The 60,029-nt window shown below is 41.4% G+C and overlaps 1 protein-coding gene across 2 annotated transcripts; it reads left to right on the top strand.

Moving 5' to 3' along the window:
- Positions 1–5,137: 5,137 nt before the first annotated feature.
- PKNOX1 (PBX/knotted 1 homeobox 1) lies at positions 5,138–47,146 on the top strand. 2 transcript variants are annotated; one of them, XM_065741638.1, is made up of 12 exons: positions 5,138–5,217; positions 14,231–14,314; positions 22,726–22,827; positions 25,945–26,072; positions 27,228–27,399; positions 37,215–37,385; positions 38,517–38,616; positions 39,430–39,527; positions 41,208–41,336; positions 42,314–42,390; positions 43,664–43,836; positions 44,797–47,146. In XM_065741638.1, the coding sequence occupies exons 3-12, from the start codon at positions 22,777–22,779 to the stop codon at positions 45,006–45,008; spliced, it is 1,311 nt and encodes a 436-aa protein (XP_065597710.1). In that variant the 5' UTR covers positions 5,138–5,217; positions 14,231–14,314; positions 22,726–22,776; the 3' UTR covers positions 45,009–47,146. The 2 variants fall into 2 exon arrangements, with proteins under 2 accessions (XP_065597710.1, XP_065597711.1); XM_065741639.1 differs by lacking the exons at positions 5,138–5,217; positions 14,231–14,314; positions 22,726–22,827; positions 25,945–26,072 and adding an exon at positions 34,114–34,158 and having other exon boundaries at positions 27,317–27,399.
- The last annotated feature ends 12,883 nt before the right edge of the window (positions 47,147–60,029 follow it).

The following is a 60,029-nucleotide window of genomic DNA, read 5'->3' as shown; positions in this document are numbered from 1 at the left end:
ATGATCACCTCTCTATTCCTGCTGGCAACACTATTTTTGATACAAGGCAGGACGGCATTAGTCTTCTATTGGGTTAAAAAAAGGGAACTAAGTAATCAGTGCTAAAGAAGACTGCCTGTGACCGTTGAATATGGTGGTCTGATTGCAATTTGTGGTTCAGAAAGGTTGTGGGGTATCCTTCTCTGGAGATGTTCAAGACCCACCTGGACGCCTACCTGTGCAACCTGGGCTAGGGAGCTGCTTTGGCAGGGGGTTGGACTCAGTGATCTCTAGAGGTCACTTCCAACCCCTACAATTCTGTCATTCTGTGATAAGCTACAGATCCCCAGGAGCAACTAAGATTCACAAGAGGAAGACTGAGCCAATTGTCTCTCACCAAGCACTGACAGCTGACCACAGTTGGATTCAATGCATTTTCACCCATAAGATTGTTAGTTATGACGTGAATGTGGAAAGAAATATTGCTCTGCAGTTGAAAATTAGATTCCAGCTAGGTCCCTTCTGTCTGCCATGCATGCACACATTGGCCAACTGAGATGACAACAGCCCTCTATGTAGAGAAAGAGCCTGCCAGCATTAAGTGCAAGTGCTTGCTGACTCAAGTATCCACCTGGACCAGACACAGGACTACTCCAAAGAGGCTCCATGTGGCAGTAGAAGCGTGTGCCCCTCCTGGCACAGCCACAAGGCCTGCTGTAAGTACCACGGTGTGGACTAGCAGAGGCAGGCCTGTCTGCTTGCAGCCCAGGGGCAGGTGTGTGCGGCAGCTTCCAAAAATCCAGCCTTGGCAGAGCAGGGAAGGGAATGTTTGTGGAACACTTCTGTCCTTGGCATTTCCTATTTGCTTTTCGGTCAGTGCAGACTTTTGTGTGAAGCTCAGCTTTTCTCCTGCTTTGTGCTAGGAGATCAGGTATCTGGCTAGACAGTGGTATTAGGCAACAAGACATCTAATCCTTGCTGAAGGACAACTAACTCTCTCAACTGAATGGCCTTCTGCTTCTTCAGATACTCTGTCTTTATTTTTTTCCTCTTTTATTTGCTAAGCAATAGATTTCTTTCCCTTCCACTTGCAAAGCAGTGTCAGGAGCAGGCTGGCTGGCCAGCCATTGCCATTCCCCACTACTAACACTTCTTGGTTCTCCTAGGCTCCAAAATGCAGAAACCCATAAAAGCAGCTGGAAGTAAGTGAGTAATGGAGAGGAAAGACAGGTCTCCATGGACTGAAGAATGTGCTCTGTAGACCACTGTTTGAAAACCTCTCATTAATGCTTCCTGGTTATTTTTTTCTGCATTTCACTTTTCTGAATCCAAATCCTGCTCAAGCCAGTGGGAATTGTTCCACTGACTTCTGTCAGAGTTGGATCTAGCCCCTGGTCTGGAAGGTAAAACTAGTCTCACTGGTTTTCTTTTATTTCAGTTGGTTTCACTCTGCTTCTCAACTCCCAGAGTAACGTGAATGCATTCATTGCCCTCTGTGGTGGGATTCATACCAAATGTTCTCACATTTTTCTTAAGGAGGTGTATCATCAATTCCATCTCAGTCCTTCAGATTTTGCTTTTCTGCTCTTCTGTCTTTTTTTTTTTTTTTTCTGTTCCACAGTGACATAAATGAAAAAGTCATTTTAAGTGTAACACGTTTTGGAAGAAACTTTGCAGTCCAGCAATGAGATGCTGTCAACTTTTGGCATCGTTAAATGTAGTCACTTTGCCCTCACAAGGTAATCTGTTCACAGCATCTCAAGTGGAAAGAAGATATGTTTGTTCCATCACCATGGAACCCCTGGTGCAACTCCCAGGGCAAAGCATTGCTTGAGGGGTGGCGATAGTGTTTTTTCTACATCACAGTTCATTCTTCAGCTTTTAAGCATATGCTGTACTTCAGTGATAAGCTCTTTTTCTTAAAATAGCATTTTGTTCAAGTTGATATCCCTGATAGCAGAAAGTGAGCGTTGTAGAGCATGGCACTACAGAATGTACAGAAGGGAGCATTATCTTTGAGAGCTTTGGGGTTTTATCCTCCAGATCGCCTAAAATTCTTTCCAAGCAACGTGTTAGATATTGGTAATGCAGTGACTCAACCGTATAAACAGATGGAGTGAGTAGTATGCAGCCAGAGATTCAGTTAATGTAAAGATCTGGAAATTCAGATTAGATTTAAGAAGAGGAAAAATGTTGAATAAGATTTAAATAAGATATAGGATTTATTATGTTTTCCTTTTTGAGGGTAGCAGGGAGGAAACATCACACAATGATGCGTCCTAAAAGGACAGCATCGTCATCCTGACATAGAAACTCCTTGGAGTAGTGCTGCACTGCAGTGCCAGCTCTTGGTCTGAGCCCAAATCCTGTTATGGGACGTGAGCTCTTAATTTCTCCTGAGGGAGTGTTCCCAGCTGAGTTACACAGATCTCCATGATCTAGTTCAAGCAAAGCCTGACGTTTATTTAGACTGAGTTAACTCATTAATTTCAGCTTTAAAATCTTAAAAGCCATATCCACCATAAATTAAGTTACACTTTTTTCCCAGGTTCCTCCTATACCATGTAAAGTTGTGGCTGCTGATGTGAATGTGCTGTGCAAGCAAACAGGGCACATAAAGTTTGCTTTTTGGAGTGCTCTCCAAACAGCCAGAGGACATCTAAGTAGCTGACATGTCTTATTACATACATTTTCCCTAAGGGTGATGAAAGAAGACACTGGTTTGCTGTAGAGACCTCCTATTGTTAAAAGATCATCGTCTAAAAAGACATGATTTTTATGGAAATCTGGTCAAAACTCTGCTCTGCTTAGATTATTCCAACCTTATCACTGCAACTATGGTCTTTATTCAATAAATTATGAGTGCAGGTTGCTGCCACCTGCATAATAGCCGATCCCTTCTCCTCTATGTGAATGTTTCCCTTGAAAGCATAATTATGAGAGAGTCATAAAGGGCACAATCAAGAGTAATGCTATGTTTCTGAAATGAGAAATTTCTTTTTTCTGAAGAAGGTTAATGCATATAAATACTGTTTTGTGCACACAGTTGTAATATTTAGGACATGGAAATGACCAAAGGATGTCACAGTAATCCTCACCTGCCAGGCAGCAGTATGTGGGATCCAGTTTTGCCCTCTGATACATTTATGCAGTCCTGCTATTAGTAAATTGCAACTGAAAGGGTCCTTCACAGAAGAGATTTGGAGGGTGCTTTTCTTAGTCCGTGAGACAGGACATTAACAGCTTTAGTGCCTGCAAATATTTGGTCTGAGAGTGGGGATCTGGTACTGTTCTCAGTAACCAAGTAAGGCTACAACCCTACAGACATATCTGTACTTGCTTTAAGCAATGAGCTGTACTTAGAGAGCATATTTAATATGTCCAATAAGAAGAAAGTAAGTGCAGTTTGAGAAGTTGAGTATTCTGTTACTTGCAGCTTCCACCCTGAATAACAATGAACCTAATTTTTATGTACTTGTAATTTGTAATTACAAAGGATTAAAATGACATTTTATCCAATCTTACATATAAATTTTGCACTTATAGATAAAAAAAAAGGTAGCAGTGGCAGCATTGTGCATGTGAGTACACCTGTACCAGAGGACTTCCAGAGCATGAAACAACTTCGGTTGTGCTAAATGCACAGTATGGAGAATTTCTTAGCTTCCAAGCCTTCAAAGGCAGTACCAGAGAGACCTGAAGGTGAGATGGAAAACAAGGGACCTCTTCACAGCAGCTGTGAACAGGGAGCTTAGAGGTGGCCAATGGGGAAGCATGAGTAAGATCAAGAGGGACACTTAGGTTATTTTTGTGTGGAAATGAAGATTATACAGCCATGTCATGACCCTACAGCGAGCTGTCCAAAAGGCACACACGTGTAGGCAATGAGGCTGGTGCTTGAGAAATGCCATGTCTTTGGGATTGAGGGAGTTAGAATGTATATTTATACTGCAGAAAACATTAGGGATTGAGGAGAATTCAGCACTGAATAAACTAAAGGAGACTGTGAGATGGGATTGCTGGGGCTCTGGGCAATCTGATGTAGTTCTTGATTCAGCAGCTGGCAACCATGTCTGCTGCAGGGGGTTGGAATTGGATGGTCCTTATAGCCCCTTCCAACCCAAGCCATTCTATGATTCTGCGATTGCTGAGGAGAGGGGAAAATGGTAAATGAGGAATTTCTACACCGGTTCGTGTGAGAGGGGTGAGCTGGGGCAGAGAAAGCAGCAGAAGAAATAGAAGGGCAAACAAAGAGAAGGGGGAGGAAGGGAAATTCAATTTGGAAAAGGCACCCAAAAAGGCTTTGAAGACAGCTGGGAGAAGGAATTAGAAACTGGTCTGAATTCAATCTGTTCTTTCTCAGCTGAAGTTGGTGAACTGCTGTCCAAAGAAACTGAGGCGAGGTGGATGGAGAACAAAGGGTTTGTGGGTGAATTAAATGTGAAGAAAAGGCAGGTCTGGGCACGGGAATCGTTAGTTTGAAGCACCGCGTAATGAATGTGACACCCATGAATGTGTCAGGGATGATGAGAAAAGAAAGCTGTGGTAGAAGTCAGTTCAGCCACGGGAATTCTATTGGAGACATGGCACAGCGCGAGGGCAGAAACGGACAATGAGGCTCTTGTAAGAGAAACCGAGAGTTGGATTTCTTTTAAAATCTTGTTTATTTAAGTCATTCCCACGAACGCTGAGACCCGATTCACAAATGCGAGCACCCTAGGTGAGCACAGCTCATTTCCCTTCGCCGCTCTCCCCACTGGACGCACAGGTTCCCTGTGTGCTCACCAGCCTGACGGTTGCGTGGGTCAGGCCGTGCTGGGAGAATCCTCTCCCGCCTTTACACCACTGCAGGGCAACGGCGCGCAGCGGGAGAGGCTCGGACAGAGGAGGCTGAGCAGCCCCGCCCCCACCGCTTGGTATCTCCCTCCTCCCCCCGCCCCCGAGGTGGTTTCGCCACCCCCTCGCCTCGCCTTTTCCCCGCCTCCTCATTGCATATTCATGAACACTCGAGCGCCCCGCCCCCCTCCCCATCGGCCGCCGCGGTGGGCGTGCCCCGCACCTCCCCCTGCCCCGCCCCCTTCGGTGCATATTGATGAGGCGTGATGCGCGGCGTGCTGTCGTGTCGGGCGGCGCGGGCTCTGATTGGCCGAGCGTGGGTGTGCGCGGTGACGCGCGTCGCGGCGGTGCGGGTCCCGATTGCTGCAGCCGCTTGTCAGTGTGACGAAGATTGGCACCCAGGTAAGCGCTGTCACTCAAACCCGCTCCCAGCCAGCCAGCCCGCCAGCCATCCATCACGGCGCACCCGCCGCCGCCGCCCGCCGGGCCCAGCCATTCCGCCGCCGCTCCGCGGGGCGGGTGGTCGGGGGGGGGTTGGGTAGCGGGCCCGGCGGGCGGCACGGCGGGGAGGGGGCGCCCGCACCGCCGCTCGCCCCGAGGGGGGTCAGGGGCGGCGGCGGCGGGCTGGCGCGGGCGGGAGGGAGGGGGGAGTGAGGAAGTTTCTGGAAACGCAGCCGCTGCCGCCTCGGCCGTTTGTGCGGCTGCGGCGGGCGCGCGCCGGCGGGGGCGCGCGAGGGCCGGGCGCGCGCGGGGAGGGGAGAGGCGGGGGCGGGAGGGGGGGGTGGGGGCGCGCGGCGGGGGGCGGAGGAGGAGGGGGAGGAGGGAATAGGGAATAGAGAGGCGGCGGCGGCGGGGTCCTTAAAGGGGCAGCGCCACGAGGGCGCGCAGGGGGAGGTGGCGGCAGTGACAGCTGCAGCGCTCGGCACCTACCGTGCGTGAGCCAGGCGGGAGAGGCCTCGTGTTATCCGTCGGACCCTCGACACACGGGTGCCTCCGTGGAGCTCGCCGCTTCTTCTTCGGCTTCTGACGCGGGGATGTGCCGCGTGGCTTTAGAGATGCGGCGGAGGTGCTGCGTTTGCGCCTGCCGCGGTGAGCCGGGCCTCGGTGATGCGGCCCCTGGCTGCGTCCCGCCCTGCACGTGGTGTGCGGGTTATGCCGCCCGGAAAACCGGTGGCGACCGTACCGCAAATGGTACGGCTAGGCCTTGCCAGTGCTGGAGTGTAGAGTGGCGAGAAATGCAGTGGGTGCGTTTTCTGAATGAGTGTCAAAATCACACGGTTATCCATTTCTGGGTCTGCGTGTAACCATACGTAGTCATTAAGTTTCATTCACGAATATTCAGGCTGAAGACTCCGTCTTGCCCCCAGTTACCCTAAACCTAACCTAACCCTAACTGTTTTTATTCTCAGGGTTATTCTGTATTTCTTCAAATGTGCCCTATTGGTTTGTTCCATGCAGTGTATGGTGCATTTTCTCAGCAGACTGATTACTCTGCATCTTTCTGGCGCATCCTATGATTAAAATAACCCCATGAAAGCTTCCGTGTAGGTTTCACTCCGCTTTCCTCACGTAAGCTTCAGTTCATTAAATGGTGGAAGATGGTTCTGTCATAGCCTACAGCTCCTGGCAGGGAGCGGAGGGGCAGCACTGAGCTCTCTGATGACAGTGACAGGGCCTGGGGAACAGCATGGAGCTGCCTCATGGGAGGGTCAGATTGGTATCAGGAAAAGGTTCACCAGAGGGCGGTGGGCATGGAAGAGGCTGCCCAGAGCAGTGGGCACAGCCCCGAGTGCCAGAGCTCAAGAACCGTATGCACTCTCATTCCTGGTCTGATTTGTGAGGGGTTTTGTGTGGAACCAGGAGGTGGACTTGTTGATCCTTGTGAGTCCCTTCCAGCTTGAGATATTCCATGATTTTCTTTGTTTACAGGGTGAAGGTAGGCTGTAGTAGGGGATGGTGCAGTGCGCTGAGTCTTGAAAGTCTCTTTGTGTTCATTCTCACTGATCTGAGTGATTTGAGGCAATGTAGCCTTGTTTGAGTTAAGTTTCCATACCCCTTCCTCATCCAAGGTGGATCTGTCATAGAGTGCTGTGCTGGACAGCCACTTGTCTTGTTACTGTTTCCTGTGTGCTAACAGTGAAACAGAACTTCTTACATTTTGTATTACTGTTACATCTGCTTTATTTGTGTGTGTATATGTATATATTTGTGTGTTCATATTCACACACACGTATACACATATATATATAAACTTCACTTTGCCTTACTACGGTTGCTGCTGCAGCAAACATTGAAGTGTTTGAGACACAGTTCAGTTCTTGGAGAGGCTGGGGTGCTGGTGGCTCCATTATGTCCCAAATGTAGAGGGGTGCGGCCCAAGCTGTATTTCAGAATGTTGTGTAATGCTGTGAGAGCTGTATGCCGCCTCTGCAATACCAGCTCACCTGGAAGTTTGCAATAAAGCAGCTGAATGTTTCGGTGTAAGACTGAGTTGTTTTTTGGTGTGTGAAATTTAAAATTCCATGAATGTGATTTTTTTTCCTCTCTCACAGCAGCTGGTTGCTTCAGCCATGCTTGTTACAAGGCTGTAGGCTAACAAATGCGAGGTCTCACGGGAGGTTGTTTTACCACAGCTCAGTGCTGTACAAAATGTAAAACAATGTATTGCTCTTCTAAGCAAGGGAATCCAGGAGCAAGAAGAAAGCTGCGAATGGAGTGCTTTCCTTGGCTTACTTGCTGCCAGATGTTACCCAAGTATTTTATCCTGCCCATTACAGCTCTCCATCAGATAATCTAATGCTAATGCCCATTTATTAGCAGATTCTTTGCTAAGGCTGTTTTGTATCATAGCTTTGTATTGTTGCAGTCACAAATAGAGCTGGAGGTAGGGTAGAAAACAAAGAGAGCAGGAGTCTGGAAATATTAGTCTTTTTGGTACTGGAGCATTATTATTCTTTTATCAAGGTATAAAGGGAGATAACTTGGTTTCTTTCCTTGTCGTCACCTAAGTTCTTACAATCTATGATGTGAATGTGCCTGCTTGTTCTTAATGAAGCAACTACTCCAGGCTACAATCTCATTTTTTTTTCCCTGCACATATGTGTATAAAAGACTATTTGCTATTAAACAGGGAGGCCATTTCAATGCTTGCACACTAAAAGATTTTTGAAAACGAGAGGCAAAAAAACAAGATAATCATATCCTTAGCTGGGTACTGAGATGAAAAAAGTCCGTATGATTCACTGAGAATATGACTTTCTGCTGATGTACTGAAAGGAATACTTTTTTTTTCAACTTTAATTTATATTGTACTTGGGAGCCCTTTGAATTCCATGCATTTTGTTTTGAGTACAGAGGGAATACAGAAATCTGGCTGTATTTCATATCCTGCTTAGCTTTTTTTTTTAAGCAGCATAACAAACAGAACAATGGAAAGGGGTATTAAAATACTTAGTACTGAAAAAAAGTAAATTTTGAGTCTTTTATATTCAAAAGAAACAAGTTTGTAAGACATAAATTGGAGCTTCATACATATGTAGCACACCTAGAGAATGGAGAGATGAAATTGTATGTGCTATTGTAGTTTCATAGAATCACTAAGGTTGGAAAATACCCTTAGGATCACTTAGTCAGAACACTGGCCCATCCCCATCGTGCCCCACTGACCACATCCTTCAGTGCCACATCCACACGGTTCTTGAACACCTCCAGGGATGACAACTCCACCACCTCCCTGAGCAGCCTGCACCACTGCCTCACGGCTCTGAGAATATTTTTTTTCAGAATGTGCAACTTGAGGCTGTTCCCTCTCATCCTATCACTATTACCTGTGAGAAAAAGCCTAGCCCCAGCTCTCTACAGCCTCCTTTTGGGTGGTTGTAGGGAGCAGTAAGGTCTCCCCTGGGTCTCCTGCTCTCTGACCTGAAGAACTCAGATCACATAGTTATGCACTGTGGCCCTTTTGGGTGTCTGTGGGTCATGACATCAGCAATGTCAGCAGTAGAGCTACCCTGTTATTTTAATTTTCAATTTTCTTTTGTTTTTAGTAGTTTATTAGTCATACTAAAATTTACCATTATGAGTATGTTTGAACAGAGGTATTCTGGAAAGTTTAGGCTAAAATGACTCGGCATTTTGAAAATGACATTCAGAGAAAATAAATATGTTAATGAAAACAGGAGGGAAAGTGCTTTTTTGGCTAATTTAACTGCAACTCAGCATTTTGGCTCTGGAACTTAGCATAGCAGAGCTGGGAGGGAAAGGGAGCATACGCATTGACATAGCACATATGGCTGTACCTAGAGAAGCTTTCAACAAATTACATGTTCTTGAAAAACTGGATCAAGCATATTACTTGGCAATTATTTATTGAATTGCTTTAATATTCCACATAACTTGAGTATTGCCCTGTCTGTTGGTCACTGTGTGTCACCTGTCCATGCAGTCATAATCTGGACTAAGCAATTAAGCAGCAGCAGGCAATAGGTAGGTTTAATCTTGTGTAACCTTTCTCATCTGTGCTTCTTCCCTAACACCAGATTGTGCAGGTGCAGTGGTAGTGATGGAGAGGTGAAGACTGGTCTTCGGGGAGGGTGGGGAGCAGAGGCTGAAGCCTGGAGGGAACGCAGTAAGCCCAGGAGCCTGAAGAAATTACAAATGGTCATGACTGGAGGGGTTGAGAAGTCAAGGGGTGAGGAAGAGAAGTGAAGAAGAGTGGTAGGATGTGAATAGGAGAGCCAGACTGCTCATGTTCAACCAGATGTTGGAGTTAGTAGATGGTGAAAAGCTTGCTGGTCAATTGTGGCTGGATTTGGCAGTTAAAGGACTGGGAATTTGTGTCTCTTTAGTTTACTCAACTGGCCCAAGTCAGTGTTTGTTTCCTTGAAGGGCTTCAAAATCTATTGAAAATCATTATTTACTGAGTGAGTGGTGAGGGGCTGGAACAGGCTGCTCAAAGAAGCTTTGGATGCTCTGTCCCTAGAGGTGTTTGAGGCCAGGTTAATTGGGGCCCTGGGCAATCTGATCTACTACCAGATCTGGAGGTTGGTGTCCCTGGCTGTAGCAGTGGTTTGGAACTTGATGATCCCTTCCAGTCCAAGCCATTCTATCATTTCTGAAATCATCGAGGGCGTAAAAATAAAACTACTGATACTGGAACATTTTTATCTTGAAGCATTTAAATGCTCAAAAAATGTATGGAGTGGTTTTGGCTTACATATTCAACATCTTAAGTCCATTTTAATTTCAGTTATTAGTTAAACAGAACTCATCCTGTGCCTTCAATTGTATGTCAGTGTCATTAAGATTTGTCTGTCGTAGTATCATTAGAAACTGGGACAGTTTTGTGATAAGAATGCTAGAAAACTTCATGCTTATGAGATGACATCCTACAGAAATGTCTTGCTAACGTTGTAAAAATATTTGATAGAAATAAAGGCATAGTATGATTGGTGCTTATTTTGTCTCTTCTTTATTAAAATAACTATAAACACAAAACATGATTAATTTCAGTCACTGGCTGCTAATAGAAATCATGATTAAAATAGAGCTTGCCAATGCTTTGGTTTAATTTAAAAGAGATGTTGAAATGAGCTTCTTCAGAAGTAAGAGAGCTATGATGAGCTTGTGGGGATATTCCAGAAACTGCAGTGGCAGAGATGCAGAGTTGGGGGTAGTGCGTGGGCAAAGGTGGTAGGTGTCCACGCAGGAAGTGTTGGGAAGTGGGGTGGGTGGGCTTCTGCTTTTTTAATGAAATTGTTTGAAAAAGTAATGAGGTATCATAAGGTGGGAAAGTTTTATCAGAATCGGTTTCAGCTATCTTAACTGCTGATAAACAGCTTCTGGTTTTCAAGGGTTTTTTGGTAGTCCCTTTTAATGTGGTCCTCTTAACACTACAGCAGCAAGTCAGATACTACGTTATCTTTTTATAGTGGGAAATCTAAAATGTTAGGCTGATAGCATATTGGATGAATCTTGACAGGAAAAATAATTCTTCTCTGTCCCATGATAAGTGGACGTGCTAGGATACACAAGCAAGAAACATAGAAGTCCTTCAATATGCCATGTTAAGGAAAAATAGTGCCAGATTCATCCTTTACTGTGTGAACACTGGGAATGAATGAGAGAGCGGTGGGAAATATTCTTGCTTCCTTATGCTCTAATCCCCCAGGAGTCTTGAAGCAATTAGAGAAGGAAGGCTTCCTTTCCCTCACATGTTTTCCTTTTATCACAATTTCTTTCTAGTCCCCATAATTCCTTTCTTCTATTTTATGGAGCTAATAAAGCAGCATCAAATTACAGTGTGAAATGGTGAGGAGAAACTGAGATGCTGCAGGAAGTTTCTTGGAGAACAGTTGGAAGAATGAGGTTTTAATGCCCATGAGGATTACAGGCACATACAGCGTTGAATATGTCTTGCTGATTGAAGACCATATTATGTAGAATTGTCAAGACACAGAATCACAGAATTGTAGGGTTTTGAAAGGGACCACTGGAGATCATCGAGTTCAACCCCCAGATCATTGAGGTTGGAAGAGACCACTGAGCTCATCTAGTCCAAATGTTGACCCGTCGCCACCAGTATATACATCCAGTATCCAACATGCAAAGAAAGATTAATGATGGGTTGAAGCCTGGATTTCTGAAAAAAATCCCCCTTAGCAATAGGTTTTAATTTGTCAGTTTCTTAAAGTATAAGGTGCACTCTTTTTTAAATTTCTTCTCGTCTTCATCCAGATTAATATATAAATAACTTTATTGCATCACCAAACAATAAAGGGAAAAAAAGTGACACAAAGTAAATCTCATTTTACTGCAGCAGAAAATTGGTTTTGTGGCTTTTTTTTTTAGGGCTCTTCTGCCAACGAAATTGACAGCGTAGCTGTTGTGTAATAACTGTTGAGCTGTATTTGTGTAGTGTAACTCCCTGAGGCAGGTATTATACTCCTGAACAGGAACATAATCTTTCTAAGAGTATAATATTTCTAAATAATGACTATACTTTGTAAGTACAAAAGATTGACGAAATGAAAGTCGCCTCACTGCTGAGTAAGGACTGCATTTTCATTGAGTGCATTTTTAATAAACTTGTGTGCATCAACTTCACACTGATTTGTTTGTCTTAATTTTACTAAACATCTCTTTGTGGGCAGGTCGATGGAGATAAATAGCCACTGCAGCAAAGGTAGAATGGACCCCTGCTGGCAACCTGTCATATGTACTCTATGTTTTACTTTGTTATTTTTATTTGAATCCATAATAAAATAAATGTATCTTGCCCTTAATGTATGCTAATATTTGTAGATATGAGTGTACACACATGTCTTTGTTTCTTACTGGCTGGCATGCAAAGTGAGAGTAGTTGAACACAGAGTTCATTTATGCTTGAATAAACAAGGTTGTATTTTACTTCATAATAAAAACCTAAGCCTTTAAGTGACAAAGCAAGTGGCCATTTGTTCTGGTTTCATAGTTAACTGTCTTCTTTATGTTGATAACATGATTGTAAAGCTTGTCTGCAAGAAGAATAAAAAGGAAAAAACAAATGTACAACAGTAATTTATAGTGTAGGGTCCGTGATGCCTTGGTGTTGTCTCCATCCTTTACCAGGTATAACTGCTCTCTGTTCTTGCCTCCTCTGTGGTATGTGGGAGGACAAAACATGCAAGCTCAGATCTCTGTTGTCTTCTTCTCTGATATTTTTTATGCTAGGCTCTGTAGTCATAATTGCTCTCTCTTGAAGGAAAGCAATGTGACTGCAATGTCCTCTGGCTCCTGTGCCCAATCTCTTCTGTGGCATCCTTCACCTGCGCCTGTATTCCTTCAGTACTTCCTTTGTTCTGCCCTCGATATCTTGTACACTAGGTCTTGCAGCTTGCCTGTTTCTGAAGCTTCAGGGAAGGCTTTGAAAGCAAGGACTACTTTCTTCTTCATGCATCATATTTTTTGAGTGATCAGATTTGTCGGCCTTGATGCTATAGGTTCTTTGCTGCAGCTGTTTCTGAATGGAAGGAACAGGCTCTTCAGATTTGTGATGGTGAAGTAGACCTTGTAGACAGAAAACAAAAATTTGATAGTCCCCATTTATTTGACAGTGACCTATGTTCAGAAGATTCTGCAGAGAGTGGGAAATGATTTTTTGAAAGTAGTTCAGTAAGATGAGCAAAGTGTAAAACGGAATACCAGAATTATAGGAGGTGAAAATTGTGTGAAGAAGGGAATAAGAAAAAAAATGAAGGAAGGTTGTTCTTGGGATACACACGTCTTGTACAGCTGAGGATGAAGAGATGAGAACTAATGTCATCTGCTCTTTAGGGCTTCTAGCTCAATATTTCATCTCTTACCAATGGCTAAATCATATAGTACCTCGCAGCTCCCCAGAGTGTCTTCCCAGCTCTTTCAGAGCTAGTTTTTGTGAACCATGGATGGTGTCTGTATTGACTAGCCCTTAGCATTATGTGTGTCTGTAAGCTGACCTGGAAAACAGTACATGTACACTACACACAGATAAATGTTGGTTCACAAACGTAGATACCAACTTCATCTCACTTTCAGAAACGTTGGTGTTACATTCATTTCAGCTCTTACGCTCTCAGCAAAACTGTGAACATGAGAACTTTTTCTGTGTGGGAAACTAAGACAATCTGGTTCAAGAACTGAGCTGTGTTGTAGTCATGGTGACCTTTGCACAATGTTAGCATCAGTAACCTCCCATGAGAGTTTTCTATGCATTCTCTAGTACTTTTTAGCTAAATATTTTCTTTGCTACTTTGCTTTTGCAGTCATTACTAGTCCTTTAAAGTAGCTTTAATGTATCAAACAAGTGCTGTGAAATTAAATAAAATTAATCTTAAGTGATAATTTGTGTGAAGCTTTTTTAAAATTGCTGAAAATATCTGTAGCAGAACCACCTGCCTTCTCTAAACATTCAATAGCAATGATGGCACATGCTCCTTTGTATGCTGTTAGTGTTTATCATGTGGAGGATTACTTGATTATAGCCGACATTAGAATACATTCCACAATCAAATGAAAGTGTGATTATGAAGAAGATTTAAATTGCCCTTTCTTGGCTTCATGCTGAATTTTGATGCGGAAGGGCTTCCTATAAAACACTGAGCTGAGTTGTTCCTATTAGTTTTATTTGGGGATGTGTCATGTCTTGTCTAAGCAGGCAGAGAGTAAAGTATAAAGGCTCAACAGCAAGCGAGTCAACTGATGGAGTGTATCCTTCTGCTATGGGTGTCAGCAGAGACAAATGAGAACAAATGTAGGAACGTGAGGGACTGCTATCCTCACTGGTGTGGGATAGTAAGGTAGAAAATATAAACCCAAATCTTCTCTTGAATCATCTTCAGTCTCAGAAAACGTGTTGTGTGTTGTTGTCTCCTCTGAACCTTTTTCTGTTGGTTCCCAGGTTTCTGTTGTGCACCTGATACATCAGTGGGACTTACTCCGCTGGAATGAGATAATGATGTCCTCAATCCACTGAAGGAGAAGGGTGAGCAGCTTTCTCCCATTTGACTTAGAAAGCCATGCACCATGGGAGCTGTATCGTTGCGTATTTTGATGAGAAGTGAAGCAGGTTCTAGATGTTTTTCATACATCAAGCAAGCTCTGTGTTTTATTTCTGTAAGAATGTCTGTTACACTGCACGTGGTGACTGAAGTTAAGAACGAACCAACAAATAGCCATAAGGGATCTGCCAGTCCGCCGTTTCTCTCTGAAGTACTTCAAAAGAACGTATGTAGTGGAAAATTAAAAGGAACAATTATGTGTTAACAAGTTGCTTGGGTAGTTTCTTCACAACCCTAAAGACAGTTAGTGGTTGGCTTATACCCTGAAGCATAACTATTTATATCTCTTAGAAACATCTGTTGTAGCTTGTATATGTTAAAAATGATATTACTGAGCTCCAACAGCTAACTTGCACCTTATGTTAACATTACTGGGTGGTCCCTGCGCTCTTAATTACAAAGGAATAAGTAGAGCAAGTGAGCAGTGATGGACACAAAGTAATCGCTTTGTCTCAAGTGTTTCAGCTCACCTTTAAGGTTTTTTCTTAGATATGCTCCCTAACCTGCAAGAAGTCTGCACACTTCTAATTATGACCACCCCTCTTAACTTCCTTTCTAGCCTATGGTTTACCTCCGTAGTCATTTCTGTTAAAGACTTGAATTTTTCTTTCACTTTTGTAGAATGCAGTGGTTTTACAAATTCCCTTTCACTGCAGATGTCAGTGATGCTTCTGATTGCAGTTCACGTGTCAGCCTCCAGTTTACATGACCTTAAGTGCTTCCTTGGGTTTCTGTCACACTTTGTTCTCAAAAATAAATGACATGGGAGTTAATTCTGTTCTGCATGAAGCAGTCTGGCAGACCCCTCTCAGCCACTAATTGTTTTTTTTGTTTGTAACTCTTTGAATATAACACAACTGCACTGTTTTCCTTCTACTCTCTATTTCTTCAACGAAGGATAATGGAATTTTTAAAGCTAATTTGTCCAGAAGTCACGTGTGCTTAGGCCCAATTCAGATACCTTAGGCCATATAGCGTTAGGTATCGCTGTGCTGGTTAAAGATGGTCCTGCTGTGAGCTGATAATCACCACACATGAACCTGAAATTACCACACATGAGCCAGAAACTACCACACTAATAGGTCAGCCAAGAGCAGGGATTGTGTGAGTGCGCATTTATGTGCCTCAGACAAAATCAGCTGGTTTGCATCATAGTCACCTTCAACAGAGAGTTGAATTAGCCTGGCTACTTTATGTAGAAGGGATCAGAAGTCATTCATGTGTTGGTGAACTCAGGGGTAGGGCTGTGGAAATAATTAGCTCTGGCAGGGTGGCAGTGATAAACATCTGGGAGTGATACTAGCTTCATCTAGCATCACTATTTGCAGAATGAACATCTGCTTAGGCTGTGTATCTGCTAACTGGGACTGATGTTGTATCCTAAATTAGCTTATAAAAGCCAAATGTGTAAATACCTTTAAAGTTATTTTTCTTGAAGTCTAATGTAGTTTGTTTCTAACCACTACTGGATAATGAGGAGATGTTTCTCTTTACTGAACTCAAGTAATTCCCTCAGTTAATTGCCTCAATTTAAGTGTGTCATTAGCTCAATTTGTTCTTCTTGATTTGCAGTAGTTTTCTTCACTAAATCTCATCAGTTGCTATCTTGCCTAATAGTTTAATCTTCCTCTACTGTAATTATAAGTCAGAGGGGAAGCTCTTATGGGAAATAACAAATCTATCCATGTAGAATCCTTCCTAGCTATTCCACAGGGAAAGAATGGGGCTAAAGCCCTTTTTAAGTGAGATTATCTATGGATCTAGCTCAAGGCTGTGCACCTCTTTTTTTTTTTCTTTTCTTCATTTGGCCTAAGGGATTTCTCAGAGTGGAATCTTTTCCTTATGGAAATGTGGGAGGAAGAGTCAGTCTAGAAATTCTTATCATATCCTATTGTCTTCACCAGTTTGAATGTGTTATTTTGGTTGCTTCCCTCTTCATGTTGTTATTTGTGTCACTAATACTATCACACATCTTTGCTAGCACTAAACCATTCTAGAAGTACTTATCTTAAGCTGTTTTACCTTATTTCCTCATTTCTAAGAGCTTATCTGTCTCCTACAGCCAAACAATTTCTTTAGTGACATTTTGCATGGAATTCTTCAACTTGTGAAATAATCTTGAAATAGTGTTTACTATTTGTGGATTGATGGGTATGATCTGTTCAAATGTTTTGATTTTGAGGGTAGTTTGGTCTCTGCTTCTGGTATCACGGTCAGAAATGAAATGTGTGCCTTTTGGGAAAGAAAAGCAGGACTTTGTATGTGCCTTTTGACTCTATCAATACAGTCAGTCATCAGTGTCATGAACGTAAACTATTCTGAAGAAGTGTTTAAACATAAGGTAAATGCTTACAGGACTTATGTTTTTGAATACATTCCCTTGAACTTCTTTTGGAAAGGCATCTACATTCAGGTATCTAATTCAACTTTAATGTTGAATGATTCATAGCTATAAGAATGCAATTCTGAAGCGTTTCTATCAGTGAGTGTGTTCATGTCTTTCCAATTTTTTTTTTCTTTTGATGAGAAATTAGTAATTTTTTTAAGAGTTTCAAAGTAATAGATACTGTTCACAGAATCACAGAATTGTAGGGGTTGGAAGGGACCTCCAGAGATCATGGAGTCCAACCCCCTGCCAAAGCAGCTCCCTAGCCCAGGTTGCACAGGTAGGCGTCCAGGCGGGTCTGGAACGTCTCCAGAGAAGGAGACTCCACCACCTCTCTGTGCAGCTGTGCCACTGCTCTGTCACTGCACTGGGAAGAAGTTCCCACACACGCTTGTGCAGAACTTCCTGTGCATCAGTTTGTGGCCGTTTCCCCTCATCCTATCACCATGCACTGCTGAGAAGAGTCTGGCCTCATCCCTTTGTTGTCCTATAAAAACTGGAAGCTCAGGTGGGATTTAAGTTATAAAATTAAGTAAAGTGTAACAGAAGTTAGAAGTGTTTCTTGTTCTGTTTTGTTCTACAGTGTAATAGTAAAGGGCTAACTAACATTTGTGTTATTTGATGTTACTTAATGTTTGGGTTAGAAATATTAAAATAACTCAAGGGTTTATTTTGTTGGTTTCTTTGGTTGGTTGGTTTGTTTATTTGGTGGTGATAATTTGCTGTGGTTTTGGGTTTTTTAATCTACATCTCTAAATAATAAGCAATGACTCATTTAAGAAAGTCTCTGTTCTTCACAATTCTGTTTTATTTCCTTTTCTTGGATATACATATATTTTTTTTTCAGTGCTTACATAAAGTAAGAATATTTTTTCTGCATTCTGTTTTGAAAAGAAGTAATATACAAGAGGAAGCATTGATTTAATTTTCCTTTTTTTGGATCAAGCCTTCTTTGCAATTGGCCTTCTAATTATTTAGTCATTAGTATTAATGGCAGCTATGTGAAAGCTGATAGTTGTGTGTGAGTATTTATCATCTGATTTTGCAGTAGCAGAAGTTCAGATTTTAGCAATGCATATGAAGCATTATTTATGAACATGAAATACTACTATTAAGAATTCATGTGCTGTTGAATCAGGGCCTGAACCACTGATTGATCACCTGAGGCAAGCACAGAGTCACCGCAGGAGCACAGGTGAAGGCAATGCACTGTGTGACCGGAAGGGGTGCAGTCTGGCTCCACCTCTCCCAGACCCCATTTAAGGGCTGACCACCACTGGGGAAGGATCTCTTGTTGGAGATCCCTCCCCTGTGGAGTTCTAGATAAGCCTTGACCATCAGTGACAGGCGAGCCTTTTCTTATTTACCAATTGTCTTTATACCATCTGGAAAAGCTATAGAAAAATATACTGTCCACCTTCATTATTTTGTGTGGGTACTGTTCTTTTGGGGTATTCACCCTACAATTGGTATGACAGGCAGGCTTGGGAAAAAAAATCATCAACTGATATGTTTTTCATTTGGAATTAAGTGTCCAAGCTAGCATCTATAACTGTAACCCAGCCCTAAGGCAAAGATTATACGCTGCCATCCAGTATAATGAAAACCACTCTATTATAGACTGGTTGATGGCGGCATGCTGTCTAACAAGGCCCAATAAAAAAGGCGTACCACTTCATACTGGTTTATGGTTGTGTATGGAGGACCTCCAAATGTACATTCAAGAACTGGGTACGAGGGAGGCCATGTATTCTGACACGTTTGAAAGTCCAGTCATGGAAAAGTTTACGGCAGGTATGAGAGACCTGATACTGCAGCAAGCCCCTTCTCATCTTTATGGGACATTGGTCTCCATACTAAATCCTTTAGTAGCTTCAGAGGCCATTGTCCAACAGCAGCCCAACTGGTAGCAGACCTTGGAAAAATAGAGTGCATAAGAACTAGGTGCAATGTCTGCATGGTCGAGGAAGCTGAGGCCTTCCCAATTAGAACCCAGAAGACTGCCCCACGGACACCCCGATCAGGCCCCACATGGAGGTCTCAGAAAACTGCGTTCAGTAATCTTATACAAGCTAGGGTTGCTTTTGCTGAAATTGATGGGCAGCCCAACCATATTTTATTACAGCTATGGAAACAACTAAGAACCAATCAAAAATTTCAGAGTACTCCCAGAAAATTGGGAGTATGAATAATACAAGAAGCCCCTACTACAACCTGGAATTTAGCTGATTTTTATAGTACCAAAAAGGAAGAACAAACCTCTACAGGTGCCTTGGGTTACAGTGCCTGAGCCACCTATGGTAAAAGTTCTCGATCTGGCAGAAATCATGGAGTGATGAGGGACATTGGTTCTCTTAGGGCCTCCAGTCCCATCTGTATGTCAGTTCTATATAGAACTGACAATATTTTGGACAAAATGGATGTGCAAAGTGTAATGGCTTTAGTAGACAGTGGTGCAGAAGCATTGATTATATATGGGAATCCATCTAAATTTAAGGGTAATAGAACAATGATTGGTGGGTTTGGGGGACAGACCATTCCGGTCACCCAAACATGGTTGAAACTGGGGATTAGGTGTCTCCCTGTAGGGTGAATAACCCAATAGAATAGTATTCAGAGAAAATAGTGAGGAAGAGGGTATATTTTGCTAGGCTTATCTGGATGGTAAAACCATTTCCAGATGGTTGAGGTTCACCAATAATTCCACAGGGGAGGGATCTCCAACAAGAAACTCTTCCCCAGTGGTGGTCAGCCCTTAAATGGGGTCTGGGAGAGGTGGAGCCAGATTCCACTTCTTCTGGTCACACAGTGCATTGCCTTCACCTGTGCTCCTGCAGCTGACTCAGTGCTCACCTCAGGTGATCAATCAGGCTGTGATTCAACAGTTCCCATACACTCCCATCCTGGGAGTATAAAGTGTCTGTTGCCCCAGTCCCAGGATACATCTTGGGCATAGACATTTTATGGGGTCTGACTCTCTAGATAGACTGTGGGAGAGTTCAGACTTCAGCAAAGGCACATTAGTATTCATGTGGTACAGACAATATAGAGGGGCTGTGCAAAACATAGCCTATTTGTTTGCTGAAACCACGCTGGATTACTAATGTAAGATAGTATAGACTCTTGGGGGGACAAGATGAAATATCAAGGACAGTGCAGGAACTAGAAAAAGTAGGCATTATAAGACATGCACGCAGCCCATACAATTCCCCCATATGGCCAGTGTGAAAGTCAGATGGAACATGGAGAATGACAGTGGATTATAGGGAATTGAATAAGGTCATGCTGCCCATCCATGAGGCTGTACCCAGTATTGCTTCCTTAGAGAAGGATTTTCCCTACTACCCAGTAGGGAAATCAAAACCTACCGTTGTGTCCTGGATTTGGCAAATGCATTCTTCAGTATTCTGATTGCTGAGGAATCGTGAGATCAATTTGCATTTACATGGGGAGGCAGGCAGTGGACCTTTCAGGTCCTGCCACAGGGGTACGTGCACTCACCAATGTGTTGTCATAACTTGGTGATGTTGGAGGCAGTAGAAGCAGTGGCAGATTCATTAACTGCCTACCTGGGTGAAAGAGGATGGGCTATCAATCCTCAAAAGCTGCAAGATCCAGGCCTATCTGTAAAATTTCTGGGAGTAGTCTGGTCAGGAAAGACCAAAGTGCTACCCAGTGCCATTGTAGATAAGGCTCAGGCATTCCCAGTCCTTGTAACACCAAAGCAACTGCAAGAATTTCTAGGTATATTGGGATATTGATGTTCCTTTATATCTCATTTAGTGCAGCTGCTGAGACCTTTGTATAGACTCACAAAAAAGGGCCAATCATGGGACTGGGGGAGAGCAGAGCAGGATGCTTTTCAACAGGCAAAACAGGCAGTTGAACAAGCCCAGGCATTGGGTGTATTCGATCCTACCCTCCCAGCTGAATTGGATGTTCATGTTGCTCAGGATGGCTTTGGCTGGGGCCTGTGGTAATGTCAGAGTTCTGTTCAGACCCTCATTGGTTTTTGGTCTCAGGTCTGGCATGGAGCAGAAGAAAGATATAGTATGATTGAAAAAACAGCTATTGGCTGCTTATTCTGCATTATAAGCAGTAGAGCCAATAACCCAGACAGCTGAAGTCATAGTTAAGACCACCCCAATTGAGGGGTGGGTAAGAGATCTGACCCACCTTCCTAAGACAGGGGTGGCCCAGGCACAAACAGTGGCACGATGGGTTGCCTATCTCAGTCAGAGGAGTAGTCTGTCTTCATTGCCACTGAAAGAAGAGCTTCAAAAGATTCTAGCCCCAGTGACATTACAGTGATACACCAAAAGAAATCTTGGTTGTTCAGCCACATAAGAGTCCCATCCAGGAAGGAAAATATCCCATTCCCGAAGATGCCTGGTACACGGATGGGTCCTGCAAGGGCAACCCAAGCAAGTGGATAGCAATAACATACCATCTTGCTGCAGATACAATTTGGTTTGAAGAGGGGGATGGTCAGAGTACCCAGTTGGCAGAGCTGTGGGTCATGTGGATGGTTATAACCAAAGAACCTGGTGACAGTGTCCTGAATGTTTGTACAGATAGTTGAGCTGTGTGCTGGGGGCTCACTCTTTGGATCACACAGTGGGCTACTCCAGACTGGACTATCCATGCCAAACCAATCTGAGGTAAAGATATGTGGTTAGACATGGAATACAGTTAAACACAGGACTGTACATGTCTACCATGTTTCTGATCACCGACCCCTACAGTCACCAGGAAATGATGAAGCTAACACACTGGCCTGAGTTAGATGGGTCGAGAATTCACCATCTGAGAATGTTGCCTGCTGGTTACACCAAAAGCTGTGTCATGCTGGACAGAAGACCATGTGGGCAGCTGCTAAAGCATGGGGACTGCCCGTACAACTATCTGACATTGCTCAGGCATGCCGAGACTGCTACACTTGCTCCAAGATGAGACCGAGGTCATTGCCTGAAACAACAGCCCATCTTGCTAGAGGACACAGTCCTCAACAGAGATGGCAGGTTGATTATACTGGGCTCCTCCCTTGATCTCAGGGGGCGAGATATGGCCTAACCTGCATTGACACCACAGTGGGCTAATGCAGGCCTATCCAGTACCAAAAGCCAACCAGGCATATACCTTAAAAGCACTCACAAGACTGATGGCTGCGTATGGGACACCACAAGTCATTGAGAGTGACCAGGGACTCACTTTACGGATGCAATGATACAATGCTGGGCAGAAGAGAACAACATGGAATGGCGATTCCACCTGCCATACAATCCAATGGGGGCAGGCCTTATTGAGCATTATAATGGTATTCTCAAGGCTGCCCTGAAGACGGACTCTCAGTCTCTGCAGGGGTGGACAAAAAAATAAAAATAGTTAAATGTTGCTTTAGTTTTTGCTGAGCCTCGCTTAGCTTTAATAGGAGACTGCTTCAGAAGTGATTTCAGACATAGGTTTCTAAAAGGAATTTCAGACTCTAATTTTAGAATACAAGATTTATACTCGTATTGGTGTTGCTTAACACTTGATCAATCAGTTGTGGTCTCTTTGTGTTTTTGATTGCAGGAATGTTCAGTGTGTCATTAGTCTTCTCAAAACAAAGAAACAAATCTTTGTTCTTTCTGATATTTTATGTATAACCTTTGAATTTATGAAGTACTGCAGAAATAAATGCTAGTTTTTACCTGAAGTTTATGAATGTAACAGGATTTAATCCTCTTAGAATATGATGTTAAATCATGAGATGATGCAGTGAATGTTACTGAAGCCTGTTCTGATTTTCCACATATAACTTTGTTGAGAAAATGGACATACGATTTGGACAATAAAAGCTCTTGCTGATTATTTTGGTGTTATAGTTCAATTGATTTTTATCGTTTGCAGTTGAGTTCTAAATGGTCACTTCTGTAACGCTATTTTTTTCTTCTTTTTCTTTTTTAGAATATTTGTTTGTACTGATGATGATTTGATGCAATTAACATTTTCTTAACCATGATGGCAACACAGACATTAAGTATAGACAACTATCAAGATGGACAGCCGGTAAAATTGATTTTCTTTCTCTATGAACTGACGCAGTTGGTAAGAGAAAGAAGTTGTGACTTTAATGCCTGTATTGGCATTAATTGAGTATCTATTTTTGTTTGTAAAACAGGATATTTGAAGTTTGGTTAGATGAGGATTTTATACCGATTCTGCTCTAGGTGATCTCTGTGCTCTAATTTTCTTACTTTTAGGAAAGGCAAGTTGAGTATCCTTAATATTTTGTGTTCATGATCCCTCAAGTGTTCTTACATGTCGGCAATTACAATAGCCAGTTGACGTTTAGGCAGTTATTGACAACTGGGTTACAAGGAATTAGATTTGTTTATCTAGAATGATATGCTAGTTTGAGTTGAAGCAGTTATGGTGAAGACTGGTAAAATACTTGAATTGCTGTAAGGAGGTTATTGATAAGAATGGATGATTTGAAAGCTGATCAACGATACTCTAGTTTTTTAATTTCTGTAAACAGGCAGATGAAGTCATGAACCATAGTGGTTTGTTTAGTCATGATGCTTCCTTTTGTACAACAGGCTATACATTGCAACAGTTTGAATTTCTAAATTAATATACTGCTGGCTAGAAACAAGTGATGCCAGTGGCCTGTACCCTGAAGACCCGTTTTTATGTTTCTCAGCCCAAAACAGTAAATACAAGTATTCCTGTCAGAAGATAGCAACAGAAGGAAAAAATAGCAACTTTTCCATCTTTTATAAAAGAAAAAAATGTTTATCTGAATGCTGTCTTATATTATTACTTTTGTTGTTGTTGTTTTCTGCTGCTTTTTTTGCATTTCTAATTGCTCTCTTCTCACTGCCTTACCTCTTTCACTGTATTCCCTCAGCAAATCTATCCCACCCTGTGACAACACAGTGAGAGTAATACATCTTTCTATAAAGAACAGATTGGTTGTTTTGTTTAAATTTGTTCCATGGTTTAAGCTCTTAGTGACCACGAAGGCAGGTAATTGTGGTGTCTGCTTCTTTTGTAGCATGAAAATGACACACAGAAGATAGCTCACAGTTTGAAGTGAGCTGTTTTCTCCTCCTAGTATGACAGAGCCCTCACTGAACATAATCTCTGCCTTCAAAGTCTGCAGATATGTGGTTCAACATTTATAATTGCTTATATGAGTCACCTCCTTCTGTTTTGCTCCTCCCTCTTGTCATTAGCCAATAAATCTGTTCATTAGTTGCATCATTTTTGCAAGTATTCTAGCTCTAAGGTCACCTATGCTTTCTGAGGAAGCTTTATACTAGGTAGGATGCTCTGTCATTTTCTCAGTTTCCTATTTTTCTTGAAGGTGGGTGGCCCTGATAGGTAATAAAGCACAAACCCTTCCATTCTCTCAGAACCTCACTGGAGGTCGTGTGAATGCCTTTTGCTTCTGTCATGTGGACATAGGCAAAATTCTGTCAGGTTCACTGGATCCCTCTCAGAGGGTTCCCATCAGTGGTGTGTTATATGTAAAAAAGGGAAAGAGGACAGAAGTTTTATTCTGTGTGTACCTGGAAATGTAAGTTCTGAATACGGGGGGCATACCCATAGCAGCACCTGCCTTCTATTCCAGACAAAGTTTGTTAAAGTAGAAAAGGCTGCAGTGACTCCTTGTTTTTTACAGAAGTAGTCATTGCTGGAAGGGGAGAGAGACGGGGTTTGGAATGTGGTGAGGGAGCAGCTATGACTCTCTTTAAGTCACCATTTAGCCCGAAAGATGTTTAACAGGGTGATGGGGAAGACCATTTCCAGTACCAGTAATACCATGACCTTGCCTACAAGGTACTGCCAGCCAGCCGGCACTGTGAAGGCCTGGGTAGAAGCTGTGGCTGTATGCTGTTTTTCCACTGGTGGCATATTTTGTCACTATGCTCTGAACTAGAGCTGGTGAAGGAATCCATGCTGTGTAAGCAGTTGAACTTGTGGATACTAAGGTGGGGGCAGTGGGCAGGAAAAAGCCATAGGGAAGCAGAAAGGCTGTCCCTTGGAAGACAAGTGTTCAGCTGCAGCCATGCAGCTAATAGAACAGCAGTATGGGAGGTAGCAGTTGTTGACCCCAAGTGGGATCAATTGTGGAGATATGAGGAGGTATTTCACACTGCCAGGGTGGCTGTGGAGTTGTTTAGTCATTTAGGTAGATTTGTAGGTCTTTGTGTTCTTTTTCAGTGATTCTTAGATTTTTTTTTCAAGCTTTTTTTTTTTGGGGGGGGGGGGAGGAATTACTACTACCCTATCTTTTTTTTTCTGCCTTACTATTTCATCTCCTCCTTGCTGTTTACTTGCAGGCCACCAGTCTCGGCTGGTTCTTTTAAACTTTCTTGCAGATCTATCGGTTTAGATTGATGACTTCTATATGTAGTGTCTACATTTATTTTGTATAGATAGATGAATTGTATTTAGTTAAACTGACAGATGCAACTTAACTGCCATTCAAATGTATTTTTTAGCTATTTTTCTTTTCCCTTAAAATTTGCTTACGTATTTTTTTTAAATAAGATACCTAGAAGCACTTACAGCTGTTTTCTTTAGGAGCTTGGGGTCCTTAAAATAATAGATATGTAAATTTGAGTGGTAAAAGTCAGGGGAAATTATGCTCCTAGTAATTGAGAGATTGGAAGGATGCAGAATATTTTAGTTCTTTGTAAGAAAATACACATTTTAGGGAGGAAGAAAAACTTCAGGATCACTTTTCTGCAGTATCTCATTATAATGTACAGTAAGGAATAAGAAAAAACACTGAGTAGAAACTTTTCCTTTCTGTTGTCTTCATCCTAAAGGCTTTATATGCAGTCATCCTCATAAAATTTTTGGAGCAATATATTCTAGCCTACTCAAAAAACAGTCACTTCAGAGATGGAATGCTTTAACTATTTACTGATATCTGTCGTTTCCATTTAAAACTGAGAGCTGAAACTTAAAGTGACCTTTACACTATTCATCAAAAAGTCTCAAGGATTAAAAGAGGTTTTTTGTTCCTACCATGGCTTCTTGTGTTATTGCCAAGTCATGCCAACCTTCTGGCAATTTAGTAGCCCTTTACGTTGCTATTTCCTTAGAAAACAGTGTGCTTATTTTACATCAAGCATGCAGATTTACTAATAACTTATCCTTTTTCTACAGATGCAAGTAGTAACAGAGTTAAAAACTGAACAAGATCCAAACTGCTCTGAAACTGATGCAGAAGGTGTGAGTCCTGCCCCTGTAGAATCTCAGACTCCAATGGATGCAGACAAGCAGGCAATTTACAGGTAGTAATGGACTTGTGCTCTGACTTTTGAAGGGTAAAAAAGAGGGAAATATTTTTTTTTAAGTATGTTCGTGAAAAGCAGCTTAAAAACAGATGATTTCTTGACGATATGTCTTAGCATGCTGAGAAAGGAGATCAATTTAACTTCACTGTTGATTTTTAGCCAAAAAAAAAAAATCCACCTTCCTTTTATTATGGGATTCATTCTAATCCAGCATAGTTTTAAGGATGCTCGAAGCTTGGCTGCTTTTAAAGAGCAAGTGCAATTTAGCATACTATTTGGGCTGTTGAGCTGTGTGCACTGCTTTTATCTTTAATGTGAGATTCTTTTATATATTTTTAAATTATAATTAGGTCAGTCTTTACTCACTTTTCTTTAGGGAGTTTTATTTAAAAATCTATTTCCCAGTAATTGGCTCAAACTGGATTGAGTGTTGATGTATAAACACAGTAATTTCAGATTTTTTCCAGTGTTAAGTGCCATGCTGAGTAGTGTGTTCAGTTTATATGAGGTTAAATGTACTTCAATTTTTCTTTCATTTTAAGTGCTTTATAAATACATAATTATTACCAGTTTGCAGTTAATTAAAAAAAAAAGTAGGAAAACATATCCACTCATTTTTAGACTTGTGCTGAGAAAAATGCTTCTGCTCTGAGCTGTCCTAACCACTTTTATAGGAGGCCTCCAAGTACAATCTGCATACTGTTGTCAGTTCTGTGAAGTTATTTGTGATTTATAAGTAAAGCTCATGTTGAAGAATAGATGAATTTTATCAGACTTAAAAATAATAATAAAGTTAATTTGTATTTATCTCATTTGTAGGTCTTAGCCCCTATTTCTTATGTGCCTTATTTAATGTTTCTGTTGCCACTCATTTACTGTAAATCAAATGGTGCTTCCTAACTCTTTGTTTTGTGGTAGTTCTGTTTATTTAAATATTTTTATTTTACTGCTTTACTTGCCTGTAGGTTATGTGGTAATGGAAAAAGGAAAAACAAACTTTCATCGTGTTCTGCTATAGCCAGTGGTGCTATGTGCAGTCTCTTCCAAGACTTGTACTTCTGTTTTTTATGAGTGATGGTTACCTTATGTGAGCTAGATAACTGACTTTTCAGTATTGTAACTAGAAGTGAAAAAACTTAACTTCTATTCTAGGCACCCACTATTTCCCTTGTTAGCGCTATTATTTGAAAAATGTGAACAATCTACACAAGGATCGGAAGGCACAACTTCTGCAAGTTTTGATGTAGATATTGAAAATTTTGTAAGGAAGCAGGAAAAAGAAGGAAAACCCTTTTTCTGTGAAGATCCAGAAACTGATAATCTGGTAAGTGTAAATCGTTTCTTTCATGTCTGAAACAGTCATCATGTTTGCCTCATTACTATGTCATATCTCAACTGGTGCTTATAGTTTTGCCTCAGAAGTTTCTTCCTACAAGGGATTCTTTTTTATGTTAATCCTGAGAAGCAATTTTTGAAGGGTTTTTTTTTTAAAACTCCTTATCTGTGCTTTTATTGATTCCTTCACAGTTGTTTGCCATATGGGTTTTTGGACTGCCTGAGATTAGTGTACTGGGCATGTCCAGAAACATGAGCTTGCCTTAGCCAGGTTGACTCTGCAAATTGATTTTAAGGTGTCAGACCTTACGTTTATTGAAAACATGTCAGCTGTGTAAGGTTTTTTTCCAACTGTTTTTTTTAATCAGGATTCATGTAGTTAATGCAGGAGACAAGATGAGCTTAGAAAACATAACTTACTGACTTTTATCTTACATGCCAATGTCCTCTTTACATTCTGATAGACGTCCAGAAAACTTAAATCTTCAATTCTGAGGATTTTCAGAAAGTGGTGAAATTGTGATTTCTGTGCTCCCTTTCTCTTGAATCACATTCTCTAGAGAAAGAAGCTCTCTTGCTATGCTTGTACCTAAACTACCTACCTTCTTGCCTTTGGGGTCACGCAACAACACAGTTTTATCATGCTTGAGGGTGCTAGATTTATGGGGTCAAGTGTTTATCTACAGGACTCTGTTTTGTTTTGGAAGACTAGTTTAAGGGAAGCAGTAAAACAAGTCTTTATCTTTGAGTCTACCTCATAGGAGAAAAAAGCCATGTATACAATCGAATTTGACAAAGCCAAACTGACAGTATTTATACATTTCCTGATTGTTGTTTTTATGTTATAGAAAGATTTGTGTGTGTGTTTAGTATCATGGGGGAGACTAAGAATGTATCTGGAGAAAGCTTAGAATCAAAACTATAACTTCATACAATGGCCTGGTTGAAAAGGTGCACAAAAATCATCTAGTTTCAACCCCCCTGCTGTGGGCAGGGTCGCCAACCACCAGACCAGGCTGCCCAGAGCCATGTCCAGCCTTGCCCTGAATGACTCCAGGGATGAGGTATCCACAGCCTCTCTGGGCAACGAGTTCTAGTGCATCACCGCCCTCTGAGTGAAGACTTAGATGAGAAATAAATCTGAGATGCTGTTTGGAATGGGCAGAAGGGGTACAGTAAACAGCATGTTAGGAGGAGTGCATATAGTTGTTAAATAAATAAATAATTTTTTTAAAAGGGCTCTATTTTGGCTTTTTTTGCAGACAGATGTTAACAGTCACTTTCCATAACTTAGATATTGTACTGAAGTTCTAGGAAGATAATATTTAAATACCATAATGGGAAGTGAAGTTGCAAGAGTCTCTTTGTATAACTAGAAGGGTGTGAAAGAAAGCACAAGACAGTATATTTTAGAGTGAGGCAAGTTTTTACAACTCTAGGTAAAGAGGCATAGGAAGTTATCTTCTCAGCTATTTGTAACATATATTTCACTGTAAGAAACAATGCGGGGATGGAGATTTACTAATGCATTGTGTTAATGATCTTAATCCATGTAAATTAAAAGTTTCTTAGTTTGTCATGTTCCAGGATGGATAAAGTTAACGCAGCTCACACTGCACTAGGCTATCTTCAAGAGTGCTTCTGCAAAGCTCTCTTACCAGGTGTGTTCTGGAGCTGTTTATTTCACAGAGGATTTTATTTTCAGTTTGGGAACATTCTAAAGCTCTTGCTGTGCCCTTCAGATGGGAAAGTAGCTGAAGGAGAATGCGTAATTGATACAAAACAATACTCTCAGGCTTTCAGTTTATAAATGAAGGCTAGATACTGGCCACTTTAACCAAAGTTATAGCTACAACAGAATTGAAGGCCCCAACATTTTGGTTTCATATCTTCATGATTAGATCTTTGTGGGCAAATTTTGATGAAGCTCACTTGAGAAATATTTACTGGCAGAGACAGTGATTTAGTAGTCTATTAAGAGAGAAGTATTAACAATATACATAGTAACACAATTCCACAAATTAAACCCTATTGCAGAATGGCTGTTACCACAACAGGAATTAAAAATAATAAAAAAGAAGAAACAGCAAAGAAAAATGTTATTTTTTTCCTTTTAGTTACTTTCCTAGCGTAAGAAACAGTGGTATAACTTTTTACTGTCATTTGATTGTTTTTATAACTTGAAATGTCAACAGTATAACATTAAATTTACAAAATACTTGTAGAACAATGATTATTTTATAAATGTAAGCAGAATATAAATGCTTCAGAACTGTTATAATGACACAGCCTCTCTGTGATGAGTATGACTCTTCCATTAGGGTGCAGAAATCTTTGGCAGGTAGCTACAGGACACTGGTACAACATTCTGATTATTCTTCAACAGGTAAGCATTCATGCAAATTAAAAAAAAATAGCAATAACGAATTGCTTTACTGAGTAATAAATGCTTAAGATGGGCCATTGCTTTCTCAAGAGGACAAAATGCAAGCTGAAAGTTATGAAATGATTAAATAAGGAGTAGATAAATGGGTGGTGAGATGTACTGAAAACTGACTTAACTGCTGGGTTCAAAGGATTGCAGCCAGCAGCATGAAATCCAGTTGAAGGCCAGTCATTAGTGGTGTACTCCAGGGATTGATACCAAGACCAACATCATTTAATATCTTTGTTGATGACCTGGATGATGGGATAGTGTCAGCAAGGTGGCAGGTTGTACATAACCTAGGAGGAGCAGCTGGTGAACCAGGGGGCTATGCCACCTTTCACTGGGACTTTGGTAGTTTGAAAAAATAGGGCAACAGGAGTCTGAAGGAGAGGTCAGCAAAAGGAAATGCTAAATCTCGGGAGAAATAACCCCGTGTACACATCTGTGCTGCAGGCTGAGCAGGTGGAAAGCAGCTTTGCAGAAAAAGGACCTGAGTGTCCTGATGGACACCACATTGAATACAAACCAGCAATGCGTCACTGCAGCAAGAATTTCAATGTAGCTGGGCTGTCGTGTGAAAAATGTTACTAGCAAGAAAAGAGAGGTGATTCTTTCCCTCTTGTGAGCTTCAGTGAGGTGCGTCTGGAGTGCTGGGTATAATTCTGGTCTCCTTACTACTAGACACAGGGATAATTGAGTGAATCTAGTGAGAGAGTATGAAGATAATTAATGGGCTGGAACACCTCTCCAAGAGATGCTGAAAGCTGAGAATGGTTAGCCTGGAACAGAGAAGGCATGGAAGGAGTCATATGGGTGTACTGCTGTACTTGCTCCGCAGGGGAGCTGAATGAAGCAATTGCCAGAGTCTTCTCTCAAATCTAGCTCACACTAGTGTAGATGGGTCTGCTCTGTTCAAATAGTCCTGCCTCCTGGTTAACTTGTTTGTGACTTTAGCGGTGACAAAGTCTCTTGGTTTATGTGGTATTTACTTTTATTAAGGAGCTTCACAAATCTGGTTGACTTTGCTTGAAATGAGTGGGGACGTGTTTGTTTATGTCTCCTGTCCCATGGCCACTGAGATCAGTGCTGTCTGAGACTGGAACCACATTGCAAAATCAGCACTGAATTCCTGATGTATAGTCACATTGTTAGTAATGACTTTCTGTTACTGGATACCAAATGTTATCAGAGTGTGGCTTTGCCTGTCCAGAGAGCCAGGGTCTTTGTGAAGCTGGTGTTCTTACAAGCAATTCACTTTGTCAGGGGCAGTGGTCAGAGGAACAGAAGGGTTTCTGTCAAGTTTTGAAATATCTAGCATGTTCTTCAGACTCTTCTTCAGCTTGAAATACTGATGGTTGGATAGAGAAGACTGCAGCTGGGTTTAGTGGCAGATTTTTCTCCATTGTGTCACATAAATATGTTTTTTACATATATGCGAAAATTTTTATCTTTTAAGAATTACTTTGTAGTAGAGAAGGGTTCTAATAAGATGCACCTTTGTGATACCGTCTGTTTTTTCTGTACTTCCCTTTTTAACTCCAATGATAAATAAACCATTCACTTGAGAGGACAATCTCACAGGGACTGATAATTAAAATAAGCCAGAAGGGTGGAGCAAGTAGGCCAAATAACTACTAGTTGTCCAGATGTGCTCTTATCTCACTGCAGCAGGGTCAAATAAGTAAGATGTATGTGTTTGCTTAGTAGCAGTCATTCAACTTGGAGCCAGAACTAAACTGAGATGAATCGAGTGTTGTAGTACTATAGAGACTCATTCAGGTCCTATCAGAACAAGAGTCGCAGGCCTGCCTCAGGTAAGGAAATGAGTCATTTATCCAGCTAGTTCATTTCTTTTCCTCTTTTTGTTTTTCCCTCTTGGAAATGTCATGCAGAACCCAACTGTTCCATGTAGGCTTTGTGACAGATCTTTAAGCCAGTGGCTCCAAAGTGGTAAAAACTAATTTCAGTGTTTCTGCCAGCCTTAACACTTTTCATTTTAAGGATGTTCCTGGCCTGTATATTGCTAAGTCTGGCTTCTCAACCAAGTTTTTTTCCCTTATGATTATATAAGGGGAGAGATTCTATTCTTTAATCTTCATTAGTGAGCTTAAGTTTTGGTTAGCTCAGAAGAGGTCAGGCAATTGGACTAGATAATCTTTGAAGGTCCAGCTAACTATTCTTTCTGATTAACCATGCAGACAGCTTCAGTTGGTGATCTTAAAACAGTGTGATGAAGGATTGCGTTCAACATAAAAATAGCAAAAGGTCTAGAAGCACTATGCCTTTTACTTTTGTAGTGTCTTGCCCAATAAAGGTTTTGTCAGATGTATTGTCAAAAAGGAACACTGGCACTGAAATAAATGGGAGCATTTCCATTAATATTGATGGCTTCTAAATGAGGTCAAATTTTGACATTTCACTTGGGCGTTTTTAGAAGCACAATAATTTCCTGGAAAAGAATTTGGAAATAGTGAGGGAATGGCCCTTTCTCATGTAATGTTTTTTCAGTAAATGAATTTTTTGAGGTACTCTGTGAAATGACCTGGATTAAGCACACTTGAGTTTCAGTTTGTATAGGTATTGCAATATTCCTAATCATTTTCTGTATGTGCACCATGTAAGAATGTCAGCAACAGTTTGTGTTCAAAAACTACAGCACTAAAAAGTAAACCCTCAAGCTGTATTATGGCTTCCATGAAGTGTCAGTTGTCTGTTCCTTTGTTCAAGAGTTGTATAAAATGCCTTTCTTTCTTCCGAGGAAGAGTATATCACAGGAAAATGCAAAATTTAGTTAAGGACTGATGAAATAAGCTTCAGTGCCATCCTCTGAGCAGTTTTTTTCAGCTTGTTCTTCGGTGCGGGATGTCTTGACGTTCTTTCTTTGTCTTTGCTTTTAACACAGCTTCATCTTCCAGTCAGAAGAGGAGGTTGTCTTTGGACTGAAACTCTCCCAGAAGTTCTAGACCATCCCTATTGAAAGCATAAGGAAAGAGGCTGTCCTTTGTTAGCTTGTGTAATCTCTCTCTTTGAACTGTTGTCCTCAACTAGAACATAGAAACTTGTCCCTTCCAACTTTTGGCTCTATGCAGTTTAGACTATTTATGGGAGGTAGAAGAGAGAAGTATGAGGTTATGGTTTTGTACACGAGTTATTTTTTCTCTATATACGTATGACAGAGGATGTTGTTGAAGCCAGAATTCTTCTCAGTCTTGAAATATATTCTACGTCAATCTTCCCTACCTGGTGTAGGGAACCTGCTTTGCCAGGAGGGTTGGACTCGATGATCTCTTGAGGTCCCTTCCAACCCCTATGATTCTGATTCAGATTTTCAATAGTTTTGCTCTTCTTTCTGATTCTTGGGCATTTATTTTGTCAGTTTCTTTAGTAATAATTTCTGAACTTGATTTAAATGCCAATTAGCTGCAAGAAATGTGGCAGACCTCCCCCAGTACTAGTCATGGTGGGAAGGAAGTAGAAGCTAAGGTTATGTTTAACTTGCTCGTCTGGAAGCCTGCTTTCTTTCTCAGAGCTTTGACTTCTCTTCACCTTTGGATCATTACTTTGTGTACGCCTTAATCTTCATATTTTCAGTGCCTGAAGAGATGTTTATTTTACTCTTAAGAGCCGCAGAACTTGGTGGTCTGTATTTCTAGCCAGGTGTTCCTGAATGCACCTGCTCAACACTGTGCTCATGATATTGAGTATCATTTTTGAAACTCCTTACACTTTGACATCTCCATCTAATTTTCACAGTTGAAACAAATCTTGGACTTGCTGACAGAACAATGAGCCAGCTTCCCTTTGTTCTCCTTTAGTCCTTGTTTGTTCTTGCTACTTACATGGGTGGGTTGTTCAGCATGAATATTTACAAATAATTTCTAGAGTTTTCATGGATTAAATTATGCTTTAAGTTCTTAAGAGTTTAATGTTTTTTTGTTGCTTACTATTAACCCAGCCACTACAGTAACATCAACTTGCTTCTGGAGAGTTGCTGTCTTGCATAGCTTCTGTTAGGAGTAGACTCTTCCCATATACGAGTATTTTGTTTGCTTGCTTTGTTTAGTTGTTTGTTTTTTCACTTCCCCACATTCACAGAGCCATAGAATGATTCATATTTGATTAAGAGCTCAAGAATTCAGAAAGTCAGTAGGGAAACCTCCTGCACAAAGTAGGCTCAACTGTGAGGTCAGAGCAGGTTAAATAGAGCTTTATCAATCCTAGAAACAATATGAAATACAGCATCTTAAATATGCTCTCACTTTTGTATTTGAACAGGACACTGCCCTTTTTGAAGACCCTTGAGTTTTTGTTTCGTTTGGGGTAAGGATTTTTGGTTCAGTAGCCTCTTCTGAAAGACTATCCTGTTGAATTTTTAATTCTGTCAGGAAAGCTTGTAGTGATGATGAAGCCAGAGGATGTCATTTTGATATTCTTTATATTTTCTTTGTGTGCTCAAGCCAGGTTCTTGAATTTTGAAGTGTTCGTACATTTGTAGCATTTCACCTCTGATCTCACAGCTGTGGATTTAACAGACAAGAGAGGTTGTCAAAACAAAACAAGTGAAGACCAAACATCCCTTCTCTCAGATTTCGAAGACCTAGGGCCCCATGTGGGAATTTGCTTGGGGATTTAGATTAACAGTGAATGGACGTTAAGTTACTTTTGAAATGAGAAGATTACTTGACATTACACTAGAATTTTTAAGATGTGTTGTCCAACTACATTTTTGTTATGTGCCTGTGCTGTGTCCCTTGGAGTCCATAAAACGTCATGGGTGTATGTTCTAACTGAACAAAGGTGAGCTGGGGATTATGACTAGCGCGCTGCATAGTGTATTCTTTGCCCCTTTGTACCCTATGCTCAAGGCATTGAAAAGATAAGACAAAGGCATGATCAAAGCATTTTAGGGCTAAACACATCTCCAGATGGAATATATCTATATGTGAATGTAGTGTAAATTACTTCTATTTATGTACAATGATACCGACAATATCCATACATCTATTGGTTACTTATGTCTTTCTGTGTTTCTCTGAAGTGATGCTCCAGGTTTATTTCTTAAGAGCTAAAAGGCTCTTAAGTGATTATAAAATTGGATAGTTCTGTGGTAGATTCTGCTCATTAGAACTAAATAACATTTTTTTTTTTTTTTGTGGACTTCTAAGCTATGATTCAAGGATAATGTGAGCTTCAGTCAGCAAATTTCATTTGGTCCACCCATGCTGTGGGCCACAGTGAGCCATATGGCCACAGTTACTGTGACATGCATGGTATATTTACAAATTTTATTTGCCCATTTCCTGTAAAAGTGTCATTGAGTCTGGGAGGGTCTATAGAAATGTGGTTGTTGTTACTTAATCTTTGGTTTATACTTACTTTTGATATTAGTTCAGTTTTCACTTTAGTGATATTTAGATTGGTATAATCATTAACTTGAATTTCAACTCTAATTTTGGTAGGTGCTTTTTTTGTTTTATTTTTCCTGCAAGCAAATGCTGATACATAAATAGCATAAATCTGAGTAGCATTCTAAAACAAACAGCAGAAACTTTTTACAAAGCAAAACTGATTCATCATTAATACTCTCAAATACTGTGCCCGAAGTCATATTTTTTTACCTTGGTTTCAGCCTAGCAAAGGGAGGATTCAAGAGGTTTAAAACAAAATCAATGTAAGGCTAGTGCATGTGCTGTGTGCTGTTCCACAACATGTAAACAATTTTATAATTCAGGTTTTCAGTCTCTGAAGCTGTTTGGTTATTGAAGCACTATAGGGCAATCATTAGCAATTCTAAAGGGACAGGACTGTATTTAAACAAAGATGGCCTCTGTTTTGTGTTAAATTCTTGTTAAATTTGCATCATTCAACTTGATTGTGCTTAAAGGTACTTAAATGCAGTTTTAAAGGCCACCACCACTGAGGGCTGCTCTAGAAGACCGCTGTTTTGTATACCTCAGTGCTGGGCCACTGCACTTAGGATTTCAAAGGGTTTTAGTGTCAAAGGTCATCAGAGTTACCAGATTTTAATTTGAATTAATTGCCTCAAGTCTACAGCTCTTTTTTTTTTCCCACAGCTGTGCTTTAAAGTTGCATTTCTTTTTGTTTTATTTATAGCCCTTAGAAGGGATAAGATTCCTTACTTTGTCATTCAGTGTTCTTGTGTTTATTTTAATTTACCATTTTCTTAATTGGGTGAGTGTCAAACAAAGGGAGTATCTTATACTTAAAAAAAAATAGAAACAGGAGAAAATGTCTGTTATAAGGAAAGCTGAAGTCACGAGGGAGCAGGAAGTGTACCCAAAAGTACCTGCCTTGATCTCCTTCAGTTACTTTGAATGGAAGCTACTTCAGCTCCTGGCTGGCTTCTTCACTTAGAAATAAGTGGACAATTTGGTGTGCTGTTGTTTCTGATTATTGCCTTCAGTCCTGGGTATATAACCCTTTATGTGGGACACGTTTTTCCAAGTAATGCTAAAATCAAGCTTTGCGTTGTGTTTCAAAGTTATGATCTATTTAAATTCATAAAACAGAAGGATATTTTTCTTCAAGCTCTAGCGTAGCAAATAAATGTTGGTGGTGGCACACTGTATTAAATTATTTAAAAAAGGCAGATTTTTTTTGCCTGTATATTATGTGTATACTTGAATGTCCCAGATTTCTGACTGCATCATCAAAATTTAAACCATCTGGATTTGATTTTAGCTTTTGATCTCCTTGCCATGATCCTTGCAATCACTTACGTTATTTTTATGCTGTATGAAATACCCCTCGTTACACAAACTTATGCTTACTGCAAGAAAAAGATGCATAAGTATTCTCATGATGTACATATCTCCTGTACTTCTTTAGTTTTTGTATTTGTAGGTTGGTTTCAGTGCTCTCTCATTCTATTTCAGAAGCAGTCTCTTCACTTGAAAGTTCTCAAGAAATTCTACCCCAGAGTTGTTTGTATTTGACATAAAAATGTGCAAGAACTTCAAAGCTGTAGGACTAAAAATCTGTTTTATTACTTAAAGCTTTGCTGAACAAAATGACAAACTTTTAGGAAGACAGAGTCCATTTAAGAGGTCTGATCTGACATGTGACAGGGGCAAAGATTATGTTTAGTCATGTTTTCTTTCTCCTCTATATCACAGTTTACATAAGCAGTGTAATGATACAGATTTGTATGTAAACATATTCCTTTGCCTTTTCAGGAGAGTAGTGATCAGAGCTTGACAAGCCTAGTTCAGCATTCAGCAGTTAGTAGCTCTTAGTTGGATGGTCTTTCTTCCTGGAAAGTAAAGTTTGTTTTAATTTCACAGTGAAATATTCTTCAAATTAACAGTTACTTTCAATTTTTTTCCTTTCCCCTCCCCCTACAATTCATTCCCTAGATGGTAAAAGCAATCCAAGTTCTGCGTATCCATCTGCTTGAGCTAGAAAAGGTTAATGAACTCTGCAAGGACTTCTGTAGTCGCTACATTGCCTGCCTGAAGACGAAGATGAACAGTGAAACGCTATTAAGCGGAGAACCTGGAAGTCCTTATTCACCTGTGCAATCTCAGGTATGGTACAAGTTCTGCCTGGTCTAGTCTGTTTCACTAAGATATTGAGTTGGCTGATAGTTCTATGAAGTCTCTCTTCTAGAATGAATAAATGTCTGGTGGATCACAGTTGCAGTATTTCAGATATATATTGCTGCATGTCACCTGTGGTAACTTCATAGTTACAAACAGTACCCATATGTGTACATAATAATATCAGTTTATATACTGTAATGGTATCTAAATGCAATAACCAATTATAATGTTCGTGTTAAATTGAGAAATGGCAGTTGTTACATTATGGTTGCTGTTTTCTGCTCTTAAGTGCTGGAAAGTGGGAACCCTGCCATTCCTATTCAACATCTAGTCATAGGGAATGGTCTTGCTCAGATTTATGAATGCATTTGATGCTATCTGTTTTTTGGTTTTTTTTTAAAAAAAAAGCCCTGATGATTCTTAATCTTTGCTATCTGGATTCCATAGTTAGGCTTTGTTATGTGGAAGTGTGGAAAGGAGAGTCTGAAACTAAACAAACAAACCAAAAAATCCTTTTAAAGCTGATTTTTGTATGGCTGTTAGAGCCTTTCTTCTGTTGAGACAGGAGGGACTGAATTTTGCATTTGGTAACAACAGAAATTATTCACCCATCTTAAGGAATTTATAAGGATTTGCAAGGGCAGGATTGAATAAGAACTACTATGAGCAGAACAAAACGTACTAGAGATCTTGGATGCATAATACATTATTTTAAAAAGGGAAGGAATTAAGTTAGTAACTAAAATTCTAAAGCTTTGATGCTTGTAATAACAGTATCAAGGGTCCATTTCATATGTCCTTTATCCCTTGTGCCTTTGGAAACTTTCCTTCTAGCATTTATGTACCTAGAATCATTTTTTTCCTGTAATTACTATGGATAGTTTAATGTCTTTTCTAACAGTTGCTTTCATGAGGGTTTTCAAAGATAATGGTGGTTGATAATGAGGAAGTTAATGTAGGTAAATGATGAACTTCTAATGAAGTCTCTCTCTTTGAAGCTAGTCCTGTATTTAAGCTCCAAATGTAATTTTAGAGCCAAAATGATGCAAGCATGCTTTATTTCCTTGGAAAAAAAAAAAAAAAAAGTTTGACCAACTAATTGTTTTATTTTTCTAGCAAATTCCAAGTGCCATTGCAGGCACGCTCAGTCCCCAAGGGATTGTGGTGCCAGCATCAGCATTGCAGCAGGGAAATGTAACTATGGCAACAGTGGCAGGTATGACAACTGAACTAAAACTGGCACCTTGATCTTCATTGTGGGTTCTTTTATAGTTATTACAAAAAATACACAAATATTTCTTCATGGGTTTAAATTTTAAGACCCAAAATGTTGTTGGTGTTATATGAGTGCCTTTGTGGTTTCTGAATATCAATTTAGTTTCTGCATATATCAGGTATGTATATATGTGAGCGGAGGTTACAGTTGAAGTACAGTATTAACAGATCTTTCTGTGCAGTGCTAGTTAAATCTTAAGAGACCATAATGTTTTTGCACCTAGTAGCCATCTCATGCACTGTGCAGTCCTAGAACTACTCCAAGTAGTCTTCAGGTCCAACTAGTAGTGCTACTTTTGTATGGAGGCAACATTTGAACTGCAATGTTTTATCTTGCTTCCAGGCAAGGGGTAACAAACAAAAAACCCTAGAAAAACAACAAACCAGCATTGAAACTTAATTACAAATGCAACAAAGCAATGCAGTTTTCTCCCACAGCATAAACTTGTAGAGAGTCCATCCTGAGAGGTGGGTGCTTTGTGGCCGTGGTGCCCAGGATGTCCTCTGTGTTCACCAAGGTTCAGTCATCTTACTTGACCTGAATATCTAGGTGCCACTCAGCTGATGGCCCCAAACCTCTCCACACACACTGGTGTGACTTTTGCATCATGCGTCCTATATGACTGCTGGAATAAAATGATTGATACATTGTCAGAACTGTGGTGTTGTCTACAGTGATTATGTGTTTCTATGTTTAAAAAAGAATATTTAGGGGCTTTTACTTACTGAAACTTCTTGGTTTTGCTTTTTTAAGGAGGGACAGTGTATCAGCCTGTTACTGTGGTCACTCCACAAGGTCAAGTGGTGACACAAGCCTTGTCACCTGGGACTATTCGGATCCAGAATTCTCAGGTGTGTTTCATGGGCATCACAGAATAGTTCCCTGGGTTCCAATAAATCTTTATTTTCAAGAGTTTGCGTTTAAATCTGATACATTATAGGATTTACAGATTTTGTAATAAGGCGATTTCCCAAACAGATCTGCCTTGCAACATTGGACATCATGCTTTGTACCTATTAAATATATATATATTTCCCTTTTTTTTTCTTTACTGATGGCAAAGAAGTACTTGTACATAGATTAAACAAAACCAGCCAAACAAAAAGCCCTCAATTAAATACTAGGCGATTTTTCCAGTGATTATAGCTTTGCTAATTGTTGAACTAGGTTTATGGTAGAATAGATTTTGAATGTTGTTGTATGGTGCCATGCTGTTGTCAGAAATTTGTCGCCTTAACATGATGGAAACCACCAACACTGTGAAGTTGTATGTGTTCCAGATATTATGGGTGTTGAGGAGCATTTTGCCATAGAACTTGCAAAATGTGCATGGGTTTGGGCCTGTATCTCAATCATAGGAAATGCCACTTGAAATTCTCAGTGTTCTGCAGTGCTGCATATGTCGACAAGAAAAACTGGGGGAGAACTACTGAAATTTCATTATAAAGCCTCCAAATGCAGACAGATTACTTTGAAAGTGAAACACTATTTTGCAAATAGAAGTATGCTCCAAATATGTGTTTGTTGTAATGTGATGACTTGAACCTAGTTCAAAAGTGATGCTTCAAGCTTGTTTCATACCAGATGTAAACATAATGACTGGCCTGAAGAAATTGCTCCCCAATGTTCAAAAAACCTGATTTAGAATAAGTTATAATGGTGTGAAACACAATCTCATATGCAATTTGTATTCTCTTTCTTATTATCTCTGCCTAAGAAATTAAGAACATATCCCCTAATGTTCAGATAACCAATGAGCAAACAATTTGATGTGTCTGTAGAAGTGAAAAAGAAAGCAAACCTGGGAAAGGAGTTTGAAATTTTAGGAAAGTAGGGGTGTTGTAAAGTGAATTAAGAATTTGACAGTAGCCAGGACCTTTTCTCCTCGTTAGTTTTTTTCATGTATCTTCTTATGTCACGAAAATTCAGATGTATTTATTTAGCAGGACCATCATTTGCAACTCTAGTGTTATAATTGTAAGTCCTTTGGTTAAGACCTACATCTTTACTATTTTACAGCTTCCGTAGTTACTTGTGCTTACATATCGAGTATATTCAGCATTGCATTTTTTTGGTTGCTCTTCACTCATCATATGTGCAAATGGCTTGGTAGGGTGAAAAGTCAGTCAGAACCCTAGTGTTGCATGGATCAGTACAGAGGAGATCATTAACCTGTCATCAAGTACATGAAGGGATTTTATTCTAAATTACATCAAATCGTCATTTGACTCTTGACAAGATCACATATACACCTTGAAAACAGTTGTAATTTTTAAAACAAAGTTCCAGATAATGCAAAAATTATAGAGACCTGATACCTCATTTTCCCCAAATAAAGATGTTTTGGAATGCTACCGTAAGCGAACTGCTATTGTAAGTCTTCCCTAGCAAATGAAGTAGCTTTTTAGAATCTGAGTTCCTATTGCCTAATCTCTTTTCATTCCTTCTCCAAATGACTTATTCATATATTAATGCAAAATATTGCTATTACTTTGCTAACTTGCTTATTTCTTTTACAACTGTACATGCAGCTTCAGTTGCAATTAAACCAAGATCTAGGCATCTTGCATCAAGATGATGGCTCATCAAAAAATAAAAGAGGAGTTCTTCCCAAGCATGCTACAAATGTGATGAGATCTTGGCTATTTCAGCATATAGGGGTAAGGACTGAACACGATCAGGAGTCAAAAGATTTTTATGTAACTCTTCTATGTGGTCTTTCATAATTTTGTTTCATAAGGAAGATGAAGTTACTGTTTGTGTAATTCCAGTTCATTTTTTACTGAAACCCTTTGGAGTATTTGCACAGAGCCTAATGTCTGTTGATGTCATTATTATTTTAATAAATTTGTACCCCACGAGCTCAATAAATGTTGCTAAAAGGGATCTTTCTTCATTTCGTTGAGAATGGTCTGTGGCACACAGAGAAATAGTTCTATCTGTGGCTGTGAGTTTTTTGATGGGATTTTTGTTTGCTTCTGTTTCAGAGGAATTTCAAACTGTCTTTCTCTCTTTTCAGCAGCATTTCCATTGTGTACCAAGTTTGTTGCTATCTACTCTTGCTTACAGTACAAGTCTTGCCTTTGCATAAGTATTTATTCTCGAAGGATATTGCAGTGTTTAATGTATTGATATTTTCAGTCATTTAGCAACTATTTCAAAAGAGACATATTATGCAGGGAAAGCATGTGTGCACTTATTTAGCACTTTTTCACTCTTTTCATCCATTTAGTTCAGGGTAGCTTGTTTTAACTAGAGAAGGCTTGTCAGTACTCTCATATGACATTGCCTTTAGAAAGCATAACTAATCAGATCTTATCACATGCTTGTTGCCCAGAGATCACGCTGTTTAATAAAGGCTGTCAGCCATGAGAATCTCTTGCTGAATAAAACATCAGCAGTTCAATGATACTATCCATATTTTCAAGGATAAAACCAGTTTTGGATAGTAACACACTTCTTATTAAATGATTTTTTTATCTGTAAAATTTTGTGAGGTTTCTTAAGTTTGTTCATAATGAGTTAGATGACTTTCGTCTTGCAACTTTAATCACTCGTAATAAAGGAGTCCTTATTTTTTATGAGGAAGTGAAGCAGAAGCTTATGCCTCTCTTATTTGCTTTTTTCTCTTGTTTAGCATCCATACCCAACAGAGGATGAGAAGAAGCAGATTGCAGCACAAACAAATCTTACGCTACTCCAGGTTAACAATTGGTAAGATCAGAAACTCTTCCATAATGGCTGTCACTGATTGGGAAGTAGTTAGGAGTGTGGCTTGGATATGTGGAGTTGAGCTTACTGTTGTATGCTACGTGTTTAAGGACAAGAATTATGTGCTGATACACGAGCATATTATTTATATCCTTGTACCGCTTAAATTATGTAAGGACTTACGTTTAAAAGTTAAAAAAAATAATAAAAATCAAAGTTCAAGAGATTATGTGACCTGAGGCTCTGAAAAGAGTTCCCTGGTGTAATTATGGCTGCATGTTTCACCATTTATTACTGTCAACAGATCTTCATTCTTCTCTTCTACCAAATGACACAGTCCCTAAACAGTGGTGTCCAAATGGAAGGTGTCAGTTTCTCAACCACGCTAGTTCACAGCTCAGCATGTAGTATGTCTTTAGTGCACTACAAGCTTAAGGTGAGAGCTTGGCCTTGCAGAAGAAGAGTGAGGGTGCCAGCATGCATCCTATTCTGCTCGTGATATTGTGTTCCTAAAATCACTGCGATGATCTTCCTTGGATTTCAAAATGACGCTGACTACATGACTGTATGAGGGTTGAGTTGGGAAATACATGAGATAGTGGTGGCACAGTGGCTCCATAGGTGTGTCAGTGTAGCTATTCTCATGGTGTGGCAGTAACAGAGCTCTATGGTACTAAGATTTGCCTAATGTCTCTGCAAGGCACTGCTTTAGTCTGTGGATCTGACAGCTCCACTCTACTTCCTTCTGATAAATGTGTTTAGCATCGTCTCCTGTATCAGGAACCAGGCCTGGAAGAGCCTGCAAGCCTTTCAAGTAATTAAGGCAAGCAGGAGCTAAACAGAATAATTGAAACCAAACCAAACAAACTAGGTTGGACAGGGATAAAATTTAGGTGAGCCCTAATTAGAGGAGTGTCAAGCTTCTGAATGGTGCTGTCAACAACTTTTCTGTTCAGTTTTTAATAAGATCTTGAAATGAACATTTGCCATGAAGTCTTGAGAGTTTTTCCCTGGGAGGTTTTATTGGGGAGATGCAAAATGAGAGAAGTCCTTGCTTAGCTAGTTTGCTAGTATTGAAGGATGCTGATATTCTAGGAGTTCTAGTTTTACGTGTTAAAAGAATGTCAAACTGAGCTGGAAGGGAGAAGTAATGCTTTGCAGCTTTTATATTTCTGATTTTTTTATTTATTTCTACTGCATACTTCATGAATCCAAGAGAGAGAGAATAATAATCACCTTCAGCTCATAAGTACTTCTTACATTTGATTGTGTTTAGGTTTATCAATGCTAGAAGAAGAATTCTTCAGCCAATGCTGGATTCCAGTTGTTCTGAAGCTCCAAAAACAAAGAAGAAAACAGCTCAGAACAGACCAGTTCAGAGGTTCTGGCCTGACTCCATTGCATCAGGAGTTGCTCAGCAGCAATCTAATGAGCTCACAATGTCAGATGGTAAGGAGAAGTGGCTAGAACACAGGAAGAGAAGTTAATTTCTCTGTAACAGAAAACTGAAGGATTTGATACATCTGGTGGAAAAAACTTCTTGATGTTTCAGCATGACTGTTCTTAGCCTGGAAAAACATAACAAAAATGCTGTTTTTTCATCTTCTATTTATTTTTTGGGAGGAACATTTTATTGGGGTATGTGCAGTCAGACTGTTGCTTTTATTTCAGAAGTTATGAAACAGTAGGAGGAAGGTTAGATGTGCAAATTCTCCCAGTACGTGTATACACATCAGCTGCATTCTGTTTGATTGGAAGTACTGGACTGTGCTTTCAGCTTCACAACTCGCCATCCTGTTCACATTCTATTCACCATTGCTAGAGATTAAGCATCTGCTCTTCTATGTATGCTTCAGGTGTTTCAAGTTCTCATTGTGAAGGAGATAATTACAGTAATCTCCAGACGTTTGACTGAAGTAACTTCCTTAGTATCAGATCAAGTAATACTTCTCTTTCTTAAATTGAAGGTAACTGTTTTAATTTCAGGACCATCCTTGCATTCCTGCAGCCTGCTGCTTTATTCATTGTGATTTTTTAGCAACTTTTTCCCCAGCTTCTGATGGATTTGACAACAGCTTTATCCATTTAAGTCACATTTTCTCTATGAACGCTCAAATTTTTTGCAATGGATTGAGCTGGGGTACTTTGCAGAAATGATCTTGTGATGACTTGGTTGGAGAACTCTGTAGTGAGTAACCAGAACACAGCTGAGTTCAAGATTCTAGATCGACACATAGTTTTAGTTTTGTCATTTCCTAACATTTAAGCATCTGACAACTTATTTATCTTTTATTTTACTTCAGTTCCTTAGATTTTCTTTCTGTTGATCGCTACCACTGCTGCATATTTATGTCTTGCTTATCCTGAGAAACCAAGAAAGAAGCTAAAGTTCTGATTGTGCTTCTCCAGGTGCTGTTGTAACAATTACAGCTCCAGTCAACATGAATGTAGACAGTCTCCAGTCCTTGTCATCCGATGGTGCTACATTGGCTGTTCAGCAAGTTATGATGGCGGGGCAAAGTGAGGATGAGTCTGTAGACAGCGGCGAAGATGATGGAGGAGATCTCTCAACGACAAATATCAGTGGGCTGGTTTTGGATAACAGTGATTCTCTGCAGTAGGAAGCATGAGAGTGTGACACAACGCTTAGGAAAAAGAATGGACTGACTGACTGTTTTTATAGTTTGCACAGCAAACATTTTACACAAGTTTTATTTCTAATATGTTTTATATGTAGATATAGAAGGGTGCACTTTTTTGTATTTCATAGTAAGCTTAAAGAGTGTTTTTGCAGGTGCAGCAACTTCTTTCAAATGTGTTTTGTTTTCGTTTTTTTTTTTTTTCATTTCATTTTCTTATTTCAGAAAATTTTATCTAGTAATATAAAGAACCACATAAGCACCCCTTTATTCTCTGAATTGGAAGTGCTGCCATTTCTAAAGAATTATGCAGTTTCAATTAGTGCTGTTATTTAACACAGCTCTTGATGGGCAGGTGATGTAAATTTAAAGCATGTGAGGAACTTGATCATTAAGTTTGATGCGTATATTTGAAAGATGCTTCTGCACCTTAAAAACTGCTAGTCTGAGGTGGACAGCAACACACACAAAAAGAAAACGGTGATGTGTGATTCAGTAGCGAATGTATGGCAACTTAAATAAGTTTAGTTTCTCTCATAGTTCATGAGCCTGTTTATCATTTGCTATAAAAACTCCTATTTTTACCTTACCGGGATTATTGGATAAAAAAAATATTTTTATAAATTCATTAGGAATTGGGATGACGACTGTATTATGCAGGAGTTTAAAAAAAAAAATTTCCAGAGGGGAAAAGTAAATGTTTAGTATTCCTATTTGGAAGGTCTGAAAACTGACCAAATTTAATAAACAAGCCTACGCTAGCACTCTATGAATCTCAGCTATCCCACAGTGATATAGTATATTTGATAATAGCATAAGAAGGGCCCACTGTTTGATGGGGTTTTGATATTGTCAAACGTTGATTTATATTATGTGTAATGTTCAGATCACATTAACTCTGCGTCTAGACTTGTATCTGAAGATATTTGCTAAATGAGTATTCAGGTAAGTAAATTCAAATACCCACAACACTTCCAGTTATTAGAGAAATTTAAGAGTTTATAGTTTGTAGACCTGATTCTGAAAAGTTAAAAGTTGTGTACTGTACCATTATGGATTTTGCATCACTCCATTGCATTCAAAATATCCCCCCCCCCGCCCCCCAAATGAAATAATTTATGGATTTATATAAGATTTCTTTGAATCTGAAGATCACTACCGATGTATACAGCAGGCTTTATTAGAATAGAAAATCCTTTTTGTGTCATTTAAAAACGAAGAACTAGTGATGAAGATACGTTTTGTGGTAACAGTTAATTTCATCCCTTCCCTCTCTCCCCTCTCTGAAGTTTGGAGTCTCTATTTATCCATGAACACTTACTTTTGAAACTTTGTATTCGAAATAACAGCCGCCAAGAGTCACGGTATGATGGATGTTCTCTTTTTAACCCCATCCCTTTGTCCTTATGCTGGGTTAGATCAAAGCCAGAAATCTCTTCTCATTGAGCCAAATCTAGTTGCATTTCTAACATGACAGGGAAAGGGATGTTAGCTTGCAGAATCTTCATGCCTCATGTTTGAGCACAACTCTCTGCAAATACTTAATTGAGTACTTAATTTCTGCTTTCCAAGATACTCAGGCGTGTGCATTAGGTCCCATTGTTTTCAGTAGGTTTAAAGCATGTACTTTTTGATATGCTTAAATGCATGGAAGCAGGTCTGTAAAGACTGCATTACAAGGCAAGTTGAAATTGGTATGAAGACAGTCTTCAGAAAGAAGTGCCAGGTGCGTTGGTACACACACATTATAATAATACTAGTTTTAAGTGATTGGTAGACTGTTTTGAAAAACTGATGTTGGGACTTACTCAGCACTAGTGATGTTTCTACAATAGCTTTCATTTCTTCCTGGCTGAGGATTTTGCTTCCAAGTTCAAATCCTGTAACAATCTGCTGCAGCTGGAGTGATATCTTCTAAACAGTCTTGTTTTTCTTAAGTTCTCTGCTTTGCTGCTCATGCACCGCGTTTTTTAAAGGGCATAACAAATGACTGATGAAAGATTTAATTAGGAAGCCTTTGACATGACTATCCCAAAAGCTATTGTCAAATCCATTTGAACCCCAAAATATTTTACAAGACTGCTGTCACGTGCAATTAATGCTTCCCTGGAAACGTTCAACCTACTCCCTGGAAACTTCCCTGGAAACGTTCAATCCTACAAAGGATACTAGAGATAACTAGAAGTGAGAGACAGGTTCTGTTGTTCCTAGTTGTCTTTGTTCTAACAGCATAAGCACTCCCCTTTATGTAATCGGTTATGCTTTTCGTTTCTCTGAGGGGACTACTCAGCTACCCTTGTTGATATTTAATAGTTGTTCTAATCTCTGTACTTGTAGCGCGTAGGCAGGTGAATAACGACTTCTCAGCGTGTACAGGGCCATGGTAAAATCCTTTCTTCCAAATTGGCCTGAAAGGAAATTTGTGCTAGAGGAACAAACCATTTCTCATTGTCTCCTTCCCCTCCATGACAAGTTGTTGCTCCTCCAGGTTTACCAGCAGAGCTTTACCCGCCAGCTTCAAGGCAGGCGAGGAAGCGGCACAGCAGCAGACCTGGGAGGGCAGTGATTAGCCAGCAGTGAAAGGAAGGATGAACTAAAACAAGCAGAACTAAGCTCTTTTTTTCTTTTTCCATTTTTAAAGACTATTAAATTGATTTGGTATCTGTACAGCTGGCTGGAATATGGACAGTTTATTTTGATTTTGAACCCAGTTGAAAACAGGCATTGGGACTTGCAAACTTCTGAAAACTTATTTTTTTCAGAATAAAATGTTACCAGCTTGGCTTCTCCATTCCTCTCTCCTCTCGCACATCTTGCTCCTTGCAGTTTTTCTCCTGAGGTTATTGTGACCTTCTCTTTGTACAAATACCCAGAAAGTGAAACTGACAGAAGCCCCTTTGAAAGGGAGAACCTGAAAAAGTTCTGTTGTCAAATTAGAAACAGAAACAGTTAATTCAGCTATTAAAACAAACAAGAAGAAGAAAAAAAAGAAGGTTTACCAGTATGATCAAAGGTATTACTGAACGTATGGAACTGAATCTCTGTTTTTTAACAGAGATTGTAGGTATGAGCTGCACAGAAGTGTCTGGGTTTTTTGTTTTGTTTTTTTTTCACAGTTTAGTGGGGAAAAAAAAACACAAGTGTTCTTTTTTTTCTGTGTAAGTTTGCTGGTTTAAACAAAGCATCACTCTTCAGGAGAAGTGTCTGTTTACATTAGACAGTTATTTACAAAGTCTTTATAGGGAACCTCACATTAAACCAATGGATAATTGTCCCCTGCCCCCATTTTGTAGGTGACAGAAGAGCTCACTTGTCTCGTGTTGTTGTTTTTTTTAAATCACTGCTATTCTTCTGCAATCACGATTATTGAAACTTCAAATATTTTCCACTGTAATCTAGATCATTAACACAAGGCAGTTTTTAGTCCGCTTGTTCCAAGACTTCCATGATAAGTGAATGGATTTCCCATTACTCTTTGGTTTTAGAAGCACTGCATTTGGTAAATGAATTCAAATTGGTCAGTGTCTATTTTTAAATGACTGTTCCAAAAATAAAACAAGATGATCATCATACTGGATAACAATTAGAATCGATAGACACAGCTCTGGCTCTGCAGAGACTTTCCTAGATCTTGGGTACTGGGTCATAATGGAGTCCTGCTGACCTCAGGGAAACTCCATAAAGGGCTGTGTGTTGGGCTTTATTTGCCTGTGTAAGAATTGCTTCCCTCTAACAGTCCCCGATAGTGATTAGGAACCTTTTGGAGAACCTTCCAACCTTCTGCTGCGTGTTGAGGTTTTCTCCCAATGCAAGGGATTGGGAGGGAAGAACTTCATGTAGATCTGGTGTGTCCAACGTGTTGTTTTCATGTCAGAATATGGCCAGAAGACAGACCTGCCATGAAGGGCTAGAGGTCCCAGTTCCTATACTGTACAAGTATTTTCAGGTTTATGGACCTTCTTCTCTTCTGGTGTAGGGACCTAACATCTGAATAATTGATCAATTTGTTTCTCTAATCACGTGGAAAAAGAATTAGAGGGCAGTTCAGCTTCCTGACTGCATGAACTTGACAGCCCCAAAGGGCGCAACAAAGTCTTTCCAAGGGATGATAGTTTCTTAAAACTATTAGACTTGTAGCCGTTAACAAGGAAATAAAACAATGTATTTTGAAAGATGGAAACTCATGCATTTAACTGTAATTAAAGTTGATTTAAGATTTATTTTCTGAAGCAGAGTTGTCTGGGGGGAAAAAAATGAATAAGCATTTGTCTATGCAAGACATGAATGTCAAAAACATGTTGTGTGACTCTTCCATTTTCAGGTGCTATATTGTTGTTGTCTTCTGGCTTCTGTTAACTTTGAGTTATCTTTTAAACCTTTCAGCCTCATGTTCGGCTTGGTTTTAAGGGTTGGATATGCAAAAAAAGAAAAGAAAGTTCTGGAATCCTGTTGGAAATGTAACTAATTTTCATTCTCTCATGAAAATCTCGCATGTTGAACAAACAAGTGAAATGTTTTGGTTTCTGAAGAATAAATTCAAACTGTCACTCCCTCCTAAAGACAGAGCATATCCATGACAATGCAAGTTGAACTGTAGGATGCAAATAATGAAGTCATCAGCCTTGTGGTGAGTTCCCTCAGCTCTTTGCTTGCCACAGCTGGAGGAGAACAGGTGGTTTTGCCAGGCTCACTCCCACTCTGGATTCCACACTTGCCCTTCTTGGCTTGCTGAGCTCTTTCAAATAAGTTCTGGCTTGTTTAAGTCTTAAAGTAACTTGGTTGTCCAGTGTAATGCATAGTGAATTTGGCACTAATGTGCTCTAAAGAGATTGCCCAAATCATGTTATTTGTTCATCCTTGTCACATGGAAATATAAAATGATTGCTTGGTTTGTTTCTTCGTTTTCTGTGACTTGGTTATTTAGGGCCTGCTGAGCAATCACAGCTGTTTTTGCCAGAGACAAGGAACGTGCAAGAAAATGGTTCAGTGCTTATCAACCTGGTTATCACCCCCATTAAGATATGTACCTTGCGTTAATCGAATCATGTGTTTCAGATCATGACAGAAATGGCCCATAAAGCTTCCAGTGAGTTAGTGACGATTGGTCTGTACAACTGGCAATCTTTAGAATGTGGGCCTGTAACTTTCTTTTTCCCTTTCCTTGTTAAGCAATTTTTGAAGGAACCCGTCCATGAGAGGATAGTTAACAATCACTACGTGCTTCATGGATGGCTGACTTTCAGTCTGCTGCTCTCTGTGAACTGAAAAAGCACATTTTTTAAGCAGAACTCATATTACTTTAACAGTATTGTTTGGTTGAAAGATGTTTGTTGTTTTTTTGTTATTGTTGTTTTGTTTGTTTGTTTGTTTTGAGAAATCTTGAGCTAAGTTTCAAACTTGTTAACCATTTTGTGGGGTAGGGATGGACAGTCCTGGGCTTCTGTTTGTTTGGGTTTTCTCATTTAAGCAAGAGAAGAAAAAAAATGTCCATTAGTCCTTGACAGTACAGGGATTTTTATTATGCTTTTGTAATGCAGGAGCAGCTTCGATGAAAGAAAAGAAATAGCAGATAAATAGTCCATAACATGTGTGACTTCGGGATTTATTTTTGTTGTTGTTTTGAAACTGTTAATTAAAATGGCATGGACATCAAACTTTCAACAATGGTTCCAAGCATATATGGTAGTGATTTATTGGAAAAGAACTTGTTGGTGCAAGACCCACATGCTGACATGTATAGCAGGGTAAACTGTAATGCATTTCTGAAATTATAATGTTCCACTAGGTTGGGAATCAGGAAGTCAGCAGCCTATGTCTGATGAGATAGCAGCTCCTCTCTAGAACTCAGACTCGTTCTGTGTCCCAACTCAGCAGCAGCTGTGCCCTCCTGGCTGACAATCCCCCTCATGTGGCAGCTGGATGGAGATCGCTGCAGGGATGTGGGCACCTTCAGAGGTTCCTGGGCATATCACAGACCCTGTCGAGGTGGCCCAGGTAACTTCCATCAGCTTTCTGATCACCTCTACAACAGATGTCCTTCTACTCAAAAGAACATACAATTCTAAGCATAATTGACTTTTTTCAAAGTAAGTGATCTTTTTGCAGCTATGCACTCACTCCAGAACATGTTCCCAAAATGATTTGGGCCATTTTTTGTTTTTAAAGTGTGAATGTGTGATTAACCGTACACGTTCTAGACACAGACATATTTGATCAGTTCTTTGGCATTAAAAGGATGCCTGCACATAGTGTCAGAATTGGAAAGAATTTTAACTGAGCTCCTCCTGGGGACCAATTTTTTCCTTATAGAGACCAAAACAAAACCATACAAACTCCAAAGCACGTTCTTTCACCTGAATTATGGTCCAAATAGCATGTTCCTAGTCTGTTGGTCCCAAAGGCCCCAGAAGATGAATCCCCTTCTTTAAGGAGGTGTTTCAGGGAATGGAAGTGTAATCATAAGGAAGTGATTAGCCTGTGTGCTGTTGTGGAGTACCTGTTTAAAAGATGCTAATCCTTATCATCCAACTTATGGCTGTTTTTAAATACCCTTCTGCAGAAAAACAGAAGGATCTTCAATGTAACATGCACCCACTGTAAAATGAGGGATAAGGCTGGGGCACCATGCCTTATTTATCCCAAGTCTGTATTTAAGTTCATGCAACTTGGGAGTGCACAAGATACACTACAGGTTTGGTGCTGTGCATTTAATATATGAATATATTTATTCTTATATTACTTCATATATATATATATATATATATATATATATATATATATATATATATATATATATATATATATATATATATATGAACATATGCACAGCTACTTTATGTTAAAACCAGGGTGAACTAACAAACCACCGTTCCCAAGCCCTACTACAGTGTCAGTGTGATCTTCACGCATCAGGCTTGGTTTGTCTTTGATTTGATCTTAAGCTTGTGGAAGTAACTGGGGAAAAACTTCTCAGCTCCTCTGGGTATTTACCTTTTCTGTTGGTCTCTCAACTCTTATGTCAGCAACAGAGAAGAAGGCTTGGCCCATAGCCCTACCTCTGGCCAGCATTCCCAGCATTTTTGTTGTTGTTAATTTATCATTGAACCCAATGCATACCATCAGTGTAAATGTCATAATAACATTTAATTTGGAGATGATTTTCATTAAGATCCAACATATTTTGAGATTAGATGTTCAGTAGTAGTGAAAATTATTTGGCTTGTATTGAAGAAATTAGTGTTTCACTTGCTCTTTTTCCTGTGCCTCCTGCAACCTCTCATTGGGAGCTACCATGTACAGAGACTGCAGTGTTTTGATGTCCATCAGGTTACTTTTTTAAATACAGTTCTGAATTTATGAGCTTGTTTCATCATTAACATTTGGATCACTCTTTCAGTAGGGACCTAATTATAGGTGTGATTCCACAGGCAGCGTCCTCCAGTACTTTGCAGGTGCTGAATTTTCTCAAAGACACACGGGAGTACATATGTTCCCATGGGTAAGATCCAAATTAGTGCCAGAAAGAAAAGGAAGAGAGTATTTCTGTCATTGGTGTCTCAGTGTATTTTTGTAGGTGATGTGTATTTATCTTTGTAAGTATATACGTGCATGTAGGTCATTCTGAAAGCAATGCCCCCTGTTTATTTCCATAGAAACTGCAACATATACGAAGAGCACAGTAACACTTGATAGAGCAAATTCTCAGCTACAAAACAGCCATCACTGCTAGCTATGCATTTTCACCAGCAATGAACAAGAGCCCACATGCTGTGTTCCTAAAAATCGGCGCCAGCAGAGGTGACCCACCATTTCACAGTTGCTATGAGGGTGTTGTTGCTAGGAAAACATTGTCCACACTGTCCAACTTCTATTGGCTTGAACAAATGAAAGTCAGAAGGTGCCAAATATAGACTGCACATTGGGTGTGGCAGGACAGTCCAGCCAAGACTGGCAATTGTTCCACCATCTTCAAACGAGTTTGGGCCTGGTGTTACCGTGTTGCAAGAGAAAGCTTGTCTACTTCTCTGACCTGACTCTGGAAGTTGGAGCCTTCAGCTCAGTCAGATCACAATGTAGCAGTCAGAGCTGATGGTTTGTCTGGGTTCCAGGAAGTACAGAAGGACCACCCCTTTCTGATCCCAAAACACAGTGCACGTCACTTTGTCTTCAATGAGGAATTCACATGACACCACTTCACTGCCATTTTGACTCTGGTTCATAGCAGTGACATCACATCTCATCACTGGTAATGATGTGATCCAGGAAACTGTCACCTTCAGCTTTGTATTGGTTCAAGAAGTCCTGACAAACTTCCATGTGATGTTCTTTCCACTCCTGTGTGAACATTTGTGGGACCCACTTCATGCACACTTAGCAACGTTCCAACATTGCCACTGTCAATAACGCATTGAAGCTGATGTTCACCTCTGTACACAGTTTCATGGTCATAATCCACTGATTCACATGGAGGAGCTGAGTAAGGTGCTCTTAATTTCATGTTGTGACAGCTGTGCATGGCCATCCAAAATGTGGTTTGTCTTTCACATTACCATCACCACTGCCGAAACGCACCACCCACCCCTCACTGTGCTCGCATCCATTGTTTGATCTCCATCAGTGTTTAGCAAGTCAGTGTATGTCCATGGAAAACTTTAAGCCTTGTCACCAAATAAACCCCAAATCACAAAACTCCAGAGATTTTAAGGAACTGGGTTAACATTTGCTAAGCTAATAAATGCTGAAAAGTCATCGCAGGTATTTTCAGGTGCCGGGGGGAACATTGCTCCTGACTCATTTTTACATGCAGCAACAGAAATAGTAGTTTTACTCTAAAATCCTTCATTCTGCTTTCTAACAATAATTTCCGTATTCCTGCTCTTCCTCTGTCCCTTTCGCTGAAAGCATGTGCCAATTAATCCTTGATTACTCAGATTACTCACCTCTGACTTCTGGGCTTTGCAGCTGTGGATGGTATTGAATCAACACAGCACACCCCTGTGGGATACAAAGAGATTTGCTGGAAAAAGCCCAACAACTTCACAGAAATAAATTGTGAGTGTTACTATAATGCAGTAGTGAGCCAATAAATACAAATGGGCAGTCACCAGCTCAGATGCACAACGTTAAAGCTAAATCTTTACATGTTAAAAATAAACTTTAGCACTTGAATAATCTGTACATTATTTACCGAAATGAATGTGAGTCATTGTGGTCATTGTGGGCATGCAGTTTTTCATGCATGTATTGTACTTTATGCAGGTACCAGAAGGTTGCAGTGAGGTCTCCCAGCAGCCTTCTCTTCTCCAGGCTGCACAAGCCCAGCTCCCTCAGCCTGTCTTCATAGGGGAAGAGCTGCAGCCCTCTGAGCATCTTCATGCCCTCCTCTGGACCCACTCCAACAGCTCCACTCCTTCTTGTGCTGAGTGCCTCGAGCCTGGATGCAGCACTCCAGATGGGGCTTCATGAGGGCAGAGCAGTGGGGGACAATCCCGTCCCTGTCCCTGCTGGCCACACCTCTCTTGATGCAGCCCAGAGTTCCTGATGAGGTGGAGGAAGGTCCTGGGTTAGTGCTTCAGCTTCTTGGCTCTGTGTTGTGCCACAAAGATGCTTGGAGGGCTGCAGCACCACTCCTACACAGACAGGCTGAAGGAACTGGGCTTGTTCAGCCCAGAGAGAGAAATCTGGGTATACCTCCTCATGGGCTTCCAGGCATGAGTGCTTTTCCCTGGTGTCTCACAGCTTCATGTATCAGGTAGCATGCATGCATGCTGAAAGGATATAGGCCCAAAATGCACTGCAGTGTGAATCATTGTCATGCAGTGAAGGAAAGCCCTGCTGGTTCCACAAATAGTGGCAGTCGTGAGCTTTAATAAAGTCACAGGATGCTGATAACACAAACAAACCCCACAGACTTGATTTCATTATATGCAAAATCAATTATTTCCAAGGGCTGCAATCTTCAGGACTCATTTTGCCACAACTGTCTGAAGACAGTGGCTCTGTTTTCCCCTGCTGGCCCCCATGTTTGCACAGAGAGCATTCACACACAGCATTACTCAGCCTGTCATTGGCCTCTCCTTTGGAAAGGTTATCAGTCAGACGGGAGGGGCAGATAAGGTGCCAGGCAAAGGACAAGCAAATCTCAGCAGGCCAGCACCCTCCCCAGAGTACACAGTGAGCTCATGGCTCTAAACAATTTGCCCTACAGTGCTCTGGAGGAGGGCTTGGAGCAAAGGGACTCTTCGTTGTGCTCCTGTCTCTCTTGTCGCAGGAGACATGGACATACCAGAGAGAGTCCAGCAAAAGCCACCAAGGTGAAGGAGGGGCTGGAGCACCTGTCCTGTGAAGAGAGGCTGAGGGAGCTGGGGCTGCTCTGCCTGGAGATGAGGAGGCTCAGGGTGTGGGGGTCTCATTGGTGCCTATAAATGCCTGAAGGGAGGGTGCCATGAGAACAGTACCAGACTTCTTTCAGGGTTGCCAAGAGCCACAACAGGAGGCCATGGGCACAAACTGGAATGCAGGGAGCTCCCTCTGAGCATCAGTCGGCATTGTTGTGCTGTGCGAGTGATGGAGCCCTGGAACAGGCTGCCCAGAGGCTGTGGGCTCTCCCTCCTTGGAGACCTTCAAAACCCAATGGGACATGGGTTGGGCACCTTGCTCTGGGTGTTCCTGCTGGAGCTGGGGATGGGCCAGGTGGACCCAGAGAGCTTTCCTCACCTCTGTGAAGGAGCTCACGTGCCCTGGCTTTCTGTTTTTACCCTTCAAAGTTAGCTGCTGGCAGGGTCTGCTCTTACGCCTCAAACAGAAGCATTTCTGTCACCCTTCCCATGGCCTGGTTTCAGTAAAATCAGTAAGGGAAGAGGCATTTGTAGACCACTGCACCATTCATGCTAAGTGAGGACTTTCAGCATTTATGAGCATTACTTTCCTACCTCTCTCACAACACCTACCTTAGAAAACCACTGGAAAGTGAGAGCCGTTATTTTCTGACTTTGTTCATCATTGTGACGCATTTCTCAACTTTGAACAGCAAAGCAAGAAGCACAGAAACTACTGACAGATGTTTCACCTCCTCATCTTGCCTGGCCCTTGGCTTTGCTGTGTTCTTGAGCAAATGGAGCAGTGGGAGCCTTGCAGTCCCTGTCTGACGCTTCAGCTGCAAACCATCACCCAGGCAATGGCACCCAGAGAGAGTTGAGGATAAAGGCAGCCCCTCCCTCTCTGCTTCCTTACTTTCCCCATCTCCACAGGCGAGCAGCAGAAAAAGTAGTTACTCTTAAAAGCAATTGTGTCTGCTTACTCCTCCAACAACCAGGTTGGATATTAGGAGAAATTTCTCCTCAGAAAGAGCAGCGAGGCAGTGGCACAGGCTGCCCAGGGAGGTGATGCAGTCACTGTCCCTGGAGGTGTTCATGAAATGTATAGATGTGGCACTGAGGAGCGTGGTCAGTGGGCATGGTGAGGGTGGGCTGATGGTTGGATTAGGTGACTTTAGAGGCCTTTTCCAACCTTAATGATTCTATGATTCAATGAACTTTTCTCCAGCCCTTTGCTTGAGTCTCCCCCTCTGACTGCCATCTGCAGTCAAACAGCATCAGTGGGTGCCCAGCAGTGGAGAGGATGATGAGTGGCACACTGCATGCTCCAGGCCCACCTGGGGCACAAGTGACTAGCTCATGTTTACCAGTAAAGCTTTCACATGTGTGTTGGTAACATTGATTTTATTCAACCCCTTGAAGGAACACAGCTGACATTTGTTAACGCATCAGCCTAATGGAGCTGTGCTTGATTACAGTCTCCCTGCAGACATATATAAGAACATAAATATATACAAACTCACACTTCAGAGCATTCAGAGCGCTCGTTCTACTGCCTCCAGCAGCGGGAAGGGGAACAGCTTGTCTCCAACCTGCTGACTTAAGACACGATTATCCTCACACTATATAAACATAGGCGCACAAAAGCACAATCACCTCACAAATAAATAAATAACTGCAGTTTGGATCATTGCAACACTGGCAGCAACCAACCCAACCTCTCTGCCCACCGCCAGGCAACAAACCTTGCCAGCAAGGAGATGCTTAGGCACGATGACACAGCATCTCCCCCCACAATGGGACAGTTTGAAGCAACAAACGCGTTCCAGTGAGGAGACCCCAAGGAGCAGAAGGCCTCCTGCTCCCTGCGAGCCTCCAGTCCCGCTGCCCTTGGAGCAGCTCATGCCTCACCCCCATCACTGCACTTCAGTTGGCCACCTTGGGGAGGGCAAGTGCAGAGCTGGGCTCCCCGGGGCACCACGGAGCCAGCAAGCACTGCCACCTCCTCCTCATCGTAGCAGACACAGCGGGGACAGCCATCAGCCACTGGGCTGCCCACAGCCTGGCAGGAAGCAGGCACGGGGTCGCAGCGGGAGGTGCAGGTGATGTCCCCACTAGGCTGGCAGGTGCACAGCTTGCGGGCGAAGTCGATGTAGAAGGAGCTGCCCATGGGAACACGTCCATCACTGAAGCCTTGCATCTCGCAGTCATCTTGCAGGTAGGGTGGGCAGGCACAGGCTGGCGAGCATGGAGGGCAGCAGCCCCCAGGACCTGGATCAGGGCAGGACGGGCAGGCACTGGGGTCACAGGTGGGCTTTGGGGTTGCAGCACTGAGCAGCAGGCAGAGCAGCCACAGGCGGAGTGTGCTGATGGGAGCCATGTTCTGGGGAGAAAAGGGGGATCGGTGTGGGAATGGGCACACCAAGCAAGCCCCTGATTACTCACATCCCAAAGACTCTGGTTGCCCCCGTGCCTCCTCTGACTGCGGTTACATCCTTGCCCCTGTGCTATCTTCAACTTTCTTCTGCAAATATGCAACTACTTGTCACTTCTGAGTGGCCCTACATGGAGCCAGGAGTTGGACTCAATGATCCTTGTGGGCCCCTTCCAATTTCATGTTCTGTGATTCCATGACTTTTGATTCTAATTCTAGACTCGGTTTGCTCAACAGAACCCACTCCAGCCAACCCAAAACACCATGTTTCCCATTTCCCAGCTGCAGGGGTAACATTCTCCCACTCACCCCAGTGCCACTCTCCCAGACTCTCGCAATTCTTGAAGGTGAGACCCCCCCAGTCCCCTGTCCAACCCCTGGTACCTGCAGTATGGCCAGGCTGGGTGGGACGGCTGCTGGAGCGTGAGGTGTTGCAGGACCCCAAGATGTGCCCTGGTGCTGCTGGCGGCACTCTGGCCCTCTATTTATGTGTCTGTGGTGTGAGACGAGAAGAGGGAGGCGGGGAAGCCTCTGCAGCACAAAAGGTGCTGGGCAGGGCTGGGGAGATGTTTATCTTGCTTAGGAGCATGAGCAAATGAGCTTGTTGGAGGGGTATCCCCACCTTGAGGAGTAATGGGGTGAAGAGCAGTGGTGTCTGAAATTTACTGCATGGAGTTTAACAGGAACAAGTGCTGGATTCTGCACTTGGGATGGGGCAACCCCAGATCTAGGTACAGGCTGGGGAGCACAGACAGAAGAGCAACCCTGCATAAGGGGACCTGGGTGTTCAGGTTGATGGCAAGCTGTACCTGAGCCAGCAGTGTGCCATGGAGACAAAAAGGGACAATTGTACCTGGGGGAGCACCAGGCCCAGCACTGCTCTATGACAGCGACAGGGCCCGAGGGAACGGCATGGAGCTGTGTCAGGGGAGGGGCGGCTGGGGGTTAGGGACAGTGCTGCACCACAGCGCGGTGGGCATGGCACAGGATGCACAGGGCAGGGGGCACGGCCCCCACTACCAGAGTTCAAGGAGCGTTTGCCACTCTCAAGTCATAGGGTTGAATTTTGGGTGGTGCTGTGTGGAGGCAGGAGCTGGACTTGGTGATCCTTGTGGGTCTTTTCCATCTTAGGGATTCTGTGTTTTACAGCAGACTGGACTCCTTAAGCCTGACAATCCCCATTCCCCGCTAGCTGTGTGCAGTGACTCATGCTCTGCTAAAGCTGCCGATGTGGGGCATGGTCCTCTTCATCCCAGGCCGGGTGCAGGAGCTCACGTCTCCTGGCAGCCCGTGACAGTGGGGCTACAATCAGGTCACTGCTGAGCCTGCTGTCGCAAGCAGCTACGCAATGTCTGGTGAAGGCACTGGGCAGGATACATAAAATATTGTGACAGGGGAAGGGAAATGAACTTGAAAGAGCAGTTAGCCGCAGGGGCTGTTATCTTCCACTGCAGGACAGCCCTATGGAAGGGGGGAGATAGGGCTGCAGGCAGTGGGCGAAATGCTGGTGCTCTAGCTCTGCTCTCTCTATCCAGGGGGCTATGCTAGCACTCAGCAGCTTGCCCTCTCCCCTCGCACATTTAATTTCTGCAGGGTGGAAAGGGGAGCCCTAGTGGCTCGGAGGCTCTGGCTCCAGCCCAAGTGGAGCAATCCCAAAGCAACCAGAGCTTGCACGAGCCTTTACTGGTTCTGACAGCACACAGGAGACATTGTAAAAGCAAAGTTAGCATTCAGCGTTTGCATCACCCTGTGCTGTATTGCAGCTGCTTCTCACGTAGACACTGGTCAGCTGTCAGCCTGCACACAGTGGCACAGCTGCTGCTGGCACTGCTGTTGTTTGGGCTTAGCTGCAGGGAATGTGTGTATGGCAAGAGGTTTCAGGGTGCCAGAAATCTGGGCTATCACCACGTGCACATAGAGATCAGCAGTGGCCTGGAGCTCCCAATCCTGACACAAAGCTCTGCAGGCACCTCAAAGCATCCTTAGCCAGCAGCAAATGCAGCTCAGCTGCCCAGCACACAGGGGCTGTTTCCTTATGGGTTGTATTCTGGACAGTGGTCTCCAGGTACGGGCAGGTCGTGTCACCCCTCAAATATGCCAGGAGTTGTCTCATACTGACCTTAAGACTCATAAGCTGTCTTTGGGACATGAGCTGTCCCCATAACGTGCTTGCTTAGGAGCTGGGGAATCTGGGGTCCTCCCAAAAAAAGATAATTCTTCAAAGAGAGAGAAATGCCCCTGGCTGTTGAGAGG

This window comes from Cyrtonyx montezumae, unplaced genomic scaffold (assembly GCF_038088225.1).
Source record: "Cyrtonyx montezumae isolate F1298 unplaced genomic scaffold, pur_monq_1.0 scaffold_3, whole genome shotgun sequence".
Lineage (NCBI taxonomy): Eukaryota > Metazoa > Chordata > Aves > Galliformes > Odontophoridae > Cyrtonyx > Cyrtonyx montezumae.
Note: the sequence above shows the minus strand (reverse complement) of the source record. Positions and strands in the feature narration are given on the sequence as shown.

What these genes read in the sequence shown, in the direction of transcription:
- PKNOX1 (XM_065741638.1), top strand. Translation starts at nt 22,777, where the DNA reads ATGATGGCAACACAGACATTAAGTATAGACAACTATCAAGATGGACAG. An exon ending in ATCCAGAAACTGATAATCTG is followed by an intron (nt 27,400 to 37,214) that starts GTAAGTGTAAAT and finishes TTCATTCCCTAG; the next exon opens with ATGGTAAAAGCAATCCAAGT. An exon ending in AACTATGGCAACAGTGGCAG is followed by an intron (nt 38,617 to 39,429) that starts GTATGACAACTG and finishes TGCTTTTTTAAG; the next exon opens with GAGGGACAGTGTATCAGCCT.